Below are 72,089 nucleotides of genomic sequence, written 5' to 3' on the forward strand. Positions count from 1 at the left end.
GGATGGTGTGTAAAGGAAAGAGGCTTTTTTGGCTCATGATTCTGGCAGCTGGAATGTCCAAAAACCATGGAGCTGGCATCTGGTGAGGGCTCTCACTGCATCACAACATGGAACATGTCATTACATGATGGGAAAACATAACAAAGAGAGAAGAGTTGGGTGCCACAAGAGGAAAGAAGAATAAACCCAGAAAACCCAAACTCATTTTATTTTATTTTTTTTAAAGAGAGAGTGAGAGAGGGAGAGAATTTTTAATATTTATTTTTTAGTTATCAGTGGACACAACATCTTTGTTTGTATGTGGTGCTGGGGATCGAACCCGGGCCACACGCATGCCAGATGAGCACGCTACTGCTTGAGCCACATCCCCAGCCCCCAAAGTCATTTTATAACAACCTTCTCTTCCAGTAACCAATGCAGTCCCTGGAGACTTAACCTATTCTTATGAGACAGGCATCAATCCCTTCTAATGATGGTGTCCTTAATGATATAATCACCTCCCACTAGGCCCCACCTCTTAAAGAACTGCTACACTTCTACCACCTCTCAAGATTGCTACAATGGGGAACAAGCTGCAACATGAGCTTTGGTTAAAAAAAAATTTTTAAAAACATATTAAACCATTAAATCATTGCACCATTATACAAATAAACCTGTTTTTAAACCTTTCACTCACAGAAAGACCCTTGGATTTATTTCCATGTTTTTGATTATTGCAAATAAAACTTCTGTCAAAATTTTTATATGTGTTTTTGCCTAACATAAGTATCAATTGCCTATGGTCAGTACATTTTTGCTTTTAATAAAAACCGCCAAACTGTTTTCCGTAGAGGCTATGTTATTTTATATTCCCATAAGCAATATATGAGTAGTTTACATTTATTTTTAAATTTTTGTAATTATATACATCTTTTGGCATAATTTCTTTATTAAATCATATCAGCTTTCCACTTACAATATAGAATTTACTTTTCAAAATAAATACTATAAGATAAAAATCTACAGACTTAGATTAATATAAACAATATTATAGCTTTTTTTTTTTTGGTTTGATATGACTAATATATTGCCCACGGTAGAGAAGGAGGTAAGTTTGAATAACTGGTTAAGCAGAGAAGTATCCTGACCTGATTATTAAATATTAGATTGGGTTTGTTCCTACTCTTGTTCCATTACTAACTAGTTCAAACTCAGCTCCTTTTACATTGGTTTGTCATATTAATAACTATATGTGTATTTCATATTATAATAGCATGGCTGCTGAGAGAATTCACTAAGACATGCATAAAACAGTCTGATGCTCAAAAAAGTGTAAATCTTTGGCCAATCACTGCAAAGTGAGCTGCTCTCCAGGCCAAATGGACATAAAGTCATAGTATGTGGAGATCATAGAATGATCATAATAAGTATTTGGGACTCAAAAGAAGTTTAATGGTGCTAATATATAAACTGGAAAGAAGAAAAACAGCCTATTATTTGGAGATTAACAGCAGGAATAACTTTATTCATTGTATGGAAATTCATGTTCCCTGTTATAGATTGATTGTGAAGTGTCCCTCAAAAACTCACTGTGTGAGACAATGTGAGAGGGTTCAGAGGGGGAACTGATTGGGTTGCAAGAGTCTTAAGCAAATCAGTGAATTAATCCCCTGATAGGAATTAACTTGAGTGGTAAAGGAGGAGTTAGGGTGTGGCTGGAGGAGGTGGGAATTGAGGCCATGGCTTTGGGACAAATATTTTTGTTTCTGGAAAGTGGGGCTCTCTGTTTCCTGATCATCATGTGAGCCTCTCTGCCACATTCTTCTACCATGATGTTCAGCCTCACCCTAAGCCCTGAGGAATGAAGCCAGCCTTCTATGGACTAAGACCTCTGAATTCAGGAGACCTCCAATAAACTTTTCCTCTTCTACAATTGTTCTGGGTAGGTCTTTTTGTCACAGTGGTGAGAAAGCTGACTAAAACATTCCCAAACTTTTCCTCTTCTACAGTTGTTCTCATTGTGTCTTTTAGTCACAGCAGTGAGAAAGCTGACTAAAATATTCCTTTATTAATTCTTTACAGAGAAATAGAACAGAGTTAAAGGAACTTTTTAAATTTATAGAAATGAAACCTAACCTTTTGTGGCTTGAAGTATATTATTCCATTTTTGTTCTATTAGTTTTTCAGTTCTTCTTTTAATTCTCCTCTTCTGACTCCAGAAACTCAAAAGCAGGTCATTGGGGCAATTAAGAGGAGAGAACGTGATTTACTAGGAGCCCAAACTTTTAGAGTGTACCTTAACCACTCCACAAATTTTGGAGATTCCAGAAATTACTGAATCTCTCCAGCTTTCTATATTCTTCTATGTAAAAGAGGCATTATTAGTCAGATTGGCTATGAGAGAAGTTGGGTGTTAAGTTTGGGGGTGATGCAGATTGATATGCCTGCGTAATTGTTTATAATGACTCCAAACACCCAAAATGCATTCATTCATGCAGTCCCTCATTCAAAAAATAATAATAGCTTTGAAACCTAAGGAGTGCGGCATTGACCACCTCACAATTCACTAAGAGTCCCAAACAGTTGTGGGTTGCCTTGATTGCACAGTCAACTAATTTGAGCCACTTTCTTAATACAGGAGACAATCCATCCTGTCTCTGAACACGGAGTAAAAGGGAGTGCCTTTTAAAGAGTACCATCTTTCTCCTGGAGAACCTGGGGAGAAAATTCAGTTTAGCTTTTCTACTACTGAGCTTCATAGAAATATGGAAGATGGATGTTGTGGTGATTTTTTTTTCTTCTCCATCATATCAATTGTAAAGAATATCAGCTAGTCTTCTCAATTTTGAGAGAATATAATTTAAGTAGGAAAGAATTTTTAAAGAAAGTTCAGGATAGCGGGGTCCCATGGTGCATGCCCATAATCCCCACCGTTTGTGAGCCCTAGACAGGAGGATCTCAAGTTCAAAGCCAGCCACAGCAAAAAGCAAGGTGCTAAGCAACTCAGTGAGACCTTTCTCTAAATAAAATACAAAATAGGGCTGGGGATGTGGCTCAGTGGTCCAGTGCCCCTGAGTTCAATCCCCAGCACCTGCCCCCCACCACCCCCACCAAAAAAAAAAAAAAAGAAAGAAACCTCAGGATAATAGCATCACTCTTAAACCCTTTTGAATTTTAGATTTTTAGATTTTTCTCCCTGTAATTGGTGGTAAATTTACTGACCACTATAATAGAAACAAAAACTGTGAACAAAATAAACAGAAACTACCAGAATATTGAAGATTGTATACTGGAAGTTGTTAAGGGTTAATTGTTGCAGAATATTTGGCTTTGCAATGTTTAAAATTTATTTACGTGGGAATTATGGCTAAAGTACTATAAACTACAGACTAAGTAAATAGTAGCATTATAATCACACACATTCAGGAAAAACTTGAAGTTTACAATAAAACTTCCTAAAATATACTTTGGAATTACTAAAACATTGTGTTTTTAATTTTATTTTAAATTTTCCACTGGTTGATGCACTAGTGTGATGACTTTATGATTTTTACAATGATTTTTTGCAACATTAACTTTTATAATGTGAAGCATAATTATAACTAGAAAAATAAAGTGTTATCTCTCCCACCAGATTATGGGATCACTGTCCTTATTTGTCTTTCCCTACCCACTACCATTCTTTGTCTTTCCTTTGCTTTTCATTGGTCCTACATGAATTTGGGGGAAATTTCTAAATATGACATATAATTCTTTCAAGTTTATCTGGATTTTCAAGGTATATTTTTCTTCAACTCTCATAATGGATTTTGATTCTTAAAAGAAATTAAATCTAAAATGTTTTCCTTAAGCTTGACAAATTCGAGAAATTAATAGTTATAGAAATTTTTTCAAACCAACTGTAAATTTTCCTTTGAATTACTTATTTAGAAAAAAAAACTAATTGATAGAACTGTTGCCATAATTGTAGTAAAAATGTTCATTTGTTTGTATATTTAGAGTCAGCATTCCAAAAGATAGCCTCCCTTTTCCCAACACATCTAAGTTATCTTATTTTCAAGGATTTATTAATTAACTAGACGTAAGATAGGATCATTCCTTCTACTAAGAGTATCACCATTTCAGACAGATTTTCACAATATTTTGAAGAGTCCTATTGTTTGAATTTTGTTTCCCCAAAATCCATAAGTAAGTCCTAATCTCAATATGGATATGTTTGGAGAGTTGTTAGGAGGTTAATTAGTGTTTAATGAAGTTATGGGGGTAAGGTCTTCCTCCAATGTATTTAGTAACATTTGTTTAAATTTTTTAAATTTTTTGATGATGGAACCAAGGGCCTCACACAGGCTAGTTAGAGCTCTACTGCTGAATTATATCCTCACCTCTTTTTAAAATTATATTTTAAGACATGGTCTTGCTTAGTTGTCCAGGTTGGCCTTGAACTTATGATCCTTCTATCTCAGTCTCCTGAGTAGATGTGATTACAAACATCACTACATCCAGTTGACAGTTGCCTTTATAATGAAGGAAAAAGAGTGATCTCACTCTTTTCACACACAACCACCAAAAATAGCCATGTGAGGACCTAGGCAGAAGGTGACTTTCTGCAAGTCACCAGAGAGTCTTTACCAGGAATCAAATCTATCAGACAGAAGTCTAGAATCAAATCTAGACTTTCCAGCCTTCAGAACTGTGGAAAAATAGCTTTCCATTGTTTAAAACACTCAGTTCCTAATATGTATTTGGATAACCCAAACTAATGAAGAAAGACATGTGATCTACAAAACTGGAATGCTACACTTTTTTGAGACTGAAAGCCAGGATGGTAGCCCTAACACTGCTACAGAAAAGGTTTGTGGACATAGCCAAATAACTTACTCACTTTGTCATTTAGTCACCTCTGGGAAATCTTAATGGTAATCATGAGTCAGATGGGACTGTGGAAGCAAAAATGATTTCAGAATATGAAGCATTGTGCAAAAGCAGAATATCCTTTTTAACCTCAAAATTAATCTTGAAAGAGTTAGAATATGTTTATGTATATATATATATATATATATATATACACACACATATATGTATATTAAATACAAAATTTAAATATTTATAATTTATATTTTCATAATTATTTTCAAGATACAGTAGACTGAGAAAAATTTAAAGTCTACTCTTTGCTTCTTTAAGTAAATCATAAAATAATTACAAACATTTAAAATACACCATCATGGATTATGAAAACTATGTTGTATGCTCAAGTTTATTTTTAGATAATCTAGTAGTTTGAAGGCTATAATATGTGCTATTATTATAAGAGTTTTCTAATTTTTAGGAATTCATCAGTAGAACATTACCTAGTCAAATGTAGTTTTTGAACACAGGAATCAAAAATATATTGTTGGATATTCAAAGAACAAAAAGATATTATATTTGAGCTTAATTAGCCTTTAGTACATAAAAACAAAAGATAAAATATAAAACTAAGAAAATCTAAAAATTTGAATAATGGGGATATAAGGAATTTAGTGAACATTAATCATTAACTAAAATATTCTAAATAATTGTTTCAGGGTAGAGATAACATCAAATACAGCTAAAATGGTACTTTAAGTCATGAAATTTCTGAAATCTAAGGAAAGATATACTATACTGTCTCTCTTTTATTATTATATAGAGAGAGATAAAAGGGGGAGAAATGGTAAGAGCACAGAAGATGGCTTATTGCACAGAAAAGTTGATTAAACCCACTTTTACTATTTGATAGAAGAAATAGAGAAACATCAGGTATGATTATGTTACTCTGCTCAAGAATAGGAATATATTTCATGATTACTATCATGCAAAGGAATAGAGAAGAATAGCAAGAGACTAGAGTTTTGGAGGAAAATGGTTTAAAATTTTTAAAAAGAATTCTAAGTAATTTTTAAATTCCAAGTTATTTGTTTTTTCTTGATAGGATTCTCTCTCTACCTTCCCACATTTCCTGTGAAGTCTATCCTGATAGTGCTGATGTGTGTATATTAAACAAAAAATCTCAGATTCATATGGGAAATAATAAATGAAGATGTCAATATAGTAGATAAAAATACCATGAAAGAAATAGGAGTTTGGAGCCAATACTGAATAGGAAAGTGCTAGACATGTGGCCTCTGCAGTTCCCAGAGAAATTTGTGGATACATGGATCCCACTGCAAATGTAATGGATTTTGATCTACCCTGATTTGTATCTGAAGAAACAATACACTATCTAACATTTGAGTTACTATCTCATTTGGGCATTGATAACCCTAAATGATCACATATCTGGGGTGGAATAACCAAGGAATAGGTGAATACTACCTACTTGCAGTATTTGGGAGGTCAGCTGTCAATCTCCATGGCTTGGCTTTTTGGGTTCCACTAGCTCTGCATTTCTTTAGCTTGACTGCAAGCTGGGCACTTGAAAGAAAATGCCTGCATTGGAACCCTATCCAAAATTAATTGCATAAGGATTTTATGTTTCGTTAAGTTTGAGAACTGTAGTTAATGCTACTTAACCATAGAACAATTAAACCTTGATCATCTTAGCCTATGTTCCATGGTTTAACCAACCCATCAATCACAGATCAATGAAAACAAAAACATATGGATACTGACTATAGAATCCATTTATGAAAAATAGTAGAGGAGGAATATTTGATGTATGACATATGGTTTTTACTCTTTATAATGAAATTGAAAGAACTAGGTTTATACATGGCAAGCAATGCTCAAAATTTTTCTATGACTTCAAGTATAAAATAAGAATATGGAGCAGGGTAATCAAGAATTGCTTTACAAGTAAAATATACCTAGCTTATCCAGTCATCATTGTTAGTTACTTCAATAGAAAACCAGTAGATGGCTATAGTAGATGAATAGTATTGACCCAAGTTATTTTCAAATATCAAAAAAAAATATTATTGAAGCCATGTTCCCAATTTTAGAATGTTTGTTGTGAGCAAGTTTACATGATGAAAGAATTACAAAATATAAAGATGGGGTTTTCATGAGTACAGTTTTAAGTTGTTAAATTAATATAAGGAAAATTATTCTACCAATATGCATAAATAGTCATTATTCTTTGTAGCAATTAAAGAAAATTCCAGGGACAATAATAATAACTATTGAACACATGCAATTAAAAATTAGTTTTTATCTTTAGTGTTCAGCATAGTGGTGCTCCCGTACACTGTTGTGGAGTTGGACTACCCAGGTTTCCTACAGTGGAGCTTTTGCTTTTTTAGTGACCTGAAGCAAGAGACTTAACCTCTGTATACTCTGTTCCTTCATATATAAAAAGGAGATAACAATATTATTTTTAAAAATATGTTTGAGGGAATTGAATTGAATCATACATAAAGTGCACTTAAAACAGCACCTGTCATATAATGCATTCTCAATAATAACCATTATTATCTTGTTATTTATTTAGAAATCATGTATTATCTGGTGATTATCATTATCATCTATAAACACCACACAAATTGATACTTTCACATATACACATAGGAAAATAGAAGATTGCTTTATTGAGTATTTTTTTTTCCTGATAACTAGTGCCTTTGGTCTCAATAGTCCTCCACTGAAATAGTCTTACAAGTAATGACTTTGGCAAAATGATCATTCCTTTTGTGCCTCAGTTTCCCACCTGTACAATGGGGGTAATCATACTTTATACCTAAAGAAATTGTTGGGAATATCAAGGAATTTATACAAAGCACTTGAAAATACCCAGCATAAATTAAGCATTCTGTGTTAGCTATTATTCTTATGATTATCATTATTTTTATGATTGTGCTCCATTCATGGTCTTCCAAATCAATATTCCCATTGTTCCTCTGCTCCCTGAGGGTTCCTTTACCACTAAAGGATCCCTTCTACCCATGTTAATTTCCCTGGTTGCTTGTGAGCTTAAGGCAGCAGAAAATGACTACCAGCTTGTTAATAGCGTTTTGACTGAAACTCATTTTTATAGAATGTCCTGGGAATTTACATTTTTAAGCCTCTCATCACTAATCCTTCTGAAGGATATTCTCTAAGTGAGGTGATGAAGGGCCCAGACTCATCCTCACTCCCTCAGAATGGTATGGTCAGGAATAGAGTCAGGGTGGAAGGGAGACTGTTTCCTGGAATCTGGTTGGATTCAGTCTACAGTGAAGGTCAGTCCAAAGAAATTGTTGTTCTTTTCTTTAGAAGGAAGAATAACTTAAATCTTTGATACTTAAAATTTGGAGTGGGAATAATTGACAATGATAAAAATTGAAATTGACCAACTTGACGATTATACATGACGTTGACACTGCTTGTAGTCCTTTCTCAGGCAAATAGTAGCTATACCAGTGGTAATGCATGTTTTGTGTGGCCATGCACTGAGGTACTTTAGGACAAATGTGACTATGATAACAGTTTTTAGAAAATGCACCATCAAAATAGGTTTTCCACACTAAAAAGAAGAGCAAATTAAAACTGCTCTTTTAGCATTTTAGTAGTAAGAATATTCTGATAATGCTAAACAGGAAAATTGTAGCATGTCATTCTGAAAATAATCAACTTACACAGATTTCTGCAGTAAATTTAATTCTAATCTGCATTATTATATAAAAAAAACGATAAGGTTCTATTTTGTTTTACCTGCATTTGAGAATAGATCCCTTTATCTAATGGAAAAGAACAAAAAGAACAGACATAGTATTTTAAAAACAGCACCCTAAGGATTCTTAAAAACCAGAAAATTGAAATAACTTTGTAAAGGTGGCATTATATCATTTTTAGAATTTTAAGAAAGCTTCTTTCATTAAAAATTATCCCCCAACTGCATTTCTTATAAAAGAAATTACTCTATTCATTTTTATTAGTTTAGCTTTAATGTCAGTACTCAGGTTTATAAGTGCAGTATTAGAAAAACAATGGATTAATAATAGATGTCATATGATGCTTTTATATCTCATATTATGTTTGATTCCTCATTGCTTTTCTCAGTTGCTTTAATTCCTAATCACTCTCCCCCTAAATACAGAACATCTGCCAATTTCATTATATGGGAACTTAATAATACTTAATTAAAATACAAAGCTCTGGTTGCTATCTACCACTTAATTGAATGTGATTTAAATAAAACAATAATGGAAAGTATCAAGTAGTTCATATATATTTCTGTTGAAAAAAAGATAATATCTTGACTATTGCTTCAGAGTAACCATAGGTTTTTGTAGTTTCAACTATAAAAAGAAAAGACACTTTACATAATATTACTATTTTTTCTCTCTAGGATGAAAAAGTCCATCTTATTATAGCTTTTAAATATTAACATTTTTAGACACTAAAAGCAATGCTTTACATTTTTATGTATATAAAATTTTATCTTAAATTTATATTTGTTATAGTTTCAAATATTCATCTACAATGCTAATAAGATTAAATCTGCTTTTACTAATGACTTCTAAACCATTCCTAGTGAGGAATGATTAATATACAAAAATCTGTACATGCATAATGAGTACATTTTGATGAGTTTGGAGATAAGTATACACCCACGGAAACTATCACCACAACCTATTGCATAACCACATCCATCACCTCTAAAAGTTTCCTCATGTCTTCTTTATTATTATGATTAAGGTTCTTTGTGTGTATGTGTAATAAGAGCACTTACCAAAAATTGACCTTCCTAGACAATGTTTAAGTATATAACACAGTATTTTTAAACTATAAGTACTATATTCTACAGTATATCTCTGGGATTTATTTGTCTTGTGTAAGTGAAACTCTGTAAGCTCTGACTAATATTCTCCATTTACTGTCACCCCAACCCCTGGAAATCATTATTCTGTTCTCTGCGTCTTGGAGATTGACTATTTTGGACTCCTCACTTAGTGGTATCATATAGTATTTATCCTTCTGAGTCTGACATACTTCACTTAGCATAATATTCTCCAGATCCATCCATGTTGTTGACAATGGCAGGATTTCCTTCTTTTTCTAAAGGCTGAATAAATATCCTTAAAATGTTTATATATTTTCTTTATCCATTCATCTATCAAATGGATATTTAAGTTGATTTTATGTCTTGGCTATTGTGAATAATTCTGTGATGAAATGTGATGAAGGTAACTTTTCGAGATCCTGATTTTAATTCCTTTGGATATATTCCCAGAAGTGGGATTGATGGATCATATGGCAGATCCATTTTTAATTTTTTGAGTAACTTTTATACTCTGCATAAATTTACATTCTCCATAACAAAGTATAACAGTTCCCCCTTTTCCTCATCCTCATTATCCCTTGCTATGTTTTGCTATCCATTGTTATTATTATTTTTAATAGTCAACAGGTCTGAAGAGGTATCTTGTGATTACACTGAAGACTTGCAAATTTTAATGAAAAGTGAAAATGACTGATTAATCCATAAATGGATATAACAAACTTTCCACAGAGCAGTACTATGCACTTTGAGTAGTGTGATATAAAGTGATTGCAATTTTCTTTAAATTTTACATTCACATTAGGAATATTAATTCCCAGTTCAGCAGTATTGGGAGGTGGAACCTACTGGGAGGTGTTTAAGTCATGATGGCTCCACCCTCATGAATTGACTAATGACTTTCTCAAACAATGAATTAGTTCTGTGAGAGGAAGTCCTTATAGAGCAGGCCTTCCCCCTGCTTTCTCTTTTCCTTCTTCCACATAATGATGCAGCAAGAAAGCCCTCCTCAAAAGCTAAGCTGACCCAGCACCTTGACCTTGAGCTTCTCAGCCTTCAGAACCATGATATAAATTATCTTCTATTCTTTGTTTTTATTCCCAGGCTATAGTATTTTGTCATTGCAGCAGCAAATGGATGAAGGCACTAAATATGAATACATTCTAAACTGATTATACTAGCTTAGCTTCTGACTAGCATGCCATAGTTTTGCTTTTCCTAAGACCATTACCAACAGTTAAACATGTCAGACTTTTAATTTTTTCCCAATTGAATGGAGTAGGATGATTTCTTTGTGGTGTTTTACTTTTTCCTTTCATGATGACTAGAGTAGTTGTTCATCTTATAGGGGCCTTTTGACATAATCTTGAATTGTGAGTGTGGGGGGGTTGGTTTTTCTTATTCACTTGGAGAATTAAAATATTTTAGTTGCACTTTTATATAAGATTATTTCGTGTTGATCTTATACCCAATTCTTTTGCGGAATTATGAGTGCTAAGAATTAAGTATACATTCACTTTGTTTTATAAGCAATGATATGGTCTGCAAATGATGACAAATTGTATCTTTCACTTCCAGTTTTGTCTGTTTGACTTAACATGTTGCATTGGCTAAGATCATTCATGTAATATTGTATCTTATTAAGTTTAAAGATTTTCTTCTATTTTTCTCACCACCAAATATAATCTTTGCTAAAATTTTGGAGTGTCGTGTGTGTATCTTGCAGACTTATCACTTATAGGGAGTGAAGGGTAATTGATAAAAGGCCCCAACAACTGCACCCTGATATTCACTGCTATGTTTGCTGTGAGGCCTACTCTGAGGTTGGGTTGCTTCTAATCAGTGACTGAGTGACACAGTATAGTAAGTTATGCTCTTTCCAAGGACACATGAAACTCCATAATTGGCTGACTATAGCTTACGCACTCTCTGATATGCTGGTTGAATTTTCCTTAAAATGTCGAATAGCCTAGGATGCTTCCATACAATCTTTCCTCCTTCTCTCAGTTACTCAGGGTCTGACTTGCCTCCTAGTCTGATAGTTCTCCTAACTACCAGGCTCCCTTTCCATACAGACATTGAATAAAATACTTGCATGTTCAAGCCTGCGTTGGCATCTGTTTTCTTCTCTGAGGAGCTCAATTAACATAACCTTTATCTAATGAAGAAATTTTCCTTTCACTCCTACTACTGTAGGAGTTCCTAACTCTCATTTCCTTCTTGTAGGTGAATTCAATGTTTTGGCTCATGTCATTATTACTTCTCTTTGGGGAAGTAATATGTCAAGCGAAGATCTGCTTGATTCTCCCTACACCTACTTTGCCTTCTCTCAGGTGCTCATTACTCTTCCCTCTTCTTATAATTGCTTTTTTAAAGTTGGAGCATCTAATCAGAGCTGTTGGATTATTGGTAGTTTTCTCTTCCTCTGCTTTTCATCCAGGAAGAATAGTGAGACAACTTTCCTAGTTTTAGTGGTCTTGTAGTTCTTCAGGTCAATGGCAAATGTTTCTCTTGAACCTCTACCCATGTCTTTCAGTCTGTTTCCCTCTGAATTGTTTCTAAGGCATCAACAAAAATTTCAAAATAATTAAACTCTTTTCCCCCCCATGGCTTCTGGGTAGCAAAGTGGCAGCTTTGTGTGGATATTTAATATTTATTTTCTTTCTATTTCAGGAGTACATATTTCACTGTATGATATGCCCTGTCATATAAATTCTACTGTATTTTATTTGTTTACATAATTTCTTTGTTACTCTTCTTAAATTTTAGAGAAAGAAACTTTTGTAGTCTTTCTTCTACAGTGTTGTTTTCCTCCAAAGTTCCTTGAGTAGCATTTTAATGTGCAATATAAATTAAATCCCATTGACTCTAAAATGGAGACTAAATTTTGAAGTAAATGTTCTTTTATTTTTTTCCCTAATGGGAAACTCACTTGTTAGAAATACTATCCTAGATAGGGCAAAGGGGTGGGAGGGAAGGGAGAGGGCATGGGGGTAAAAAAGATGGTGGAATGAAATGGATATAATTACCATAAGTACATGTATGAAGATATGAATGGTGTAAAAATACTTAATATACAACCAGAAATATGAAAACTTGTGTTCTATATATGTAATATGAAGTTTAATGTATTCTTCTGTCATATATAACCAATTAGAATAAAAAATAAATTAAAAAAGTACCACCCAAGTAAGCACCTTCAAGTACAAAATTTGCAGATTACACTGATTGCTTGCTAAATTGGAACTTTAATTTTTATAGTTTCCAACTATTAATAAGTTTACAGCAATGCAAATGTGTTTTCAAAACATTTCACTATAATGCAATATAAAGGGCTAGAGATAATACCATGCATCTTATCTGATCATAATGGAATAAAACTGAAAATCAATGATAAAAGAAGGAAGGAAAAATCAAGCATCACTTGGAGAATGAACAATAGGTTGCTGAATGATCAATGGGTTTTAGAAGACATCAAGGAGGAAATTAAAAACTTCCTAGAGTTAAATGAAAACACAGACACAACATATCGGAATCTATGGGACACATTGAAAGCAGTTCTAAGAGGAAAATTCATTGCTTGGAGTTCATTCCTCAAAAAAGAAAAAACCAACAAATAAATGATCTTATACTTCATCTCAAAATCCTAGAAAAAGAAGAGCAAAACAACAGCAAAAGAAGTAGAAGGCAAGAAATAATTAAAATCAGAGCTGAAATTAATGAAATTGAAACAAAAGAAACAATTGAAAAAATTGACAAAACTAAAAGTTGGTTCTTTGAAAAAATAAATAAAATTGACAGATCCTTAGCCATGCTAACGAAGAGAAGAAGAGAGAGAACTCAAATTACTAACATACGGGATGAAAAAGGCAATATCACAACAGACACTTCAGAAATACAGAAGATAATCAGAAATTATTTTGAATCCTTATACTCCAATAAAATAGAAGATAGTGAAGGCATAGATAAATTCCTTAAGTCTTATGATCTGCCCAGATTGAGTCAGGAGGATATAGACAACCTAAACAGACCAATAACAATAGAGGAAATAGAAGAAACCATCAAAAGATTACCAACTAAGAAAAGCCCAGGACCGGATGGGTATACAGCAGAGTTTTACAAAACCTTTAAAGAGGAACTAACACCAATACTTTTCAAGCTATTTCAGGAAATAGAAAAAGAGGGAGAACTTCCAAATTCATTCTACGAGGCCAACATCACCCTGATTCCGAAACCAGACAAAGACACTTCAAAGAAAGAAAACTACAGACCAATATCTCTAATGAACCTTGACACAAAAATCCTCAATAAAATTCTGGCGAATCGGATTCAAATACATATCAAAAAAATTATACACCATGATCAAGTAGGATTCATCCCTGGGATGCAAGGCTGGTTCAATATACAGAAATCAATAAATGTTATTCACCACATCAATAGACTTAAAAATAAGAGCCATATGATCATCTCGATAGATGCAGAAAAAGCATTCGACAAAGTTCAGCATCCCTTTATGTTCAAAACTCTAGAAAAATTAGGGATAACTGGAACAGACCTCAACATTGTAAAAGCAGTCTATGATAAGCCACAGGCCAGCATCATTCTGAATGAAGAAAAATTGAAGGCATTCCCTCTAAGATCTGGTACAAGACAGGAATGCCCTCTCTCACCACTTCTGTTCAACATAGTCCTCGAAACACTGGCCAGAACAATCAGACAGACAAAAGAAATTAAAGGCATAAAAATAGGAAAAGAAGAACTTAAATTATCACTATTTGCAGATGATATGATCCTATACCTAGCAGACCCAAAAGGGTCTACAAAGAAGCTATTAGAGCTAATAAATGAATTCAGCAAAGTGGCAGGATATAAGATCAACACGCATAAATCAAAGGCGTTCCTGTATATCAGCGACAAATCCTCTGAAACAGAAATGAGGACAACTACTCCATTCACAATATCCCCCCAAAAAATAAAATACTTGGGAATCAACCTAACAAAAGAGGTGAAAGATTTATATAATGAAGATTACAGAACCCTAAAGAAAGATATAGAAGAAGACCTTAGAAGATGGAAAAATATACCCTGCTCATGGATAGGCAGAACTAACATCATCAAAATGGCGATATTACCAAAAGTTCTCTATAAGTTCAATGCAATACCAATCAAAATCCCAACGGCATTTCTTGTAGAAATAGATAAAAGAATCATGAAATTCATATGGAATAATAAAAGACCCAGAATAGCAAAACAATGCTAAGCAGGAAGTGTGAATCAGGCGGTATAGTGATACCAGGCTTCAAATTATACTACAGAGCAATAGTAACAAAAACAGCATGGTACTGGTACCAAAACAGGCGGGTGGACCAATGGTACAGAATAGAAGACACAGTAACCAATCCACAAAACTACAACTATCTTATATTTGATAAAGGGGCTAAAAGCATGCAATGGAGGAAGGATAGCATCTTCAACAAATGGTGCTGGGAAAACTGGAAATCCATTTGCATCAAAATGAATCTGAATCCCTATCTCTCGCCATGCACAAAAGTTAACTCAAAATGGATCAAGGAGCTTGATATTAAATCAGAGACACGACATCTGATAGAAGAAAAAGTTGGTTATGATCTACATACTGTGGGATCGGGCCCCAAATTCCTCAATAGGACACCCATAGCGCAAGAGTTAACAACTAGAATCAACAAATGGGACTTACTCAAACTAAAAAGTTTTTTTTCTCAGCAAAAGAAACAATAAGATAGGTAAACAGGGAGCCTACATCCTGGGAACAAATCTTTAATCCACACACTTCAGATAGAGCCCTAATAACCAGAATATACAAAGAACTCAAAAAATTAGACAATAAGATAACAAATAACCCAATCAATAAATGGGCCAAGGACCTGAACAGACACTTCTCAGAGGAGGACATACAATCAATCAATAAGTACATGAAAAAATGCTCACCATCGCTAGCAGTCAGAGAAATGCAAATCAAAACTACCCTAAGATACTATCTCACTCCAGTAAGATTGGCAGCCATTAGGAAGTCAAACAACAATAAGTGCTGGAGAGGATGCGGGGAAAAGGGCACTCTTGTTCATTGCTGGTGGGACTGCAAATTGGTGCAGCCAATTTGGAAAGCAGTATGGAGATTTCTTGGAAAGCTGGGAATGGAACCACCATTTGACCCAGCTATTCCCCTTCTCGGTCTATTCCCTAAAGACTTAAAAAGAGCATGCTACAGGGACACTGCTGCATCGATGTTCATAGCAGCACAATTCACCATAGCAAGATTGTGGAACCAACCTAGATGCCCTTCAATAGATGAATGGATAAAAAAAAATGTGGCATTTATACACAATGGAGTATTACTCTGCATTAAGAAACGACAAAATCATAGAATTTGGAGGGAAATGGATGGCATTAGAGCAGATTATGCTAAGTGAAGCTAGTCAATCGTTAAAAAACAAATACCAAATGACCCCTTTGATATAAGGGGAGTAAACAAGGACAGGGTAGGGACGAAGAGCTTGAGAAGAAGATTTACATTAAACAGGGATGAGAGGTGGGAGGGAAAGGGAGTGAGAAGGGAAATCGCATGGAAATGGAAGGCGATCCTCAGGGTTATACAAAATGATATATAAAGGAAAGGAGGGGTAAGACAAGATAATACAAATGGAAGAAATGATTTACAGTAGAAGGGGTAGAGAGAGAAAAGGGGAGGGGAGGGTAGGGTAGGGGGGATAGTAGAGAATAGGACTGACAACAGAATACATCAGACACTAGAAAGGCAATATGTCAATCAATGGAAGGGTAACTGATGTGATACAGCAATCTGTATACGAGGTAAAGTTGGGAGTTCATAACCCGCTTGAATCAAACTGTGAAATATGATGTATCAAGAACTGTGTAATGTTTTGAACGACCAACAATAAAAAAAAAAAAACATTTCACTATAATGTGTTTAAAAAAGGATAGAGAATTTTCCAGAGCTTCATGTAAGTTCATACTTCAATAATCCCTTGGCAGGAATTCAGGGCAGAGGGAATAAAAATCTCAAGTGGATGTTTAATGTCCTCAATTATTAGGCCAGTATGTCAAAGACTAATAAGAGTAGTTGTTCAGATCATCTGGCCAGTTTGTGCCGCTCACATTGAGCAGAATGCAGAGAGTGAATTATTATTGTTGTTATTATTATTATTATTATTTTGAAGAAAAAAGAAAGAAAGAAAGAAAGAAAGAAAGAAAGAAAGAAAGAAAGAAAGAAAGGAAGGAAGGAAGGAAGGAAGGAAGAAAGAAAGAAAGAAAGAAAATGGAACTTCTGGTAATTTGAACTGACATAAGCTCCCGTACTAAACTCAAAGAAGTAGTGTGTAAAATGTAATAATTTAGTATTTACTTTAAAAATCTTAAATATATAGAAGGGAAATTCTTGAGTGCCAAAAGTAAGAAGCACTTCAAAGTCAAATTAATGAAGAAGAGTTTAATAGAATGTTCTATGAAAATATTGGAACTAGATATATGCTTTGTTCTAGGAGACAGTTTTAGTGCCTATGTTAGACAATAATTCATGACATTATTTCTCTTGAAATAATCCAATTCCACATTTAATATGATTGAATTTTTTGATCCCACTTATTATAATAAGTTTTTATTACACATAGAATGTCTGGATATGAGAAAATCATCACTGAAATTAGAAATTTCACAAGAGGTTTAAAAGAGAGAGTAAGTTAATAAGAAAATGAGTTTAAATTATTGAGCAAATCAAACATATTGATGAACAAAAGATAAAGAAATAGAAAATAAAAGGGTTAAAAAACCCTCAGAGAATTAATGAAGAGCAAGTCCAAGCATGTCAAGCAGACGTTCCAGAAAGAATGACAATGGAGACTAGGGAAGAGATAATTGCTGACAAAATAATGGTCAAGAGTTTTTCAGATTGAATAAAACAGGAGATAGCTGATTGAATGCATAGTGAGATTCTTGTAGGAAAAGTAAAACAGCATCCAGTAATATATCAAAGCACAAACAAACATAGTAAATACTTATTTGCCTTTTCTCTTAAATATGCAATTACTAAACCCTGCAGTTTTACATGTGCAGGGTTTTGTGCCATTGTACTATTAAGATACAAAGAGATAGGGACACACTCAGCAGAGGGGAAGTATATCTTGGGTAGAAGATAAATGAGTAAACAATTAAAAATAAGAAAGGTAAATGGTGTAATAGAGATATGTACAGTATAGTGTAACTATGAGGACCTATATCTATCTAAAAAAGTCTAGGAGTGTGCTTGAGCTCAGAACTTGAGAGATCACTGGTTCAGCAAAGAGAAGTAATACTAAGCAATACATACATATGCATAGCCATGTCAGAGCCTGTATCATCTTCTGGGATCCAAGAATAGCCTGATAAAGCAGAGAATAACGCAAAGAGGGAAGCAAGGAGAAACAGGACACCCTCCATGTTTCTGCTGAAAGGTGATGGCACTTAGGCCAACAGCACAGTCTGCTGAAAGGACGCCTGTGAACTAAGACCAGTCTGCAAATTCTCTTACAGATCTTCAATGAGATAAATCGAAAAAGTGAGAAGAAGAATTTAGCAGCTTTTATAGTAATTTGGAATTGCAAGATAGGAAACCCAAGTAAATGGCTTTGTACTTCACAAAGGCATCACTCTGAGAGACATCAGAAATTCAAGGAGACAAAAACTAACAAAAACAACAACAACAACTAACTAGACCTTCTCCATAGATAATTGAAGAGTGCTTCTGAAAGATTGTAAGTCAGGGAGGAACTGTTAACATAAAGCAAATATTATAATTGTACATATAGGGAAAATGGGCTCAGAGTAATAAGACAATTTACTGAAGTCAAAAAATTAAGTGCAGAATTGTCCCCTTTGGCTCCAATGGTATCAGCATTTATGATTTATTGTAAATTTAAGTCATCCTATGTTCTTCAAGGAAATTTTAAAAGTAAATTATCCCACATAAAGGGACTTTCACCATAATTGCTAGACATAGTAGAAAAATATAATTAATAATCACACAGACTTTTAAATAATATATATGGAAAATATTATAGTGCTTCCCTCATCTTCTTCAAATCCATACAAGTGAGGAGAAAATACACACTTCTAAAATCCAAATGATTTTGGAAAACAACTCCTGATAAACCAGTGATGCTGACAAATCTTGAAAAAATAAAAAAAAAAACTCAGTAGAATCAAAGGAAGGAAGGAAACATTAGCTCAAAACTTATGAAAGATGATATTATGTCAAAAATGGGAGAAATAGCAAGCAGAAATGATCAGAGATGGTGGATACTCATCCCTGGAAGAGAAGACATGGAGAAAAGTAATAAGATCAGGTGAATTATCACTGCTAGAGGAGTCAGAAATTTCTTGCACATCTTGCAACAAGTGGCTTGGTTTCTTCCAGGTAAGGGCAGTTCTAAGAGAGACTGTGAATCAGAGAATGAAATGATTCACCCAGATAGATGATAACATTTACCGACAAGCAGAACATCTATCTGCAAGCCACAAGGCTAGTCTCAGCTGGCAGACATGCCCTAGCGTTATTCCCATTAGAACAATTCCAAAGTAAAAGCCAAATGGGCTCCACCTCTAACCTAGGCAGGCTTTGCAGAGTGGAGAAAACCATTTTGACTCCCAAAATATGTAGAGTAAAAAAAATTAATAAAATCAAAGAAAGCCAACATCATAAATATCAATCAACTCAAAAAGTAACATTAAAATAAGTAGAGTTAATAAGTATAAGCTATAGAAGATTTTGAAAGAAATTGAATTAATCTTCTGAGAGAAATGAATGAATTAGCAGAGGTCACTGAAATGAACAATTTCACTATTGGTATAAAGTAAAATTTCAGTTGTTGGAATGAACAACAGAGTGAATTAAGGTGAGGGAACATGTGTATATTGGTTAAATGAGACAAGAAGTCTCCCCAGGAAGAACCACAGAAATATAAAGATACATATACAAGGTTCAAGAAAAGTCTCATGGAGAATAGATCAAGGAGTCTCAATTATTTCGATAAGCATCTGAGAGAGAAAAAATCAATATAATGAAGAAAAAGCCAGTAGAACTTTTGAAAATGTAAGACACAAATTTTGATAATGAAGGAATCCACTAAGGCTTCAGTAGAGAAAAAAAAAACATAAAAACAAATATGAATTTTGAATAATAGAAAAAAGAAAACCAAAGAGGAAAACATAAAATTCCTTCAAAATGAAAGAAGAAAATGATGTACATATTATCCACAAGCATGTGAGTATCAAACTGCCAACAGATTTAGCAACAACACTGAGCTCAAGAAGGATGAGGAGGATGAGTTGGGAGTAATTTCACTATTGCTATAACCCCGCCAGTGACTATTCAATATAGATTGAATACAATATTTCCAGCAATACAGAAACTCAGAACCAATACAGATTTCTCATACCATACTCTGTCAAAAGAAATATAGTGGGCTGGGGATGTGGCTCCAGTGGTGGCGCGCTCGCCTGGCATGTGTGCGACCTGGGTTCGATCCTCAGCACCACATACAAACAAGGATGCTGTGTCCACCGAAAACTAAAAAATAAATATTAAAGTTCTCTCTCTCTCTCTCTCTCTCTCTCTCTCTCTCTCTCTCTCTTTAAAAAAAAAAGAAATATAGTTGCAGGGAGTAGAATAGGGATGTAAATAACATTAATGAACAGAGTAATAAATGAAACACAAATTTATATAAGTAATAATCTAAAATAAATGATAATATTTGAATGGGAATATATAAAGAAGTTAATTCTATGTGCTTAGGAAAATTTAGTATTTTTAAAGACTGGTCTGTCAATCAGTGGGTAAAAGGCTTAAATGATATTGGAAAAGTTGTTCACCTCATGGAAATATGTGAATTTTTAAATTCTTAATTAAGCACATATACAATGCACAAAGACCTTCTAAGAAAAAAATGTAAATTCCTAGTTAATAATATTGGAGACTATGTTTTGAATGTGATAGAGATAGGTCTTCTATGCACAAGAAAACATAAAGAAAAATATTTTAAAATATCATATGATTAATAATCTGCACAAATATTTGAAGTAAATGGAATAAAGCAACAAACATTCAACCTATCTAAAAAACTCCTATTAATGACCAGAAAGAAAAAAATAGTTGAGAGAATGGATATGACTAAAGTAGTACTGGAAGAAAGAACATATCTGACTGATAAATATTAAAAATTATTTAACTATGGACTGGGATTATAGCTCAGAGGTAGAGCACTTGCCTCACACATGTGAGGCACTGGGTTCAATCATCAACACCATATAAAAACAAATAAATAAAGTAAGATATTGTGTTCATCTTAAAAATAAAAACCTTTAAAAATTATTTAACCACAATCATAATTAGTAAAATGTAAATTTAAACACCAATAGACCTTTTTAATGTCATGTTAGTAAAAAACAAAGAGATTAAAAATATCAAGATTTAGCAAAAGGAAATAAGAAATATTAAGGAAATAAGAAATTTGAAAGAATGCAGAGGATGTATACATTGAATTGTAATTTTAGATGTAGATATAGATAATTGCTTCCAATTTTCAGCATATTATCCAATAGAATGTATAATTGTATATGCAAGAAAACAAATAGGGAAATTAGTAGCAACATTGATTGATGACAAGGCAAATACTGTTTCTTTGATTGATTCACTGTATTCAATAGTTCAAAGGAAGGTAAAGGAGAGGTTAGATTTCAAATAATGAAAAAAACAAACATATAAGAACAACAAAAAACTTTGTTTTCATATGCTAGCTTTTGTCTTAATCTTCTGAAAGAGTCATAAGAACCCCAAAAGGCTAAATAGCTATACTATGAAATTTAGAAAGCAGCAATATGTTTTATTCCCAGCTATATTATCATGAACAAGTTAATTTAGATTTTTCATCATTTAACTTCTTCAACTAAAGTATTTTATCTGAGCTTTGATTATAAATAATTAGAAATTCAAATCATTTTCTGATTATCTAATTTTGAAAGATTATGTAAATGTTGTCTATCTGCACCTTCTGAAAGTATCACTGTGTTTCTCTGAAGTATATTTCTTCTGTTGGCTTCTTCTTATTATTCCTTTTCATTAGTTCTTATGTTAAGGAACTGATATATATATATAATATTGGAGACTATGTTTTGAATGTGATAGAGATAGGTCTTCTATGCACAAGAAAACATAAAGAAAAATATTTTAAAATATCATATGATTAATAATCTGTTAGTGTGTTCAAGAGATGGTTCTATCTGCATGCACAGATTTATAAAATCTATAAAAGACTGCCAAATAAGGCAAATATCAGCTACAATATTGTAGATAACTAAAATAGCTATGAATCATAAGACAAAATATTGAGACAGAAAAAATGAGATACTTTGTGTTAGACAAAATATTTTTGTTTGATTACAGTGATGCAAAATAATCAAGTTTGATGAAGTTAAAAAAAAGATAACTTTCATACATAAGTTTTGTCAATCAAAGTGATGTTTCTAAATAGGCAGTAAAACATTCACTTCAAAGAGCCATGGTTTGTTTATCTCTCATTTGCTCAACTTTTTATTATGTACATATGATAAACAAAAGGCCATGCTATGCATAGTAGATACCTTTAGAGCAGGAGAGGAAAATAGGAAACAGTAATGATTTTATTCAACAATAAATTCATTGAACAAAATATTTTTGAGGGTCTATTATGTACTGGCGACCTAATATGAGTAAAGCTGTGAATAAAACAGACAATTTTGTACACACTATACTTATATTGAAAAATGTGAAAATTATTATTTTAATAATTAAAATGTTTGAAATTATGATTATCTTATGACTAGCATTAGGATGATAGAGTTATTTGATATATAGCCAAGTATTATTATAATAAAACCTTTTTCTTCTTTTGCTCTTATTTTGCCTTAGTATTTTCTTCTTGAGGGCAAGGCAATTAACTTCTTTCCCAGGGCTTACTGAAACAGTTGGCATGCATTAGAAATTCAATAGGGTTTGTTAAGCAAGTATTCAACTTCTGTTTACCTCAAATGCTTCAACTCCACAAGTGTGCCTAGTTGTTGAGAGCCACAGCCAAAGGGGCCCCAGCAAACTTCCAGCTGCCGGCTGATGATCCAGCTGCCAGCAAACTTCCAGTTGCCGGCTGATGATTGGCTCACAGTGGCCCCAGCAACATCTAGCTGATTGGCTCCTCTGCGGTGATGTTCATTGGGCTGTTTCCCTGCCCTTCAGACTGCCAGCTGATGATTGGCTCACAGCGGCCCCAGCAACATCTAGCTGATTGGCTCCTCCACGGAGCTGCTCATTGGGTGACTTCTTTGGCTCTGCCCACGCAACCCAGCCAATCGGCCTCAAGAGCAGGAGGATTGGGGGAGGTTGAGAGGCTGGTGTGGGAGAGAGAGGCTTGTGGAAGCCGGTGGTGGCAGTTGGGCTCTGAGGGTTTTTCCCTGGAGCTGTTTTGTTTGGCGTTTGTAGTTCTAAAAATAAAGTTAGTTTCTTTTTGACAAGTGGCTCCTGATTTGTGCCAAGCCAGACTTCGGCACCTAGTAGTGATTATAATAATGATAATACCAATGTTTATATGGTTGCAAAAATAATTGTAGCTTATTGAGTAATCTTCATATTGATTGATGTCAAGCATAAGAAAATTAATTTGTCAATCAAGTTTTGAAATATTTTATAAGTACTCCTGTAAATTAAAATTCTTTAATGAGTTCTATGAGAGAGAAAATATACTTTATATATACCTTCTCAACTTTCCCTTATGTATGTTTTAGAGAGGGAAAAAAAATAGTGTTTTGCCCTCTCCTCATCTTTGTTTTCAGTTCTAAAATGTAGCTTGATTCCTGATAGTCAAATTTCAAAGTTCATATTTCCTTCCTCCTATGAATAGATTTATTGATATGATTTGTCCTAAACAATTTTCTGTATTATAAACAGTATTATTTTCATGTGCTAGATGTAATTTTTCTTTAATTAAAAAATTCTTTACTATTAAAATTGAAATTCTTTAGTTCTTCTCTTTTTAGAAACAAACTGCATTTCAGCAAGAAAAGGAAAAAGAGAAGAAAAAGTTACACTCAGAATTCACACATGTTAAGAAAATCACTCCACAAGTGGAGGAAGACCTTTATAGGACCTTTATCTCCCTCACAGAATAAATTTGATATGCCTTACAGGCCATTATGCCAATTCTCCCTCACTGTGCATGCAGATAGAACCATCTCTTGAACACGCTAACACTATAATTTCCATTCAGGTGATGAAATTATAATAAAAAACATTTTATTATACCACATTTGTGTATAATTGAATATTAGATTTTTAAAAAGTTAACATTTATTTTTCTTCTACTAATAATCATTTTTTTCAATATCTAATAAATCCAAGAAACTTAAAAAACATGTTAAAACTGGAAGATCCATTAAATAGGGCAATATGCCCTGCTGGTGGTGCTGCCTGAATTGTACAGGAGCTACACTAAGTATTTAATGTTCCTATGCCAGTTACATAGGTTTTAATATATTTTTGGTGATAATCATTTATTTATTTATTGTTAACTTAATACTGGGATCCATATTTTATTTATTTAAATTGCCAACTGATTCCATTTTATCCAATTTCCTACTCAATTGTGCCTTTAAAACAAGATAAATATTTTCAACATCTTAATAACTAAGAGAGAAATATAAGACTAATCCAAGTAAAATTCCTATCCTCTACCTATTAACAACAGCAATTGATAAGAGCTATGGAGTACTTGAATTTGGTTAAATTATCTCTCTGATTAAATAACATGTGCTTTCTATGATGTATTCTACCAAACCAAAAAATTTGTTAAATCATTGTATTTAGAGCTAAAATGAGATAGGAAACCATCTTACTTAATGCATTTATTTTCACAGGTAAGTAGCATACCTGAAGTATTTTGCATAGTCACAGTTACATTTCAGAACTCCAATGACTTTTCCCTAATTGAGATTGTCTTGATTTTTTTTTAAACCTGATAAATGGTCTTATCTTTAATTATAGAACAACATCTCACTAGAAAACGTTTATGTGCCAAACATCCCAGAGAATCGGGCATCCAAAAAGCTGTTAAATTGTGAAAAATTGCATAAGCCCACAGTCAGAGGAACATGTTATATTACATTGTGTGTACATTAATATCAATGAGAATTCAATACTGAGATCAAATGTACAATATGCTGTCAAATGTTTAATAATTCTTCAGTGTCTAATTAAGTCTAAGAAAGCTGCACTTATGAGTGAGTCATTGTAATTTCATATTAAGTACAATATAATGAACTGGTATAAATAGGATAACACTGAAGAGCCAATGACTTAAGCTGATTGTCTGAAAGCAGGTTTCATGCTACCACAACCTTTTAATATCAACTTAGGCTTCTCTACAAGGCAGAAATAAAAGAGAAATGCTACACTTTGTGTCTCATGAAGTGGAGTTGGATATTCATGGGCTTTAAGTGATCAATATCTTTATCAGATCTGTGTAAATGTTGTGGGCAAGTACAATTAAAGAGCAAATCCCTGGATCAGCTGGCTAAGCTAAATTTCAGCTCCAGAAGCAGATGATTTCATTGGAGGGCACTTGTTAGAGAACATAGGGAATCACAAGATGACATGTTTTAAAGACAAATGTGGGTTCATAGTGGGGATTTTAGAGTCAGAGCACCTGGGTTCAAAACTTTTTCCAGTGTTGCTTGGTTACACGGTGTGGTTTATACAAGTCAGTCAATCTTTTCAAGGACGAGTTTTTCAAACTGTGAAAAAGAATATTTTTCCTTCATAAGGCTATTATGAGATCTAAAATAAAGTCTCTCTCTTCAGAAAAGAAAGTTTTCAAAACATTCTCTTTCTGAGAAAGGTGATCATTCTACTGGTATGCTACCCGGTAAGGTAGGTTCTGGAAGTTTGTCAAAGAATGCTTCCTGGAAAAGAATTAGTCCTATTTTAGTTAATCAACCTCTGCACGTAGTAGTAGACACTTGTCTAGGTTATTCTACATTGTAAGCATGGGATAAGTGTTAAGCATTTGTATTCATAGAAGAACATTCTCCAGGAAGTGTTTAGACAAGAAAATTTCTCTTTTAAACCACTCAAAAGTCTGAACATTTACATTAGAGGGAAGTTCCATGGAAATTACATTTGTGGAAAACTTTAATTTGTGCAGATTGATGGAATATCAATTCTGAGAAGAAATAGGGGGAAAAACAAGAATAGTTGAAGTAAAAATGCAAATTGTACTTGAGTTTAAAAAAATCATTTTTCTGCACAATAAAGAAAAGAAACATAAAGTGAGATCCTATAGAATTAGAGAAAATCTTTGCCAGCTATTCTTCTGACAGAGGATTAGTATCTGGAGTATATAAAGAACTAAAAACAAAACAAAACAAAACAAACAAACAAACAAAAAAACCCTTACCATTAAAAGAATAGGTAGTTCATTCAATAAATAGTCAAATGAGCTAAAAGTATATTTCTTACAATAAGAAGTACAAATGGTCAACACTTACACAAAAAGGCATTCAACAACACCTTTAGCAATCAAGTAAATGCAAGTCAAAACTCCAGAATAATTCCATCTCTCTATATTGCATCATCAAGAATATAAATAATAATGAGCCAGGTACGATGACTGCTGATAAACCTCTGGGGAAAAAGAAACTCTTACACACTGTTGGTGAGAATGTAAACTAGTGTAGCCATTATAGAAACTAGTATGGAGTTTTCTCAAAAATTTAAAAATAAAACTACCAGAAGATCCAGCAATATCACTCCTTGGTATTTATCCAAAAGAATTAAAATCATCATACTTTAAAGGTGCATGCTCACCCATATTTATTGCAGCATAATTCACAATAGCCCAGTTATAAAATCAGCATAGGCATCTATCAACAGATGAATAGATTAAAAGAAAATGTGATATATATACCCAATGGAGTTTTATTCAGCCATAAAGAAGAATGAAATTATGTCCTTTGCAGAAAAATGGATGGAAGTGGAGAACATGATAAGCAAAATAAGCCACACTCCGAAAGGCAAGTACTGTATGTTGTCTCTTATATTTAGAAGCTAGTGGGAAATAAGGAAAGGGGGGAAATGACATCATAAAGTTGAATGAAAACCAGTGGGATAGAAGAAAGGGATCAGAAGGTAGGAAAGAAAAATATGGGAGGTATTGAGGAGTGAAAATTGAACTAAGCTAAATTTCAGCTCAGATTATTTCACTGGAGTGCACATGTTAGAGAACACAGGGAATCACCAGATGACATGTTGTAAAGACAAATGTGGGTTCATATGCTACAATGAAATTCATCATTGTGTATAATTAACATACACCAATAAAAATGTCTCCTTACTCTCTGTTAATGAAATCATGACCATTTGAAGACAGAGTGAATATGTGTACTTTGTAAGTAATTTATCAGTGGCGATTCTGAAAAACCACCATATCATTATAAAACAGAAGAAAACCAACAATGATCGACAATGTGAACTAAAAAGGTAATTCAGACCAGGAACAGAAAGGGAACATTGGCCATTTCTGCATCAGATGTCATCACTCCTCAGTAATAAAAAGCTTGGAGCATCAGGAGCACCAGAATCATATACAATTATTTTTTATGTATCATTTATGTAGACATATGTCATAAATAATAATTTGTAATTTATCTTATACTGTGAACTAAATTCTCCACAGCTCACTGTTGATAAAACACAAACTAACAGAACCTCATTGGATACAGAAGAGGAGCTCTCTTCCTTTTTGTAAGGAATGCCATCACTATACTATTCCAGCCAAGTAAGTCTTGGAAGTTATTGTTATGGACCATTTCTTATAAAAGAATTTGTCTCATACAGCCTTCTGAATAACTTCTATATGAATTTGTTATTTAAAAATGCTGTATATAAAAATACCCAACTATAAAACTATACCTGAAAAACTACATTATAGGGTATTTCTTGAAATACCTTCTTATATTGCAAAAGGTAATTGGGCTCATAGTTCCCATGTGCAAATACATCTCCATGATCACAATGAAGGATGAAAGATAATGGGAGAGCACTAAGATTTTTTTAAAATTGCAACTTTTAAACTTTTGTTTATATCTTTCCAGCATGCAAGACTTTTCAATTTAATGTAGAGTGTAAAGAAATGGTATAGATGTATTATTGTTCTTACTTCCCAGATGCCAGAGCCTACCAAATTCAGACTCAAAACACAGCATAGGTCTTTTTCTTCTTTATTGTTATAACTCAATGACAGCAACGATCAAGGCGCTGATAAGTCAGTGAAAATACATTAAATTTTATATCATGTTTTAATGATCATTCCTTATGTTTACAGAGGGATGCTTTTCATTTTCTCAAGTTAAATGTAAAAATTTTTCTTATTGTGATGTCTATTCTGCTGATTGTCAAGTTCATATGTTGAAGCTAACTGACTTCAAAGGTAGAATTAGTGAAATTTTATTTTTCTTCCACGGGCATCTCTTTGAGAAGTGTTGCTCAAAGATATTCTGGGAGAAGGACCGCTCTTTGGTCAAGGATATTTTAGTAGCTGAGTTAGTTTTGGAATAGTGAAATCTTCAAGCAGGCTTCTAAATTTCCTAAAAGCTTTCTCTCACATGGAGCGTACCCAAACTGAAACAATGAGTATTCACTAAGGAGGCTACATCTGTGCAGCAGAGGCTCCTGTGTTTCAACTGAAATTCTAAGGTGGGATCTTTCCTTTCAAGGACAATAACATGTCAATCAAAATCCAGAGAATTCTTTAAGTAAGTCAGAACTTGGTGGGGGTGCTAGGGAACAAGTAGATACATTTAAATTCTGAAATGAGTTTGGGTATAATCTATTACATAGATATACATACATAATTTACTACATATATAGGCACATACATGTTCTGTAAATGTAATATTCACAATATATATTTAATTCATATATATAGTATGTATATACACATGCACATAAACATGCACATAAAGGAGGGAAATTATTTTTAGTATTTTTGTATCTGATACTGTATGAACTCTTTTCTTTCAAGTTCAACCAATTCTTACTACTGAGATCATGTTATTATTGCATTATGTAGCTTCTTTTTATTATGTACAGTCCTTAATGCTTGTAAAAAGTGTAGCATTTGCTTATTGCCATTGTTCACAGTTTCCTTCCAGCTCCCTTCTCTTGTTGGCCAAACTCTATGTGGATTCACTCTTTCTCCTGTGTGTTGTTGAGGTCTGCAGTACTCATTTACTGCTTGGGGAGTGGTATCTTGTTTTTTTTTCTCTAGTCTTGTTGCCCTGTTTATGTCTGTTCAATCTCTCTTCAATAGAGTTCTATCTACCACACTGACACATGGGGGGATTATTTTGTACTCTTTGGGGCTGAAAAGTAACTTTCCTTTTGAAGCTTCTGTTGAAAACTGATTCCTCCTCCATGTGGCACCCTGGGATTCTACTGTGATGCTGTCATCTGGTCTTCCTGGTTGTGGCAGCTCAGAGGAAGCCTTTTGACCTTTTTAGGCCTACTATATGGTGAAATGATGCTCACAGACATCTCCCCATCTCATCCTCCCAAGAGGTACACACTGCAAGAAACACGTTGAGCTGGATTAAATTCTTTACCTGGGGTCACCAACTTAGAAAATTTCAGAACCAAGATTCAAATAAAGGCCTTTTGCCTTTAAACCTCTTGGTCTTTCCATTATATCATATTGCTCTCTAATGAGTTTGTGGATTCATGATGATCTAAGTATTGGAGTAGAAAAAACAATGGGGCATAATAATTGCTTATATGTTTTTGTTTTTGAAAGACATGTCCTATTTGTTTTGGTGCTGATTAAAAGCCAGCAATTTTACAAATAATAGACAATCAGCTGGTTAGCCCTTTTTGATCAATTCCGTAACACAGCAGAATGGAATGATTGGACAGAATTAGTTGGACTACATGGCAAGTTTATATTGCGAGAATGGGGTTGAGAGTTAATATTTCAAAAATCTTTATGGATTAAAAAAATCAATGTATAAATAACACTAAAAATGAATGATTTATAGTTTGGTATACTTTCTATTTTTTTATTAAATTGAGATACTCTCCTTACCTCCACCTGTAAATAAATTATATAATAATGTCCTCTCAATAAATATTACTCACCAAGAGAATAACCTATTCTATAAACCAATGCAACTGAAAAGGCAAGTGAACCCTGACTTTGACTTCAAATATGATTTTGTATTTTGTTGCTATTAGTGTTTATATTGAAACAAAGTAGGAGACTGTGGAAAGAATACTTGTTGTTTTGATGATTGACTCTAAGCCTACAGACGACAGAATTCCTATAAATCACTTCCTCTATAAATCCATGTTTTCTTTCCCAATTTTTCTTCTTCTGTTTCCCCTCTCCTTCCATCTCATTTTCCCCTTCCACCTTTCCCTTCCTTTTACCCCCTACTCTCTCTCTCCCTCCCTCCCTCCAGACCGACTATCCCTTCCACTTTCCCTTTTTTCTTACTAAAAAGATTAGTCGCTAGGATCTATCAGTAATAAAATTATCTTGCTTCATGTAAATTCAAGCCCCAAATATATCATACACAGTGGTGAGAACCTGTGGGCCAGATTTATAGTTGCGGAATCTGCAGAAGAAATTTTCCCTATTCAAGCAATGACTGCAGCTGCTGAGTTGGATGTTGGTACCTCTCTTCTTCACTCCATAGCCAGCCACAAACTCCTCACTGAGTGCCCATAAATGATTCAATAGGATGTACTATAGGAAGCAGGCTTTCAGAGAGAATTCTCATTTGAGGATGTGATAGAACCTTTTTCTCCATTTCTTTGTGATATTTCCAGTTAGAAACACCACAACTAATTACATGGATCCAATTTCAAATGGCGATAAACACCCCATTTTTGAAATATCATATTGACATCCCTGACAAAACCATCAGGAACTCCTGTGTTGCATTCTCTATTCACATTGTGCTCTGAATTTCAAGTCTGAATGAGGATTAAGGAGAGCTATGATGTCTGTTTTCCCTTCTTTTACTCTGCACACTTTCTGTTTTTCATTCTTTTTTTTTTCCCATTTCATGAAAAGAAGCTAATCCTTCTCAAATTCCAATAGCTCTATTCGTTCTCTGCATGTAGATGCTGTGCATGTCAATATTGCTTATGGAAATCTTCTATTTGAAAGCTCAGCTGATAGTTTAAATTTTATTCTTTTTTTCATAAAATTATTTCCTCTTTCTCCAATGGGCTATTTCAAGAAGCAGACCCCGTGAACTGTTCCTCCTTCATAGCCTGACTGTGTATCACACTGGAATATGCTTAACTTTAGTCTTTGCCTCTTGTGTTCAAGTATTTTATGCTGGCATAAATCAAAAAAGTATGATAAAACTAGAGATAGTATCCTGGTTCAAATTTGGTCCTGCTGTTCCTGACTTGGAACATCCTGACAATAAGATAGTGCTTATGTCTTCCTGCTGGCCACCGTTACTTCTGATTTTCTTGGCAATTTGCTGCCAAGAAGTGATGTACTATTGGAGAGTAAGATATATTGATTGGAGGTATGCCAATTGTTTTGTTGGATGCAGTTGGTCACACTGAGCCTAGGGACAAAAGCATAAATTAGTCATTATACTCATCACAGGCTATAAAATATTACAGAAGACAAACTTTCATTTTTCATACATTGTATTGATAGCGCCACCTTCCTCCAAGATCCCAGAGAATTATTCAAACATTATATCCTTCATTCTTTTCATATTTTCTCATGGTCAAAGACAGACATTGCCAACTTTATTTTACAATGAAGGGTTCTTGGCAAGAGGGAGGTTTGGCAATCAGAAAGAAGACGATGCCAGGCCCTGTTAGAAATGTAGTTGGGTATGTCTTTATGTAGGAAAGTATTCTTTTCATCAAAAGTACATGTTGGTTTTAATGGCTGATATGAATGGGCTATGATTTTACATTAATTTAACAATCACCCGTTTTTGTCAATTATATGCAAGCCTCCATATTAAGTCATGTTAGGAAGATTTTATTTCTTAACATAGGTTGACATTTTGCTATCTTACATTTTTCAGTTAAGCATTATCTGTGCTTTTGGGTGGTAATTTGTGTTTTTCCTCCTTTAGCAGTGCTTGGAAGTATTCCATTTAAATGTATTAAATGAAAATTGTATTTCATAGAAAATATTATGCTTTTCTTTTTTTGTATGTTTCTATAACTCTTTATATAATCTCATTTGTACATAATTTTCTTTAAAAATTAAAAATAAATAACAATCTTGGGATTCAAGGAAAGTATAAATCATGAAACAATGTTCTCCTACAGACCTTCATGAAAAAGATTAATCTTTAAAGACAAAAAAGAGGATTCCTGCAGGCCTTTCACCCTGCTTTCCCTAATATTATCTAACATTTTACATACCCATGGTACCTTTAATAATAATGATGATAATATAGATGTAGTACATTTATTAAATTATAGATTTTATTTGTATTCCACCAGTTTTTTTCTACTTCAAGATCAAATTCAGGACGCCACAGCCTTTGTCATGTTTCATCCTTTCCTACAACCTCTGACACTTACAGCTGACAAATTGCCCAGATGGACATGATTTTATTTGGTTTTCACAAAAATTCTTTATTCCTGAAACATAGCAGGCAGGCACCTACTTGAAATATTTTGATGTAGCTCTTTTATCTTTCTAGAATTTTCTTCTCATGTGTATCTTCTTTATTAATTCTCACTGCTTCCAATTTTTTTTGTGTGTGTGTGTGAAAACTCTGCTACTTTTTGGCACAGACTGATGACCTCCTAAATATCAATCTGCCAAGTCCCTGTCCTTAGCACTTCTGAGCTCTCTTTTTCTGATGGAGTTATTATAAGAATAGTTTGATCCTTTAACACATAATATGCTTTTCTTGTTTATTAAGCTCATTTTTCAATTATTTGTTTACCTGTTCAAGTAAAGTCTGAGAGGACACAGCTCTTTGTACATTGATGAGTCTGTGACAATGTTGGTGGTGACAAATATAGTGGGTACATAATAAATACTTGTTACATGAATAAATGAAGACAGAAACCAAGAATTATCTTTATACAAATGGTGTTCAGGGAGAGTAGAGCTTTCTCTACCACCATACGGGCAATATTGGTGCATTTTGGAAGATAACCTCTCTCTGCTCTTACAGTTCAAAATACAGATTGAAGACTGGTTGGTCTCCTGGTACAGCTAAGAGCACCTAACAAGTTTTGACATAAGTGCCCTCAGAATAAATGAGCTCGGACAAAGTGGAGTCCATTATTTCTTTCTCTAAAACCTATAAATAATGGTCTTATGTTGCATATGTGAATGCTGGTATATCATTACCTATACCATGCTTTCTTTTATGTATTTTTATATCTTATTTAAAGAGAAAAAGCATGCTTTAATACACATACCATATAATCAGATACTTACTAACAGCCATTTGAATGACCACACTCCATAGACATTTCTGTAAAGTGAAAAAAAATCTAGGAATAAATAAGAATATTAGCAATAATAGTGCCGGAATACATGAAAGCATATTAGGCATTTTACATATGTTACCAAAGTTAAAGTGCTTGATGGTCAGTAAATACAAATTCTTTGCTGCTTGCAGAGAGAAAATAGTTCATCGAAGCCTGGAAAGGACAGAATTAAAGTCCAACCCTAATAAGACTAACAGTATGAAAAGCCCAACATTAGAGACTTTGAACCTATCTGTTACATTCATTGCTTCTACATATGCTTGCTTATCTTTGAAAGATTCAAACCAAAACAATTCCAGTTAGTCTTTGGACAGCACTTGAACTTTTCCAAAGTTCTACTCATATAAACTATCAACTGAATTGTCTCAAGAAATGTACAGTGGAATACCATTCATATTTTAATAAAGGAAACCTTGTTATTTGTGATAACCTGGATGAACTTGGAGGACATAATGTATAACTGAAATAAACCAGGCTTAGAAAGACAAATTTGACAACTTCTCACCAACATGTGAAATCTAAAAAGACAAAATTATAGGATCAAACTGTAGAACAGTGTTTACCAGGGGCTGACTGAAGAAGATGGGGAGGGGATATGTTAAACAAATGTTAGAAAATTTCAGTTAGACATGACAAACAAATTCAAGTGTTCTATTGTACAACATGGTGACTATAGTTAGAACAATGAAGTACATTCTTAAAAATTGCTGAAAGAGTACAGAGTACATTTCAGGTGTTCTCAGAACAAAAATAAGTATGCTATGATATGTAACAAGTTCAATGTAGTTATTTCACAATGTATATTTCAAAACATAAGATGAACATATACACTTTAATTTGTCCATTAAGAAAAATAATAATCACAGCACATATATCATCAGAATTTGCATTGTTTAAAAACTAGAAGAACAGGGAAGAGATCATGAGTCGATTAATTCCTTTATTCAGAAAAGTTTGTGAACAATTACTATATGATAGATGTTAATACCATTTGGTCCTAAACCATTTTTTGGAAGGTACCCTGAGTATTCACTGAAAGATGAACATCCCTATTCTTATGGAGAAAGTGTGAAGACAGACAATAAACAGGAAAGCAGATATAAACAATTCAAATATTAGCCTGTTAGGAAGGAAATGAAATGGTTTAATGAGGTAGAGAATGGCTAGAAGATGGTGTGGGTCAAGGATCTCATCTCTAGGTTGCATTTTATATCACATCCCAAAGTTTTGAGTCTTTATGCTTAATTTAGCTTGAATAATTTTCCTACAAGGTTTATTTTCTCACACTGCAATTTGAACTCACCAGGTTCTACTTATCTTCACTTGTTTGTACATATCATATTGAGAGGATAAAGCCCTTTCTAATTCAGATAATTGGATATTTGGTACACAAAAAATGGTTTCTTATACCAACATGTCATTTCCTGGTGGACCCTTTGCCCAGATTTAGAACATACAGAGATTTTAGGAGGAAGTCTGATGGGTCAAACCATCCTGAGCAATAGGATCACTAAAGAGATGGCAGTTTAATTCCCTATACTTAAATTCCTACATTTTGACTCAGTTCTTGTATGGATTTCTTCAATAGTCCTGACAGTGATAGCACCACACATTTGTTTCTAAACCTTATTGAAATAAAAAAGGAGTCCCAGAGTAACAAGGAGAACCCAAGTGAATAGGAAATCCATACTCTCAGACCAGGACATTTAGGCTATTTTGTATGAAGCTGAACTCTTTTTTTTTTTTTTAAGAGAGAGAGAGAGAGAGAGAGAGAGAGAGAGAGAATTTTTAATATTTATTTTTTAGTTCTCGGCGGACACAACATCTTTGTTGGTATGTGGTGCTGAGGATCGAACCCGGGCCGCACGCATGCCAGGTGAGCGCGCTACCGCTTGAGCCACATCTCCAGCCCTGAAGCTGAACTCTTAACTGATTTCTGAGGAAAGTATTAATCTGAGATACTTTTCTATAATCTGATATTATTTTTAAAGGAAGTAATGAGAAACTTGAGCATAAACATGTTCTCAATCCCATGGTTAAGGGATTCAGGTGATCATCGAATGGGAATGAAGCACATTAATGTGGAGTATGATTTACTTTCAAACAGACAAGGTGCAAGAGTTCATAACTAAAATTTCCCTCTTTTCATAAAAAAGTGGCTTGTAAGGAAAAAGAACTGAGTGAATAGTGATTTATGAAATTTTGGCTAATTTTTGACATCTTATAGGCTTACTGAATATCTGTCCTATTGATTTCAGATTATACTGAACACTTCACAAAAACAAATGTATGATAAACACCGTGGTAAGTGATCCAGAAACAAACATAAACAAGAAATGATAACTACACGATACAACCTGGTGGTAGAAATATGCATAACATATAATATCATTGCAATCATGTAGTTGGTATAATAAAAATATGCAGAGACAAAGGGAAATGAAGGGAAGGGAGAGGAATGGTAATAGGAAAAGACAGTAGAATGAATCATACATAACTTTCTTTTGCTCATAAATGAATATATGACTCATGTTAACTCCACTTTATTTATTACCACAAAAATGGGATTATATTGGAATGGATTGTATTCCATGTATGTATAACATGTCAGAATACATTGTATTGTCATATATGTCTAAAAACAAAAAATAAAAAAATATGCACAGAAATATTTGTAAGCAACTAATCTGTGAAGTTATGGAAGACTGGGTGAAATGATGTCTGAACTAACTATTTCAGGTACTATCTTATACTCCCCTTCCTTATTTCTGTTTCCTAATTCTTCTTCACTGAATCCACTTATGCTCTTCTCCAATGGTATTATCTGAGTTCTTATTATCATAGTGACTATGTTTAGGAACATAGAAATTGTTCCAGGTATGGGCTATGGGATGGGGATTTATATATATAAAATTTGGTAGATTGCTTGTCTTGCATGCACAAGGTCTTGGGTTCAATTTCCAGAACCATACACACACACACACACACACACACAAATAAATAAATAAAAAGGAAAAAGAAATTGTTCCAGATTCTTCAGTGGCATGCTTTTTTAGACTAAACCTGATACTATGGTGGAGTTTAACATTCTGTCTTTTTCCATGTAGACTACACAAATAAGAAGACTGGATCCTTTCTTGTTTCCCAAGTATTGGATAAATTGTCCACATCCTGAATCCTCAATTCTTGTACTGAAGTGTGTCTATTTGGATAACTGGAAGTCAGAATTCTTGACTCTAAGATTCCTTTTCTTGGTATAGCATGATTTATAGAAGGCATACAAATCATGGAAAGACAACTAGGAAAAAAAATAACGAAATGTAGAATTAGGCAAAATGTAGGTATGGCTTTGCTATCTACTGTCATTTCTTCTTCCCGACATAATTTATTAAGAACTCAGTAAACAGCAGCCATTGTGTGAGCTACTGAGACTATCATTGGAAAAAAGACAAAGTTCCTTAACTTTATGATTCAGTTTTCTAGAAGTGAAATAATAGAAAATAAATAAATGACAAATGACAGTTGGTCAGTGTTTGCTGAGACTCTATTAACAAAGTACCAAAGTCTAGATGACTTAAAAAAGAAAAAAAAAAGATATTTATTTCCTTGTCTAGAAGTCCAAGCTGAAGGGGTCAGCCGGGTTTTTTTGTTTTTTGTTTTCCCCTGAGGGCTTCTCTCCTTGACTGTGGATGTCCATCTTCTCTTTATCTTTTCATATGGCCTTTCCTCTGGGTGTGTCTGTGTCCTAACTCTTCCTAACCAGTCATATTGGTTTACAGCCCACCCATTTGACCTAATTTTACATTTATTAACTCTTCAAAAGACCTAGTTCTAAGTACAGTCACATTTGGAGGTATTAATGGTTAGGACTTGAACAAAAGAATTGGGGTGTGGGTGGGGACAAGCAACTAAGCCAATAACAGAATAAGAAATAGCTCAGAAGGCAGTGTCTACTGGGTTACTAAGGAGCAACAGAGTGGTCTAGTGAGCCATTCCAATAGCACCATCAAGGGAGGCTTCTGTGAGCAGATGAGAGCTGGGGTGAGATCTGAAGTTTTAGAGTGAATCAGGTGTTCCACTGACCAAGGTAAGGGAGAGCCAGGTGAAAGAAACTACATAGCCTATGAGAGGGTGCATGATGTATTTGGGAAACTGAGAGTAGGAGTCAGGGTGATTAGAACATGGTGAATGAGAGTAATCCTATGAAATTAAGGTAGGTAAAGATTTTAAATTTTCTGAGTTTCCAGATATTGAGTACAGATAATAGAATATATTGTTGAAAAAAATTAAATTATGTAATAATGGACAATTCTTATGCTTCATAGATGTTCCATTTTTTAAAAAGAGCTTTAACAAAGAAGCAACAGTATTTTCTTTTTTCTTTTTTCACATATCATCTATTACATTTGAAATTACACTCCAGGACATTCATTATTAAGACTAATTCTGACCTAACTCCTGCAAAATGGAGGCAGCATATTCACACGTTTTCCCATCACCTGACCAGCCTCAATCATTTTGCAGCTGCCATCCAGATCTGTCAGACTCATGGTCATAGCTCTAAAATACCTTCATTAAAAATATCCTTATCAAATGTACTGTCAAAAAAATCAGGATTTGATTTGCTGTGTAGTTAACCTCCAATTAGTTTTGGAAAAGAAAGTACATTATAATCACTTTTCAACTATTAAAACAATTTCAAATTTGGTAAATTTCTACTTGTAATTATATAAAACAATGGCAAGTGTCTTTTTAGATAATTATATCTAATCAATTGTAACGTAATCTATTTTAAATCCATGAAGAGATATTTCAAAATACCAAATACACTCTTCACTCACATATATCACTTGTATTAGCAAGTAAAATAGAAGGTATAAAATTTTCTGCAAATTGAAACTTTATTAACAAGGGTGATAAATTAATGATGTTTTAGAAGATGTAATTTTTGTTTCAAAAGAGAGGGTAGACAGGTTAAACTGGATTCAGATTTTTTTTTCTTTCCAACTACGATACCTTAAATTACCCTTCATTTCACTCAATTATGACTCTTTTTTATTCTAGTAGTACTTTACCTTTCTGAAGCAGCTTTCAACTGAACATTCTACATCATTCTCAATAGTCAATATTGCTGCAAGGCTGTTCAGATAAGAATGGATGCTGGAATGTGGTTGGGACTTACCAAATATCTTCAGTTCTGTACAGGTAGATAGTTTTAGTTCTCTGAGAAGTGTTTCTATATGGAGAGTCAGAATTTCTGAAGCCACCTGTTCATATTTTTCCCCTTTATAAAACAATGTTTAGAATTCCTAAGAGGTGACTTCTAAGAATTGTTTTGAAGGTGTCATTATACTTTTAAAATCAGAATAACTTGCATCAAACAGAATTCTGATAAATTTATTTGATTAATAAATATGTCCCAGAATATACCCCATAGTGAGATTTGCACCTATTTTAAACCTGGTTATGAAACTAATTTTGAGTTATTTGCTAATGAAAACATTTTGAAAATTCCCAAATAAAGCCAGTCAGGAAATTAAATAAAGGAATTGTGGCATAAATTTAACTTTTAAAATTATTTTGTGAATTTTTATTTTTCAATACAAACACATTTGCCATCCATTTTTTTTTCTTTTACTTGTGGGGTGGGGTCATGGGAACAGTGGCTGTAGGACATCTCACATCCAAACCATAACAATTCCTCCTCCAGCTCCCAAAAGCTTCTAATCATCTCACAATGCAAAATACAGTTTTCTCATTTCTGAGAGTCTCTATAGTCAACAGTTCTGAGATTGCTCAAAGTTCAAGTCCAAAGTCTTCTCTGACGCTCAAGGCAATCTCGAACTGAGAGCTCCTGTAGAAGTAAAAGCAACTTAAAAGTATCCAATATACTGTGTTTACTTCATCATAATCTTTGTTTTAAAACTGCTATTCACAAGTACACAGCTGAGTGTTTGGAAATGACTGATTACAAGACTTGGGCTTTTAATTCACAATTGTGTGTGTATGTGTATATGCGTGTGTATATTCATGTTTGTGTGCGTGTGTGTGTGTGTGTGTGTGTGTGTGTGTGTGTGACACAGGTATACATTTGCTTGCATGAGCGTATTTGGGTTAGATATTCTACTAATTAAAGGTAATCTGTGCTCTTATGATTAAATTGTCCTCAGTGGAAAGGTTGGGCCAGACATAAAACCTTAGTCCTCAGATTTCTTTTTCAGTCAGAAAATATAAACAATGAGAACATTTGTACTTCTCATTCAATCATAGAATCAGAATCTTTCTCATGGTGTTAACAATGCAATCATTTTCATTTTTTTCAAGAACTATAAATCTAAAGAGGTGAAGTGTCAAGTTAGTGAGGAAAAGCTTTTCTAGGGTGGAAAATTCTCTTTGATAAGTTAATAATGTTCAGTGATATTTAGGTGCTTATTTCAGTAAGTGTAGAAGCTGATTCTCACTGAGAAATAAAGAGTTAAGTGACTAGAATACATTGGACATTTTTAATAAAATGAAACCAAATTAATATGTTTAATAACAGCAGTATGACATAGTAAAAGATGATAAAGTATATTGTATTGTGATTTCTCAATGGGTCACTATTAAATAGCTTAGTGTAGCATGCAAAAAAAAAACAACTTAGAAATAAATGAACTTTCAAAAGGAGGCTAAAGTTTGGTTTAGAAATCAAAAAAACTCTTTATTCTGTATGGGGTTCCTATCCCATCTTCTGAAAAGCAATAAATCTAGCTTACTGTACATTTCAGGGAGTTTTGAAGCTGAGTCTTTTTGAAATGAAACTGAATGATAATATTTTTGTAAATTTTAAAAAAGATTAGTGTACTAATTATAGATTGATAGACAAAATATTTTCTTGTTACCAGATTCGAATTGGATGACCAGAATAACTGATGAATTCATATATTTTCTTAGTACATTCAACTACAATGAAGAATTTTCACTCAGGTATTCTAATATTTCATAAAGAGCTCATAAGCAGTAAGATGCAAAGAACAGAAAAGATGTGATAGCTTATAAAAAGCACCTCTGGACCTGACCAGTATTCTCTTCTCCAAAGATATCTCTCTTTTTGAATACTGGAATAGTTTACAGATAAACTAAGATAGTTATAGGGAGTTTATACATAATTATACTTTGCATTTTTGACCTTTAGTAATGAAGAAAATCTTACCTCATTGACAGCAATTCAGAGATGTTATTTAAAAGATGCAAATGTATCTTTTAGGCTTTTACTTTCTGACAATAAGAATGAAGACTCACTTTCTTACTTAAATTCTGTTTTTATCAAATACCTTCATTCACAATGGAATAATGTTATTGAATCATTCTAAGGATAATATATTCTGCCTTCTTTGCCATAATTAATATAGATTTCCTCTCTTAACCTTATCACCAATTGCTGTTCATCTGTCATAATGGGATTTGAACACATACATAATAACTAAATCTTTATATGGTCCAATTATTGTAAATGTATTACACCAAATAGTAAAAATTTTCTTAAGGGATTTTGAGACATGGCTAAAAAGTGAGGAAATGTTATTGGGATTTTGTTAGCTGGTAGGAAAAGAAATCTTTCAGCTATCTCAAGTGATGTCAGAAAGATATTTCTGTGAACAGGGAACACAGCAGGATTTACTTACAGGTTGTCAGGGGCAGGTATGGTTGAAACTCTTCCCTGTGGTATTCATTCATTTCTTGATTGGTGTTACAATTATTTGCTTCAGCCAACATGATCTGAAATGCATACAAAAAAGCATGTAAGTATTCGAATGTTCAATGAAAATCTCAATCCTAATTAACTACAAATCAGTAAAGCCAGGTAGCCTGAGGTAGGTTAAAATGAGAACTTTGTACATGAAAGGCTATATATGCCCCTAAATCTAAGAATTTTCCTAGTTGCAAACCTCCAAATCACTCCATGCAACTTCCTTTACTTCAATTATCCTCCTAAGGGGAGTGAGAGCAGGTTAAACAAGCCAAATAGGAGTCCATATCCTCAGAGAATAAGTCATTTTTTTTTATTCACATAGTAAAAGCCATAGATCTCAATGGGAGTAGACTTCTGGCCCTGTCATCTGAGAATGTGGAGTGGAACAAAGTTAGAATTTATGCCCTTCCGATTAGTTGAATTATACCTCTGGGGCCTTAGACTTAGAAGGAGTGGAGTTCTGTTAATACTTTCTTTGTTCCACTCTTAAGAGACTTGCTTTATCAAGTTATTACTGCACTTATAGTATCCTCTCCTTCAAGATTAAAAGTTCCTTTAGGACAACAATCATGCATTATACTGTTTTGTAAGTATATTTAGGGCCCTGCAATTATATTGTGAATAGAATATGTTAAAATATACAAATAAAAAAAGAAAAGGGGAAAAGAACTATGTTAACAATTAAGAGACAGGAGGGAAGAACTCTCAAATATATTACCAGGAGGGACTATTTCAAGCATTCATAAGGATTTTAGTTCTTGCTCTTCATACATTAAATACACTTTTATTTTTCCCTTGGGTACTGGGAATTGAACTCATGAGTGCTTTGCCACTGAGTCAGATACCCAAGACTTCCTTTCCACCCCCACTTTTTTTTTTTAATTTAAAGACAGGGTCTCACTAAGTTACCTGGGGCATCACTAATTTGCTTAGTCTAGCCGTGAACTTACAATCCTTCTGCCTCAGCCTCCTTAGTCTCTGGGATTATAGGCACTTTATAGATTATAGATGCACTTGCTATGGTATATATATATATATATATTTCTGTTTCTTCTGTGGTATATATATATATAATATTTCCTGTTTCTTCTCATTTCAAGTCATTTGTTAGTTAGCATTGGCAAATAAATAATCATACATATATGTCAACTACCAAACATTCCACCTGGTGATCCAAAGTTATAGTCACCTTTTTATAAATTGAAAGTTAGTCTTCAAGACTACAATGACATCTTCCTACACAAAATGATGTACTTGGAGGAAGAACATGGAAGTCAAGGAGAGACAAGACTCAAACTACCTAGCTTACCTGCTACAACAATTACGATTTTTAACTGAGTTATATGTTGTATCTGAGTATTTTCCCATTTTAGATTATTTTATTTAATCTTACATGAAAGTTTTAGTTTATGTAAAAATTGTTGAGTTAAGTAAGATGAAAATCTTAATATACAATCACCTTTTCTCAAACAAAGAGCTTTTCTTATATTTCATAAATACCAGACATAAAAGTACATTGTTCTTTTACCCTTCTTGGAAAACTAGCTTATGGAAGAGGATATCAGTTATTTAGGGTCTTTCCCTATGTCCATGTCCTGTAAATTAACTGTGTTGAATATGAACCAAACCTGCAGACAGACAAGTAATGGAGAAGTCTGCAGTTCTTTACTTTCTGACATATTTTTGAGAGAAAACCATCATCATATTATTTTTTGTAAAGAGAAAGAGAGAGAGAGAGGAGAGAGAGAGAGAGAGAGAGAGAGAGAGAGGAGAGTGGAGAGAGAGAATTTTAATATTTATTTTTTTAGTTTTTCAGCGGACACAACATCTTTGTTTGTATGTGGTGCTGAGGATCGAATCTGGCAGCGCACATGCCAGGCAAACACACTACCACTCGATCCACATCCCAGGCCATATTATTTTTTATAATATTTTATTTTATATATTAAAGTGTTCATAATAATTTCTGTTCATTCAGTAACAACTCCAACATCAGATTAGTAAAATATTTTCTATGATATTTTCTTTATTCTGAGAATGAATAACTAGGTACCTAGTTTAGTCTCTTTAGTTCAGTAAATAATCATCGTGTCAATATCATTCACACATCAAATAAAGTGTAACTGAAAGAGTTGAGCATGTTTAGCCTGTGGCTAGTGTATTTTATGTTGGATAATCTCATCAAATTTCTCCATAGTTACTCTCACTTCTTATATACTCTAGTAATAAAAATTTCTAAGATTGTTCCTTTTGATGAGAGAAGGGTGCTAAGAAATTTGTTATAATTTGTAAAATATATTAGTTTTCTTAAAAAATACTTGTCCTAAGTATTCTATACTATTTCATTTCTTAACTAGAAAATTATCTCACTTTCTTGGAGTTAACATAATTTGCTTTTTATTTTTTTTAAAAAATAACAAATTATCTTAATATTTGCCTGATAACACTTTTACTCATGAAATGATACTAAAAGCTTTATATTAATTTTTGTAAAATTATGTTTTCTTCAATGTATAATTAAGAAAATGGCATGCTCAAGATATGGTATAGTGTAATCTGTTTTAGCTCAAGCTGCCATAACAAAAAAAACTATAACCCAGATGATAAAGTCTGAGATAAGAGTTTTAGCATGATTGGATTCCAGTGAATACTCTTTTCCTATTTGCAGATGGTTCTCTTGTGTGTTCACATGGCCTTTCCTTGATACATGAGACCTTTCTCATCTTACAAGGTCACAAATCCTATCAAATTAGAACCCTACCATTGCAACCTCATTTAACATTTAAGAATGCTGCAGATATTCCCCCAGAAACTGTATAAGGCAGAAAATAAAGCCATGACATCTTTAAAGTGCTAAACCTAGAGGGGTCATATTGCCAAAAATATTAGAATTATATTAATTGATTTTTGATGTTCAGTCTGGGATGTAGGAAGTTTGGAAGGCATCACTCCCTTCTGGCAGCAACTAAAAAGATGAACAAACTGAAAAATCAACAACCCAGATACATCAGGGGAATGAATTCCAGAGCAAACTTGTGCCCCTTAAATTGGAGAAACAGACACACACATGGACCATCACAACTGACTTGAACAGAAACTCATGGGTAGAAACCACCACAGGAGCCAATGCTAAAGTAATTGACAGGAGGTAGAGGCTCAGAGTGGACAAGTGTGAGAGATAAATCTTGGAGGGCCTTGGATATTTTATGAATTTCACCCCTAGAAGAGTCATCAGGTCCACACAGTGAACAGTGGAGATATCCCCCCCCACCCACCCCCTGCCATGTTTCTAGCAGGAGCAGGCAGAAATTTTTTTTGAAATCCTGGAAAATATACTGTCCTTGATAAGGTCTGCCCTTAAGGGAAACATTTTTTTTTTTTTAACCAGAATATATAAACTATTGCTTTTGTTGTTGTTTTGTTTCTTAAAAATTGTAACTAAGCTGGGGGAAGGGAAATACCAAACTCCATCCCACTCTTGTCATTTTGTACAGTCTAGGGTGGTGATAGGGGGAGGAGCACTTGTGATGTTCACAGTCCAGAGTCATGGACTCGCTAAAAGACTGAGATGTAATGATAGGACTATGGCATGCTAAAGGCTAATTTACTGTAGTTCTCTATGCAGCACATTTGCTTCACAATCAAGTCGAAAAATTATAAGGGACACAGAAATACAAAAACACATAACTTGAAGATGCGTGGAAAATATCAGATCTAGATTCAAATAAGGTAAGGATATTATAATTATGAGACCCTAAATGTAAAACAATTCGGAGGTGGTTTTAAGAGGGCAGAACATAGAAAGTTGCTTTCCTGGCTGTTCCATGACATGAAAGCAAGAAAGCAGACAGACAGCTTCTCGGCAAAGTGGGTGAACAAAAGAAAGGTGGGGGGGGGATTTTCTGGAATTTAATACTGAGCCTTCAAAGCAGATCAGGGACTCAAGAAGTTGGATATAAATAAGGAAGAAATCCATATCGCCACAGCAGATGTCATGGCCAGAGGCACCACCCAGAGTGGTCCCTCCATGTGCAAAGCAGAGGGAAAAGGAAATTAAAAGAACCCATATTTTTAGGAAGCCTGAAGGGTGTCCATGTATGAAGAGTTTAGAGATCAAAGACACTGCATGACTAAACCGAAAGGTGTACTGTACAGTATCCTTGTATGGATCCTTGTATGGAAAAGATGTTGCATCTCTCCCAGAGGCATGTGGAGAATAGAGGAAAAAACAATTCTGCAGCTGAGGTGTGGGGTTCAGCAGCTGAGGGAGCCAATTCCTGGCAAACCAGAGATTGACCCGAAATACAGGCCTGGCAAACCCATATGGCATGACATATAGTATGCCTAAGTGAGCCAGAAAAAATCAAACATGGGAAGACGTTTACTCAGGGGACAACTGGTCGTAGAAACCCACCAGACTCTCCTCCTCCCATCTCCAATCTAGCTGATTACAGGACCAGCTGGAAGAAATATGCCTGGCCAGGAATTCAGAAGGGCAAGGGTGGGAGATTGAATTTGAAGACTGAATCTGAGACCAAAAAATGCATGGTCCACAGGTAAGTAGTGGACTAAGAATTGGATCCTGCACCACATGAGTGGAACTCAGGGGAGATCCCTAGGGTATCGTCTTCCAGCATTGGCTGGCAAAATTGCTGGGCCTTGAAGGTGCATTGATTTAAAATCTCCAAACTAACTTGAATTCAGAGAAGAGACTGGATCCTGCCTAAGTCTAAACCTCACCTCTAGAAATTCTATCTTCAGTATTACCTCTCTCATATTAGCAACCCTACCCTGAGGGTGGAGCAAGAACAATACAACCTCACCTAATACTGCTGAGAGAGAAACTGAGAGTCTTTTGAACTTCAACAGAAATAACTTTTTAACTTTTCGTAGAGTTTTTTTAATTTTCTCTGTTTAATTGTGACCTTAATAGTTCAGGGACATTTACACATATTCATATTTTTTTTCTCACTTTTTAGAATTTACAAAAAAATGTTATGTTTTGTGGGTAAGTTTTTTGAGAACTAGGATGTTTGACTAGTGTATTTGGGATTGGTTTTATATTCTTTTACTTTTATTTTTTATAATTTTAATTTCTAAAATTTTTATTCTCTGTTTTTTTCCTCCTATTTTTCTGCTTCCGTTGATTCTCTTTCTTGCTTTTCTTTTGCTAAAATTCTCTATCATTCTCTATTTCACTCTTCCTTTAATTTTTTACTTTAATCTTCTCTCCTACTCTCTCAGATTCATCATATCCTGCATCACTTCAGTTCTCTCCCTGTCCACAATTCAAAATTATAAACCCTTTTGCAAATTTACAATTTTTATTGTAGGCAATAAATAATCATACCATTTCTGTTTATGGTGACAACATTGTAGACACCATAGCAGGGAATATTCTGTTTAATTCTGCATATTGTTTGCATGGGTTGTTGTTATTATTTGTCTCCCCATAAATGGTGAGTTACTGGAAACCTTCAAGGACACTATAAGTCTACTGGGTAGAAACTGTACTGCCTTAGATCCGTACTGCTTGAGGGGTACACACACAAACAACATGAAAAAATCAAAGGAACAAATCACCCCAAACAAACCAAGATCCTCCAATAATAGAATCCAATGACACCGTAGTGAAATAAATGTCAGAGAAAAAGGTTAGAATGTATATAGAATGTATATATCTGTGAGAAAAAGTATGATTTAAGGAGTCACATCAGAGAGAAAATATAGGAAGTGAAAGCTCACTTCAATAAAGAGATAAAGATTCTAAAAAAGAAATCAAACAGAAATCCTTGAAATGAAAGAATCAATAAACCAACAAAAATTCAATGGAAACCATGACCAATAGCCTAGATCATCTGGAGTACAGAATTTCAGGCAATGGAGACAAAATATATAATTTGAAAATGAAGTTGACTATGGAGAAAAGATGGTAAGAGACCATGAACAGAACTTCCAAGAAATGTGGGATAACCTGAAAAGATCAAATTTAAGATTTTTTGGGGGGCGGGGGAATAGATGAAGGCTCATAGATACAAACCAAAAAAATGCACAGTCTTTTAAATGAAATGTTATCAGAAAATTTCCCTGACCTAAAGAATGAAATGAAAAATCAAATGCAGGAAGCTTATATGAACCAAATATGCAACAGATCCACATCAACACACATTATTATGAAAATGCCTAACATATTGAATAAGGATAGAATTTTAAAGGCTACCATAAAAACATGACAGGTTACCTTTAGAGGGAAACCAATACAGATCTCACCTAATATCCCAACCCACACCCTCAAAGCTAGGAGGAGTTGCTGGAATAATATATATAAGCTCTTAAAAAAATTGATGCCAATCAAGAGTACCAAGCAAAATTAAGCTTCATAATTGACAACAAAATAAAAACTTTCCATGAAAAACAAAAGTTAAAAGCATTCACAACTTCAAAGCCTGCACTATAAAGCATATTCATTAAAATTTTTCATGATGAAGAAATGAGAATTAAAACTGAAAACCAGCAAAGGAAGGAACCATATTAGAAGAACAGTCAATCAAAGGGAAATTAATTCAAACTAAAAAAACATAAATAAGTAAAATGACCTGGAATAAAAGTCATTTCTCAATAATAACATTGGATGTCAATGCCTTCAACTCACCAAACAAAAAACAGACTGGGAGATTGGATTAAAAATCAAGACCCAACAATATGCTGTCTTCAAGAGACTCACTTTATAGGTAAATACATCCAAATTGAAGGTGACAGGGTAAGAAAAACATATCATTCATATGATCTTGTAAACAAGCAGGAATTTCAATCTTCATGTCAGATGAAGTGGACTTCAAGCCAAATTACTCAGAAGGGACAAACAAGGCCATTTCATATTTTTAAAGGGAATTATACATCAAGAAAACATAACAATTATGAATATTTATGTCCCAAACAATGGAGGATCTATGTACATCAAATAAAACCTTCTCAATTTAAAGAATCATATAAATCACAACTCAATAATACTTTGTAGTTTTAACAGACTTCTCTTACCACTGGATAGGTCCTGCAAACAAATACTACATAAAGCAACTATAGAACTAAAAAAAAAATTACAGTTAATAATTTTGACTAAACACACATATATAGAATATTTCATCCATCAATGACTGAATAAACTTTCTTCTCAGCAGCATATGGATACTTCTATAAAATAGATATATTTTTGCATGTAATTGTTTTTGAATTTTCATCAAATATTAGTTAGGCATATTTATTTGAGGCAAGTTCAAGGGTCTCTTTTTTTTCCTTGACAATAGACCGTATCTTAGGACATAAAGCAAATCTTAGCAAATACAAAAAACAAAGCAGGTGGGCAGGAAGAGAGAAATAATTTCTTGTATTCTATCAGATCATAAAGGAAAGAAATTAGAAATCAACAATAAAAAATAGAAGTTACTGTAACACCTGGAACCTAAAAAATATGCTATTGGACAACCAATAGATGGCAGAAAAAAATCAGGATTAAAATTTTAAAAAATACTTAAAGGTAAATGAAATTGTGATACAACATATCAAAATCTCTGGGACACTATGAATACAATTTTAAGAGGAAAGTTCAATGCATTGAGCTCATTTATTAAAAGATAGAAATTCTGTAACCAAAAAAATAACCTAACATACCTTATTTTTCAGTCTTATTTTTCTCTTTCAGTTTTCATTTTAGTTATGATAGCTCCTTTGTCTTTCTATATAAATTTTAGAATAATTTTGTCTTATATTTTAAATCTGTGAGTTACTTTGTGGAAAATTTACACACCTTCACTGTAATGAATCTTCCAACCCAAGAACATGCTATTTATCTATATTTAAATTTTTTTGAATCTTTTCTCACAATTGCATATGTATCAATATACAAGACCTTGTGTGCATTGTTAGATTTATACCTACATATTTAATTTTTGAGTGATCATGAATGGTATTATATGTTTAATTTTGGGACTATATTATTATTGTTGGCATATGGACATAGAGGGGTTTCCCTTTGTTTGGTGGATATGTTTATACTATAGCCTGCAAATGCAATGAATTCACTTTCTAGTTCTACTGGTATTTTTCTAGATAATTTGTATTTTCTATATAGATAACCATGTTATTTGCAAATAGGAAGAACTTCATTTCTTCATCTAACCTGGATACCTTATTGCACTAGTTAGAACTTTAAACATATATTGAATAGCAGTGATTAAAGTTGACATCATTGTTTTATTTTAGATCTCAGAGGGAAAGTGTACACCTGTTCACCATTAAATATAATGTTTGTTGTATGTTTGTATATCCTTATTTTAATTGAAAACGGAATAGATATTTGTGGCATAAAGCCTTGTTTTGAAACAGAGGTACATTGTGCAAGGGTTAAAGCCAGCTAATCACATAATCTATAAAAGTGAACTACATCTTGTTGGTGGATGCTGTTGTTGAATACCTCAATATTCTTGCTGATTCTCTGGGTTTTTTTCTATTAATAATAGGGAGAGTAAAAGAAGGAAGTCACAAAAGTTAGATGCAGTATGATTCTGTTTATATGATAATCTCACAGATATACTATAGTTAAAAAGGCACAGACCAGGGATTCCCAGAGACTTGGAGGTGAAAGAAGATGTTACTACAGAAAGATTTCTTGAGTAATATTTTGGGTGCTGAAACCGTTCTGTATCCTTATTTTGATGGTGAATACACATACATACACCTGTGTCACACCAAAAATAAGTAAAACTCATTTGCACTAGTTTTTAAAATATAAAATTAAAAAATTAAAGTAAAAGGACAAATAGTTACCTGGAAAATAAACACATAATAAGTTAACATTTAAATAATTCAATATAAATATTCATAAATAGACAAACAATAATAATGAATAATTTACAAAGGAAATATAGATGGCCAAATAACATTCAGAAAACAATTAAAATAACTATTATAAATATGTATATGAATAATTAAAATAAGAGAAATAATTTTTATAACATTTAAGAATGGCAATCTTTTTATTCTTTTTATATAAGTTTTTTATTAAAAAAAATACAAAAAGGTTAAAAAAAAAAAAAAGAAACAAGAATCCTCAAGGATGTAGGTACCAGATAGGACAGAGGATAGCTAGAAAAGAAAGCCTTAGGATCATTTGAGATTTAATACCTGATTTTAAAAGGTGTACCTCAGCTATACAGCTTAGTTTTCCATTGACCCAGCTTCCTCTGTTCCACCAATTACAAACATGGCACAGCTAGCTGTCTTGCATTGCAAGGCCTCAGCTCGAGGAGCCCATGTACACATTTGTCATTGTAACAGTGCTCTTGACCAACTAGAAGGAGCTTCACCTGCATTATGGTCTCATTCCAGGTCCATGCCTCATCTCCTTCACTGTGTTTGATATGGTTTCACCCCTTGAAAATATTGCCACTTCACCATAAAGTCTTATGTTTAGTAAATCGTTCTCTGCCCCACCTTTCACATGTAGCTGAAAAATAACCAGTTAAGGAGAGAACATTTAACATTGTGAACTTTAAACTCTGCAGAATTATTACCCATTAAATGTTCATCAGCTAATGGTCACTAAATTTATATACAAAAGAAATTACATATTGAATACTACAAAAACACAGTAAAGACTGAAGTTTTTCCATGTCTGCTCAGGAAGTCTCTTCACTCCTAAGCTTCACATAGAATATAGTCTTTTGGGTGCCAGTGTACTATTACTATTTCTCCTCCTTTTGATCTTTTTGTTTCCCTGTGCCAGAATTTCCAGAGCCTTCTCACTCAGATACCATCTTTTTGTATTCCATTTTAAAGAGCTTAAAGGATGCTTGCTGAAGGAAGGACACTGCCTGCCTAATGTTTTGTCTGTTTCTCTGTCTAGTCAAGCCCAGGAACCCCCTCATTTTGGAAATCTCTTTTTTAAGCTTGTTGCACTTATCAGCAGGTGACTGGTCCTTGAATTCTTCCATATTGGATTCTGTGTCATGAAATGATTCCTTCAGACAAATTAACAGCTTCAACTCATTCCTTCTTTTGCCAGTGTTCTTCAGCATACTTCTCTGCATTTTTAGCCATATTTTCAATATCATCTTTGCTTAATCCACCAGAAGACTAGATTACAATCTGCTGCTCATGTCTGATGCCCTTATCTTTTGTAGAAACATTAAAGACTCTATTAGCATCCATGTCAAATGTAACTTCAATCTGAGGAATTCCACAAGGGGGGATTCCAATCAAAGTAAACTAAGCAGTTTGTTGTGTCCAGCTCTCTCTCATCTTCTCTCTCCACTTCAGTCTGCCCAGCAGCAGCAGTAGAAAGCACTGGGTTCTTTTTGTTTGGGTAGTGTTCCTGTTTATAAGTTTGGTAAGGTGCTTTCTAGAGTTTCAATACTCAGAGATAGAAAAGTGACATCCAGGAGAAGCACATCTGTGATATCACCAACCAATGAACCTCCCCAAATGACAGCTCTAATGACCACAAACTCATCAGGATTGCCAAATTTACTTGGGGCTTGGCCAAAAAATGTCTTGCACAGTTTGTAAAACCGTGGGCATCCTAATCCTGCCACCAACAGGAAACACGTCTCCTCTGTTGTTCTGGTTGATTTCTGTATCCTGCATAGCTTTTGACATGGAGTAATGATCCTTTTGATCAAATCAGTGATAATCCCCTCAAATTGACTCTTCATCAGCTTCATATTCAAATGCTTGGATCCAAAAGCATCTATTGTTATATACAGCAAGTTTATGTCAGTCTGCACAGATGAGGAGAGTTCACATTTAGCTTCTTGTACCCTTTGAAGTGCTATGCTGTCTTGTTCAAATCAACCCCTGTCTCTCTCTTGAGCTCCTTCACAATGTGTTCTAAAAAGTCTTCACCACCCAAGAAAGTGTCCCCATTGGAGCATTTCACTTCAAATATTCCTTCCTGAATTTCCAGGATAGAAATATCAAAAGTTCCACCACCTAAATAATACACAGCAAAATTTTGTCTTCATAATTTTATTAATCACTCATTAAGTTTAGTTATCTGGCCAGCATCCTTAGTGGCCTGTCTCTATAAGTCACTGAAATAAGCAGCTACTCTAATCATAACATTTTTGCTGTGTAGCCCAAGTAATTATCTGCAGTTTCTTTCATTTTTATCAACACAAATGCTCCGATCTGACTTGGAGAATAGAGTTTTCCATGAGTCTCAACTCAGGCGTCATCGTTGGAGGTAAAGACAATTTTGAAGGGAACATTTCTAATGTCTTTCTGTACTTCAGGGTCATCATAGCTCTGGCCAGTGAGACACTTGGTGGCATAGAACATATTGTTTGGGTGGGTGATAGCCTGTTTCTTTTCTGGCATGTCAAAGAGTTGTTCATCATCTGCTGTAAAGGAAACAACAGGAGGGAAGTTCTGGATACTTCAGCATTTCCCAACACCTTTGGTTGGTTGCCCTCTACAACCAACACACAGAAGATGGCAGTAGCCAAATCAATGCCAAAAACTGCACCCTTGATTGCTTCTTTTGCAAAATTCCTCCTTGAAACAAACCAAAAAGCCTCATGGCTAAGACCAGTCCAGCTATCCTGGTGGCTGGCAGTTGTGAGGACACCAGAGGCAGCAGTGCCCACAAGATGGATTGTGGAACCTCAGTTGGCACCTGCCTTTAGACCCAGGGAACAAGAGGCAGAAAGGTACCCTTGGCCCCTGGAGAAGCACAGCAGAGCAGTGCTGGCATTTCTGGGACCCTCCAATGTAGAGTGCTGGGACAGGTACTTAGAATACCAATCACTTATGAAGGATCAAGGATGTGAAGAAGTGAGTTTGATAGTGCACTTTTTGTGGAAACATAAGGAAATATACATCAAAAATGTAAATATACAGTTTCTTTTACCTAGTTTTATAGACTCATTATACTGCTACAAATTCATCATAATAAGAGTTGGATTACTTTGGAAAGTCATATCTAGAAGAAGGCTGACTAATATTATTTATAATAGAAAAAATTCAGAAACATCCTAAGTTATTCATCAATACAAGATGGTAAACAACATAGTTAAGTGCAATACAGTCCTATGAATCATTAAAAAAAATTGGAAGGTATGTTATTTACATATACACACAAATATGCATGTAAATTTGTATGTGTGTACACACATATGAATTTACAAGTACAAATAACTATGAATACTTTGTTAAACTTGAAAAATGAAGGACAAAATTAGCAGGTATGTATTTATAGATGGTTTCTATGTCCCACTTTCCCCCCAACTCCTAGAATCTTAAGGATGTTTTTAATATTGTGTGAAGTCTGCTACTGTTCTTTTTACCCATTCTTAGCCCATTCTCTTTCTTCAGAGGTGACATTAGTTAAAATCCTTGGATTCTTAGGGTTTAGAGAGAAGCTAAAGGGTTTTCAGAGGGCTGTTTTCATCCAAGAAATTATAGTTAATATATCATTAGCCATTAGGGGGACGAGACATAAAATGTAGGGTGGGCTAGTGTTATTATTTTAACAGATTTGTTAGGGATTTATTTTCACACAATAAAATGCACTTGTTTTAAACAGTTTAGTGAGTTTTAGCAAAATGTGTAGAGCACTGAACCTTCCACCAAATCAAAATATGAATGTTGCTCCTCGTGTCACTTTCAAGTTCATCTCTTCCCTATCCCAGTTCCAGGCTTCACTGACCTGCATTCTGTCTGTGTAGTTCTGATTTTTTTTCCCCCTTAGGGTTTCTATAACTGGAATCAAACAGTATGTAGTCTTTGGCTTTCTTTTTTTTTTTTTACTCAGCATAACATTTTAAAACTTCATCCATGTTCTATATATTCATCTTGTACCTTTTTATTTCTTAATGATGTTATTTTTAAAAACAGACACAATTTGTTTTACTTGTCGGCATTTGAATTGGTTTCTGTTTAGGGCTCTTCTGTATATTGTTCCAGCAAAAAAAAAAAAATGCTTTTCAAAGCTTTGTGTGGATATGTTTCCATGTTTTATGGATAAAGACTGGACCATATGGCACATGTAAATTTCCTAGTCTCGTTTCCAGCCCTGAGTACATTTGGAAAATTTCACTTGGTCAAAGTGTCCTCAGAAACCACACTTGAAGCTGACTTCCTTTCAAAGGTAGACATCTCTTTTTTTCTATCTGCTTTTCATCAGACTCCATGTAGTCTGCTAGAATCACATGTAGCTTATAGACAGCCATTTCGTATTTACATTTTTAGAGGCTTCTTATTTAGATTTTCAGATCTCAGACCTTCTGTGGCTGTTTTGCGTACAAGATTTTCTTCCTAAATATCCAGCTGGTCTACCATTTCCTTGTACTCTTAACATCTGTGACTTCGAGCTGCTGAAACGGGTTCTTCATCTCTTGGTTTGAGAAGATGTAGGGGTTTGTGAAGCGTGCAAGTAAAGTGAATAACTAACTCACACCTTTTAATACAGCTCTTTAAAAGTTAGCTTTTTTCAGTATTTTGCATGACTTTTATAGTTTTCAGTGACTCCAAGTAGTTATTTTTCATAATCTTGTCCAGATTTAAAATTATTATGTATAGGAAGAAATATCTGGTGTTAACAGACAGGTCTGTTTTTCTTTTGTTTGTATTTCTTTACAAAAACAATTCTAGAAATGTTAAATATTAGTTATGAGATAGTGGTAGAATTTCAGATTATTTTTATTTTTTTATATATCTTGATTTTTCTACATGACTATATGCAAACTTTATAATCAGAAAAGATATTTCATTTATTACTTTCATTTTGTAAGAGTTTTTAAGAAAAAGAACACTGCAATTTGGAACTGAGATGTAATTTTAGAGAATGTTAAAGTGCTTTAACAAACAGAAAAGAATTGTTTTGTAATTAGTATGATTTTATATCTAATCCAAAACCTCCCATTAAGGTGGTACTTGAAAAGATTGGTTGGGCTTTCACTCTCAAGTTTACCATTTTGTCTTATTTATGCAATTAATTTGTATTAATATAATGCATTTTTAATAATATGAAATAATGTAGTTCATATTATCTGACTAACTTCAGTTATAATTAATATAATTTGGCTGCTTATTTAAAGTTTATAGTATTATTTATTTTGAGAGTATCTCTTGACCAAAAAAAAATTACATACATAATAATAGCTGTTACACAATGAGAAGTCCCAACAGTTTCACAAATTCTCTGTACAAGTTTAGACTGTAGAATGCACAAAACAGACTTATTAAATGAATTCCAGTATGAATCCCCTTTTATGGATTAGGAAACAGAGGTTTAAAAGATTGGATATTTCTCTAGGACAGTGAAATTAGCAAAAAAAGGAGAGATGGAATTCTTTGGCTTTGACCCAGACAGTCTGGCTGTACACTGGCCCTCTCTAGCAGAATTACATAATATTATGGAGAAATGTGAGTGTGGGGTGAGGCACAAGTTCTCAAAATTAAATGGTGGAAAATATTGCTAAAAAGAAGCTAGATATCTCCTTCAGAGATATAAGAAAGCTAAATTGAGCTAACATTTTCCCAGGGTGCTTTAGATGTGTTCCAAATTAAAGGCAAGATGATGTCTGAAATTCCTTCCAGATCTATAATTCAGTATCTTGGTTCTCAGCTATTTTGGCCTAAGGAAAAATTTTGAAGAAAATAACTTCTCACACCCTGCCCCCCAGAAGCTGCCTATTTTTTTCAACCTTGACACTCAGTTCTCCCTTCATTTATATTTCTTAAAAAGCCAGGCTGTTAATTAAGGTTTTGTTTTTTTGTTTTTTGTTTTTTAGTGAAGAAAACATGAGGGACTTACAGAAGTTTCTCATTTTTCTCTACTAGCCATTCTCCTTCTCCTTTCTCCTTCTCCTTTTTTTTTTTTTTTTTTGCACTAAAACCTCTTGAGCAGTACCTGCATACAATACTGCCTAGTCAAACCACATTTCCCTGCTTTCCAAATAGTTAAGTGTGACATCAGGACTCTCTTCTCACCAGAATAATGTAAACAGAAGTGAATTATGCAATTGAAGTTTCATAAACAGAAACCTCTAGCTGTCTCCCCTAACTCCCCAAAACACACAGACAACAATAAACAACATTTTATCCAAAATAACTAAAGGAGAGTATCTGAGAACACCAAAGAAGGAGTAGAAATCTTACAGAGCACAGAGACAGAGGACAGCACTACAATGAAGGAAAGGAAGCATCTTGCCTATAATGACCCATCCCCCTGGTTGAGATCGTGATTTGTATGAAATAAGGAATAAGTGAGGTTTAGTCTCTGTTGTAGCAACTAGCCTGTACCCCCAGCATTAGTACTTCAGCAGATAGTTAACCTTTTTAACTGGCCACATGACTTGTGGGCCAATCAATAACTTTATTGAGGCTCAGTTTCTTCATCTCCTAAAAAAAACAAAAACAAAAAAAATTCTCTTTCTACTTTTCTGATTTTGTGTGTGATTTCTGTATAACAAATATAAGAATTCTGGAAACATTTTTCTGTATACTAACTTAACATCATTTTCAGTAAATTACAACTCAAACACTTTAAAAACAAAGTAGAAACACAAACTAGAATAACAGATGTTTCTTGTGTTAAGCTTTATTTTCAAGAACCAATCATACACTTTTCTGTGCCATTTCTTAAGAATTCTTTTGAGATAAAGAACTATTATATCTAAAATGTTTATAAAACTGCTACTTGTTTATTTTTAACAGGACAAATATAAAGCTACCACAATAGAAGAGTAAGTAAGCAAATAATAATATGCTATTTTTGTAAATATTATACAAACAGGTACTTTTGGATATATTGGAGGGTTTTAGTCTTTTATTTCTTTTCAGTGCTGAGGATCTAACTAGGGGCCTTTCACATGTTCTACCACTGAGCTACACCCCATCCCTGGATATAGTTCTCTTACCTTTCAGAACCATCCTGGTCTGTGTCACAAGAAGTTGACCTGCTTGGTCTTTTATCAGCATTTTTTTTTCAGTTGGTCATGGCAATGAGAAAGAGATCAGAATGAAGGAGAAAATTAAAACATGAGCATTTACTCTCCATATTCCCTCATTGCAGTGTCACTGAACTTGGTCTGGGATTCTCTATCCAAAGCCGAGATTTCTGTCACTGACATCTGCACAGAGCACTAGAACTTTACTATCTCTGAGTTGAATAACTGTTCTCACCCTCACCCTGTTAGTTCTTGGATTGGAAATAGTACCTGTACTTTGTCTTAAAATCTTGTACTACCTCTTTGGTCTCTTTATTTCCAGCTCACATCTTAAGGATTTATTTCTTTATTAAGATGTTCTCTTTTTCTTTTTTAATTATTATTTAAAAAACTGAAAGATAAAATCATGTGGGTTTATGAGGTACAATATGGTGTTTTGAAGTATATACACATTATAAAGTGGTTAAATTTAGATAATTAACAAATGCATTACCTCACATTGTTATCAATTTGTAATGAGAGCACTCATCGACTTTCAGCCTATTTCAAGAGTAAAATGTATCATCTTTAGCCATAGTCACCATGCTGTATAATAGAACTCTTGAGCTTATTCCCCCTATCTAACTGTAATTTCTAAATTACCTAATTTGAGTATGCTATCTATTTTCTCCTGGGACTTTGGATGGTACATAGGTAGAAAATAATTTTATATACTACCATCATTAGTATATAAAATACACAAGGCTAAAGGTGAAATGGGAAAACAGAATCAATGAAATACTATGCTATGGTGATTAAATTAAAGGAGAACATATCTCCCTCCTAAAGTTGATTTGCTATTCGCTTAGTTATCTTAATAGCTAAAATAAAAAAATTTAAAAAGTAAAATTGTTGCTAGGATATTGTCAGGTGGATTTCCTTAGCTTTTCTTTATAACCAGATGATAATGAATCATTAACATATTGAATTTATGTAAATCACCCTAATCATCTTCTTTCTCTTTTTCTGCTCCCAGGCCACAGAGAACTGCCAAAGGAAATTTTGGAGCCAGGCTGACTTAGCAGAGTTCTTCATTTAAAGCAAAGGGGGCAGACTCTGACTGATTCACCAGAAAGGGGGTTTATTAAGTAGATATCAGGAGCTCACAAATTTCTTGAGAAAAGAACAATATTCAAGAACTAGGCTCAAAAGAAGCTTCCAGGAATGTGATCCAAACTTCTGAACTGACTTAACATAAAGATTTTTCTCATACATACCACTGAGCATTGGATCCCAAAACTATATGACTTTGCTACAAACTCCACTGCTACGAAAACCTTGACTGCCTTATAGTCACCATCACCTGGTAAAATCAAATGACTGTCACCATTCCTGCAGCATGGTGGACTCCGTGGCTCTCTTCTGAGCTGAATCTCATGGCAGATCTCACAATTGGTGAAGGTTTATTATTTGCTAGCATTTGAGCCACAGGGAATACTGGGAAATTGGATTCCAAATTCCCTTTTGGGGAAATAAGACATAGATATTGTTCCAAATGTAGGAGAGGTATTTGTTTACTAGAGCTGCCAGTACCAGAGATTGGATGGCTTAGGCAATAAGATTTTATTTTCTCACAGTCCTGAAAGCTGGAATTCCAAGATCAATGATTCACCCATGTCAGTTTTTTGTGTCTCTCCTTGTTTTGTAAATGATTACTTTCTCTTTGTGTCCTCACATGGTCTTTCCTGTACTTAAAGTCGTGTTCCAGTCTTATAAAGACACCAGTCATATTGAATTCAGGTCTATCTGTATGACTTATTGTATAGTAATTACCTTCTCAAAGGCCCTGTCTCCAAATACAGTCACATTCAGAGGTATGGGGGCTTACAACTTCAGGGTATGCGTTTTGGACACAACACAATTTAATCAACAGCATCAAAGTATTTGAAAAAATATATCAATGAGTGCATGATCCTGCATGAGACCATGGATAAGAAAAAATTGCTCTTATGACAATCAGAGAAATGTGAAAATCGCTCGTGTTTTGGACAATTATGATTTATCAGTGTTAAATTTATTAAACTTGATCATTTTAATGTGTTTTTATAAGAAAGCTTTTGGTTTAAGGAGAGATATACTGTTATTTAGAATTATACTGTCATGAGTTCTACTACTTACTATTACATAATTCATAGAGAGAAACAAAAGATAAATGAAGTAAAACACAGTACTTTTCTTCAATATTCTTGGAGGTACCAATATTTTCAGATATCAGCTTTAAAGTTTAAATATCTTGTTTTTCAAGTATTTACAGAAGAATGAGAAGTTATATTCCACATATGTATAGTATGTCAAAATACATTCTTCTATCATGTATAACTAATAAGAACAACAATAACCAAAAAGGTATTGGGAAGTTACAAAAATATTTCAGAAGATACTCAATCAAGTTCACCCTTGAAAACTGCCTGTCATACTTCCTTGCTTAAGATCCCAAAGGAAACTACTCCTGAAAAATATAATGCAGTTATTACTCTTTAAAAATATTGGAAGAATTGGAGATTTATTCATGATAGAGAAGTTTCCACTGATGACATGTTTCCTGTTGGGGAGATGTTAGGATTTAAGTGAAGTGCAGGTTGTTATTGTTGAGAGAGTCAAGAATGTGTGAGGCTGCGATTGTAAAGATATTTCCTATGTGGAAGTAGAATATTCATCACAGAATAAATGATTTTGGCTTGGAAATATTAAAACAGTTTTAAGAATATTGAATGAATGTAATGAGGAACTTAATAGAATACAGGGCATAAAAATATATGGTAAATGAGCTAGTTCTGTCATTTACCTCAAATAAAAGAGGGTGAAAAGTAGGGGAAATGACAACAGTGTCCTTCCTCTGTACCTTGTTAGGCATTAAGTCTGGGGGGAGGGGCTTTATTTTGAGAGTCAAAGGCCTTGAGGAAATATCAAGTTTCAGTAAGAGATTATACACACACACACACACACACACACACACACACACACAAAGATAGAGATATAGATAGATAGATATAGATATAGATAAATGGCTTGCATAGTGTCCTTTTATTATCATTTTTTTAGAATTGTTCAAGGAGATATTCTAATACTTTAATATATTAAAAGATGACATCTGAGACAGTGTTATTGTATAAATCCTAAAGTTGCTCTCTCCAAAGCAAACAGAAACAATTAGAATTTTCAGTGTTGTTGTTATTATACCTTTAAAGTATAGCATTCTAGAGTCTTATTTCTTTATAAAATTATATCATTTTCATTTTAATGAATTTATTAAAATTTTGATGGAAACAAAGCAGAATACTTTGGAAACATAAATAGATTCATTGGCATACACCTATTTTAACATGACCAAAGAAGAGTCCATAGAAGAGAATTTTAAGCAAAAGCTAGTTTCACCTTAGAGGAATATGTACTCTTTGGTCTCCACACATGTTCAGCTATCAGAGAACTCCCTGACTCCAAGTGTTTATTCACATCTGTCAGCTAAATCATAGATCCAAATGCAAAACGTAACACTCAGGAACATTATGTGGATTTGTGATACTCCCTGGAGGACTTTGGGTCCATAAAGCAATGAATGGATTATAAGAAGACATAAATATGGTATTTTCATCTCTGACAGATGCAATCTTACTCCAATGTTATTTATATTATATAAAGGAAAACTGAGCCTATTTTCCTCAGTCCAACTGAAAGAGGCACCCTTAGGGATGAATAAATGAATAGCTTGCTATTAATTTCCAATTTCTAGGAATTCATCTTTGAGGATGTCATATTTTAGAGTTTTTTTTCCAATGGCTAATGCTTATTTATTTATTTTACATGTGTATGTGTAAAAAAATGGAACAAAAAGGAAAATGTGACATGAAGATACAGTGATAACAGAATGATTTTTTTCCTATTTTTTTTGTTTAATTGCCATGTTCCAGAATCAAAATGAACCAAACTTTGTCTTTGAAAGACCAATTGGATGAGATCAGCTTCCTTTAAAACTGCTTTGAATTTCTTAATATCCTGTGCAACCTCATCCTTAGTGAGGGAGGACATGTGCTGGAAACTGCATATGTCTTGAATTCAGAAAAAATAGTTTTCTAGTATAAACTCCATCTAGCCTCCACCTTCATAAGCTTGCAGATAGAGGATTTAACTAGGAGATTCCTTAAGTTTTCCCAACTGTGAAATTTTGTACTTTGATCCAAACAAGATACCCCATGTTCTTTATTATTTTAGCCCTAAAATTTTGTAGAAAAGTCACATAGGTATCAATTAAATATTAGGAGATTAATCATTATATAGATGCCATTTCATAATGTAATAAACTTTGGACAACCATTGAAGAAAATGTATGAGTTAGTTTTCTATCTGGCAAATATAGCCATTTTCTTGTGAAAAATGGAAAAGGTATAGATACTGTAATTTGTAACTATTATTTAAGGTTACTACAACTCTGATATGAACTGTTGCTGTATATCTCACGAATAGATTTTTAAGGTATGCTTTCATTATTAACATAATGAATAGAAAAATACAGACCAAGTAGAATTATAGAAAAATTTAACGTTTATTTTTAAAAATTAGAATCATGTTTTTTTTAAATGTAAAACTATTTAGCTTCAAATCATTCTTTAGTGGCAAGTGGTATTCATATTCTGAATCTTTAAATATTGAGAATATGTTAAAAGATAATTAATTAAACAATGATTGCAAATTAATTATTATCTCTGAAATCTTATCCGTTTGCCTAAACTTATTTAAAATCCCTATTCTAAAAAAAAAAAAAAAAAAAAAAAAAAACAAAAAACTACCAAGACAGCTTCACCAAGGTAAAAAAGAATTCTCATTTAAATTCAATTTGGTAAAATGTTCCTGGATCTCTTTCTAGGTTGCTGGAATAAAGTCCTTAATAGTCTATTTAGAATATGTTATATTCCATGTATGTATAATAAGTCAAAATACACTCTACTGTCATGTGAGTCTATAAAGAAGAAATTTTTAAAAATAGTCTCTTTGACTATGTCAAGGAAGTAAAATGTAACATAGGCAAATAGGAGGAGGTTTTACAAATAAACTTGGCATAGCAAATTCTACTTTCATATTAAAAATGAAGTCACTTTTCAGTAATAAATTTCCTGTGGTCAATTTGTATTGGTGAATTTAGCCATTGAAGTGAACAGTGTGAAATACTTTGTTGCTGTTATCTCTGTATAAAGTGATAAACATTGGACTGTTTAAAATTTTTAAATGTTGAAATCCATATACTTTTATGAATTGTTGGTTTTCTTTATTACTAGGTTGTAACACATGCAAATAAATTCTGTAAATAAATGACTTATGTTAGCCTTATACTCAGGTTTTTATTTTGCATAACATTTAAATTTTTGGTTATTTTGCATATCAGCAAAATTGATTTCAGCTTTTATAACATTAATTGCACCAATTTTAATTGACAAAGAAAATATTGGGTTGTATGTTTTTAGATTATTAGCTTATTTTCCAAAGGTATATCGACTTTAGAAATCAAAACAAAACTCCTGGAATCTGATATACTCTATTAGGGAGAAAATGTAGTCTAAGACTACTAAACATTTTAATTTATTGGATATTAAATTTTCTTACACTGTGGCATTGTAAGAAAAAAACAATGATTTGTCAATGTTATCAGAATTTTAATAGTATCTTCTGAAAAATATGACTCTAACTGCCAAATATTCTTCTTAGAGGTAGGAAATAATTTATATTGTGTAGAAAGGTTATAGCCCATTAAAAATGTGGAGCTATCATCTTTTAATATCATATCTGATTTCCTCCCTGTTATTTGATAATTTTATATTATTCTAATTCTATTTGAGTATCTAGTAAGCTCTTACATAACTCAACATCTCGTTCTGTATTATCTTATCCTTATTTTCTTCTCTCTGCTTTTTAACTTATTTAAAATTCAAGCAAATAAGCAGCAAGCTTATTTTACTGTCTCATTGTATTTTAATGGCATCATCATAGTTTTATTTAAATATAATAAACTTTAATATTTTAGAGTCAGAGCCTGTTATTGCTCCTGTTTTTCCTAGTGTTCTATTGCACTATGGTGCATTTCTGAATTAATTCTGGAATAGAAATTTAGAGTAAATTAAACATATAAATACATTCTGAAAAAAATAATATATTTTACTCATTTTTTTCTGTTCAGTAATATGTATTGACTCTTCGTTGCTTTTTAGCATTTTTCTGCCTTCTTAGTTTCCAGAATTTCTTAAACACACACACACACACACACACACACACACACACTCCCCTCAAAAATGTCATATCAGATGCATCCTTAAATGCTAAGTTTTATTTTCTGCTATTCTTGCCAGAATCACCTTTCACTGAGAATGACTGTCTGGCACAGTGAAAAGCTGTGGACTGAAATCTACACGTGCATGTGTGTGCATATGCGTGTTAATGCTGCTTTAAAGAGCATGGAGGTCAGCTATTACTCCTGGGAGTAGAAGATAGTTCACAAACTCACAATTTCCCACAGACAGATTTCCCAAAGCTTCAGATTGCTTTGGGATAAAAGCTCAGTATCTCTAGAGAGCTGACATAGCTGATGATATCATTTGGAATATTCCATAAGATCCAGGAAAACTGAAAATCAACATGAAATGTGTTCCGAAAGCCAAGAGCAAGACTCATCAAAGGAAATGGAAGTACAAGAACACCATGAATGTCCGAGAAACAGATGTCAATAGGAATTTAAAGACATTATGTGTTATCACCAGACAAGAGACCTTGGACAGGATGGAGAAAGAGGAAGGTTTCTTTGCAAAACATGCATTCATCTAAGTTCATTGTATCTTTTTTTTTTCATCGATCCTATTTGTATATTCCTACTCCATTCTCCTCTCACTATCTCCTTCACATAAAAAGTTAATCTTTCTGTCACTCCATGTTTGTTACTGCTGGTCCTCTCACATCGGCATGAGTAGGGTTCAAGGACTAACCCTGGTACTTTCAGGGAGTAAAGAAGCCCATCCTTGGACTGTTGGTATTTCTCCTGAGGTCTATGAGACCCCATTAATAAACCTGAAAATCCTGTAATAGTGTCATGTTTTTCAAACTGAAATAGAAACAGAATCATGAAATAGAAATAGAAACAGAATCATGTCAACAAGCCTTCACTTGTAGTGATAATGTGCAACAGTGTATGTGAGATTCAATTTTTAGCATTTGATCTTTTTGAGAGGCACTCCAGCATCACAGGTTTAAATGTTTCTATTGATTTTCATGTCTACATTTATTGTGAACATATAACCTCCAGTTAGCCTAAAGCAGACTTTCTGATTTCTTAAACAAAATGACAACCAGTTAAGAGAAACTTAATGACTGCATTCTAAATGATATGAGTGAGCCATGAAAAAAAAGTGTATTTATTGCAGGCATTTTAGTTTGGAAATTGTTCTCAACAGTTTAGTTTTCAGAATATATTTTAATGAATGGCCTTTTCTGGGTTATACAAGATTGTGTTGAGTTGAAAATTATTCAAATGATCTGATATATATATATATATATATATATATATATATATAATTTTATATGATTTTATATTTATTATAATTTTAGAAACAGTGTTGATAGTACTATTTTTTCCTATAGCACAAATGCACAATATAGCCTGCCTTTCTTCTTTCTTTTCTTTCTTCCTTCCTTCCTTCCTTCCTTTCTTTCTCTCTCTCTCTTTCTCTCTCTCTCTCTCTTTCTCTCTCTCTCTCTCTCTCTCTTTCTTTCTTTCATACTAGAGATTGAACATAAGGGTGTTTTACTACTGAGCAATATATAAATCCTTAGCACTTTTTAATATTTTTTTTAAGACAGGCTCTGCTAAGTTGTTGAGGATCTTGCTAAGTTGCTCAGATTGACTTCAAACTTGTGATCCTTCTGCCTCAGCCTCCTGATTAACTGAGATGACAGGTATGTGCCACCTGTCATCTATAATATTTAATTATATTTTATTTATTCAATTCTAAATCATGGAATTTAGAAAAATATTAATATTTCCCACAAAAAGTTTAGACTATTTTCTTGAAAGAAGTATCTTATCATTACTTTGTGTTGATCCCATTTTTTGCCATCTAAATATACTGACTTCATTGTTTTAAATATTCCCTCCTTTTTGTACTGCCTGTCCCTGAATTCTGCCCAAGCCATACCAGGCTCTTATTCATATGGCTGCTTATTTCTAGAGTATGTGGACCTAGGCCTGGTACATAGTGGGTCCATGATAATTGGTAGCTATTTTGTTTTGAATTTCAGAGTTCTGAAATTATAAATAAAACTGTACTTATTTGCTACAGCTCCAATATATGCAATACTGGGGGGAGGTATGAATGTATTTGTAAACATTAATGTGTTTTTTTTTTTTATAAAATAACACTCAAAATATTTTTAGTGGTTAAAATGAATGATTAAGACTTATAGTAAGGAAATTATTCTGTTGTCAGGAGTCAACAAATTTCTCACATTTGTTGTGCTTTATTCGGTTTCAGGAAGTTGAACCATGAACCTGTAAACTATTCTCCATGAGAGCATTCATCCAAGTAGTTTTTTGTGACTTGCTATTTACCTTAAAGCACTGTCATCTTTTGAAACATAGGGAAAGAAAAATTAAAAAGCAGCCACTGTCTTTGGGGAAACCTACAAATTTGATGGCTTTTCAGAGCTCCACAATCCTGCACTTGATATCTGATCCAAAGATTGCTAGCCCAAGATAGTTACTGTGCCCTCTTTTGTTTTTCCTTATCTCTGTCCACATTGTCAAGAATCTCTTTATTAAGCTCTTTTCAAATTGTCCATTTTAGTATGCCTTAAATTAGTTTTATTCCAGGATTCAGATTCAGAGGTAGAACTTTCCCTAAGTTTTAAAATCTTAAATTGCTATTTTTAAAAACTTCTATTTTATCATTTGTTTTCTCATTATAGTTCTAATTTCTTTGTCCAAGGAATATTTCAAGAATACCTGCTCTTCCCTAGGTATTGTCTTTGACACTTGAAATACAAGCTGTCCCATGACACTGCAACATGAAACATTGTTGATGACTGGTGATAAATACAAAATATAAATCTACTTTTTATGATGTAGCCATGATTGGTAAAGACACTGTCAACCTGTTTGCCAAAAAATTATTTAGCAAGGATTAGATGCTTATGCTATTTGGGATTTAATAACTTTACATTTGACAGTTCTATAAGTTGTTGTGTAATATATGTTGTATTAGTGTGATTGTTTGATCATAAGTGACCCCCAAAACTTCATGTATTAAAGACTTGCACCCCAGATGATGGGGCTCTTAGGGGTTGATGGTGGAGCCTCATAGAAGGAAATTAGGGCACTGTGGATGCTGAGACCCTTGCCTCCTTTCTCATTTTTTGCTCCCCAGTTACAGTGAGGTGAGCAGCTCTGTGGTACCTCACATTCTCTGCCATGTGACTGATAAGCCCAAAGCGGAAGGAACAACTGAGGACACGAACACGGTTAGTTATTTGTTTAGAAACTGCTTTAGAAAAAATTATAAGAGTTTTAGGGCCTTTTTAAAAAGTTTTGAGAGATAGGAAAGAACATTTGAATCACTAACTTTCTGGTAAAACTTTAGTATTCGTTTTACAAATGGAATTTGGAACCCCTGAAATTTGAATTCAGATCATAAGAATTCATCACACTGCTTACAGAAAGTTATATTTTGGCTGTTTTCCCCATTCTTTTTTCTTTTTCCATCCGTAACACACAGAGGAGCCATATTAAAAAAAATTGACAGAATTTGCCTATATCAGTTATAAGCTATAATAGATATGAAGATATCAGTTTACTTCTGTGGTTCTGTTTGTAGCTAGTGTCAATCTATTCCAAACTCCCGCATACAATAGCTATAAGAACTTTAGCAAAGAAATATTTATACTGCTTAACATGTAAAGTTATTTAGAAGATTAAGTGAGATAATAATACCTGAAAAACAACCAAAACAGTGTCTAGAATAAAATAAGCACCAGTAAGTGTTATTTTCTTCCTAGAAACACTACAAGTGTGGAAGTGGAGGCATCAGGTATTTCTAAACCCACTGTCAAAATATCAAAGCCACTACCATCTTGGACAAGACTGTCTTATTTGTGTTGTACTTACGAGGTGTAGTCCTAATATGGAAACTATTTTAGTACTTGCATTTTAGTTTTGACAAGCAGACAGGTTTATTTGTCAGTATTTAAATCTAATAAAATGCTTTCTTCCTTCTCTTTCATCTTTTATTTCTTTGCTCTGTCTATTCCTTCAAGTTCTTGTTCTTTCTAATTGCTACTAGTCCATTTCTTCTAGTATGTGTGTCTTATGCATGTGTATGTAAATTTGAAGATGTGTGAAAAAAATGAATAGATGCATTGGAAAGATTAATAAGTCATATCAATACAAAGTAGTAATAGGAATGTGTTTTGTTTATGAAGAAAGCTACAGCTATATACTAAATATATTATAAGTTTATATTACCATAATAATACACTTCTCCCTAGCTATTAATCTAAGCCGCAGAGTATCACATGTATATTTAATCTTTCTTCAAAGGGATCTAAGCTTATTTACATGTCTTATACATACTGTAGCTTTAAGGACATTTTAATATTGGTCACTAATTTTCCACTGTCAGAATGTTTTAATGTAATTACAAAAGAATGTAGCTATAATCTAAGCTTATTTAATCTATATTCTGTCCATTTGACCTTTCCTATAGGAACATATGAAAATAAATTCATATCATCCCACAAAATTCACAGTGTGAAGGAAAAAGAACAAAAAAAAATAACAAAAATTTCTCCTACAGTCATTTTGTGTAGCAACAACTTGCAATCGGAATCAGATGGCAATGAAAGAGAGATTAACAAAGCTAAGTAAATGGCTTTCTTGTTGCTCACTTTCTCCATCCCTTTAAAATAAAATAAATAAGGCATTTCAATGAAATAAATTACTGCCAAGGAGCACAGTACCTTCTGTATGATGACTGTATTTACTTTCAAGTAATAATGCTTAGAGATAGTATGTACAAAAGTCGACATAATTATTTTCTTTATTTGACTGTAGTGTCTGGATCTTAGTCAAAGGACAAAGTGCAATTGGTTTGTTTTTCAAGTTACTTCTTATCCCAGTTGCATGTCGGAAAGATCACAGTGTTACTGTTTTAATTTTGATTGTTAACATAAAATTGGAATCCAAAGTAAAGGAAAATTGTGAAAATTAACTTGTTACAAGTATAAGAGAACAAAGCATGGGCATTATGATAATGTAATCATTGAGAATCTGTGAAGTAAAATGTATTTTTAAAGACACAAAGTTAATGCTTTCCTTTGAAACCTCCATGTAAAAATTGAAAACACAACTTTAATAGAAGATAGATACAGGTAGTATATGAAGAATTACAGCTTGGGAAATTAATAAAAATAGTATCTAAAACAGTATTCGTAAGATATGAGGCTCATTCATTAATGGTCTCTATGATAATATATCACTGAAAATGTTGCATGAAGGACAGTCTTTGATAGGATTATGTACAGTATAATAGCAAGATACTGGAATTAAAATTCACTGAGAAGATACATCTTGTGAACTGAAGGGTAAGAAGATAATAATGGTAACATTAATAATAGTAAATAACAAGAATAAAATGATTCACATAAATAGAATTTCCAACAGAAACCATTATTGTAATTATAAGAAAGATAAGGTAGTAATCTGGAGAAAATAGCTAATCTTTACTGATTCACTGTTTAATTTCTTTTTATTTTAAAGGCTTTAGAACTGCTGTCAATAACAATAATGTGTACAGCAGGAAAAAGTTATACCAAGAAAGAATAGAGAGAGAATGTACTGTATTGTGCAAACTATGGCATTTCTAAAGAATCTTTTAAAAAATACATTTATATTCTATTGTTAAGGAAAAAGAAAAATGCATTCAAAAGACTTTTCCCCTTTTAAGATGATCATTGGGGGATTTATTTTAAGAGTTTACTGGAGAATCCAGAGACAAAGTAGGAAAATATAGCAATCTGGGCTCTGGCTCTTTAATCAGACAGAGTTGAGGATTATTCTTCATCAGTAACACCTGGGAGGAAAAGACAGGCCATCAGCAGGCTGACCCTACAGCAGCCCTAGGGGCAGTTCCACTGCCACCAGCAAAGTGAGCACTAAGGTTACAGAACAGTTATCCAAGGTTCAGACAATAGCAGGAGCAGCAAACTCACTTCCTGATGGTAGAAAATAAATTCTTTGTTTAGCTCATGGTTTCTGGCAACCAAGCATCTTCTAGGGAACGAAGGTCAATTTTCTTTTAACATAAGTGAAAGATGAGAATGTGAACTGATGAATCACTGAGGCATTCCATCAATGGCACTGGTAAGAGGAGAAAATACCAGGAGATGGTTTTAAACTTATCAGCAATTGATACAAAATTCAAGATTTAAAGAGATCAGGTGTATTCACAGAGGGAAAATGATCAAATTGTATTCCCACTTGCAATTAGTTGCCAGTTAAAGTGTAGATAAAGTGATCAACTAAATTTCTATGTGAATGCTTTTCACAATCTGTTAATTATTACAACCTGAAAATTATTTTTAAGACTCAGTTAAACTGTTCCCCTTCTCTTTGGACCCACCATCCTGTGCTGCTTACTCCCCACTTAGAAAACTCTGGACCCTGTATTCAAAACAGGATCAGTGCTGGAAAGTTTTAACAGCTATACTATCAGCTGGAAACGTGAGACTTGATTAGTTCTGTGCATTTTTTTCCATTCTAGAATTTCTGATTTCTGTCATTAAGTAAAAGACTCATGGGACTACTTCATAATCTCCTTGCTCCTCTATTCCAAGAGAATATTTGATTCAACTAAAGTCACTATAGAGCCTCATATTCTCATCTTTATCCACTTTCTGCATCTCTCTCTCTAGGATCCACATGCCTCTCAAACTTACTCGTTCAGAAACTTTCTCTGACCCCAGTTAACATATTCTAGTGTTCAAAATGTCTTTCATATCATCTAATACGTCTTTAAATTTTTTAGTTTCTTTACAATAAAAATAAGATTTATTTCAAAAATCACCATGACACTCATCATAACTTATCTCCTTTGTTAGTCGATTTTCTGGTCTTCTAGTCTAATGCATTAAGATAGGAGAATTGTTGTGGTCATTGGCCTCCACTCTGATTCTGAGATAATTGTGCAATCACTGCCCATATTTTTTTTTTGTTCCCCATGAAGTTCATCACAATGTCTCCTAACCATCTTTTCCCTCCTTGCCATCATAACCTCCAATCCATCCAGGTTCTCTTCCTTAAGACTTTAGTACACTCTTTCTGCCTCTATCCACAAATTAGTAGGCTTTTCTTGAGACCACTTTGCAAGGGCTGTCTTTGAATAGTATGGATTTAAATCTAAAGAAGATGGAGTTCAGTATATAAAAAAAAGGGTACAGTAAAGAATAAACATGGTCCTCAGTTTACCCATGGACCCAAATCTGTGATTACTCTGATTTAATCACTCATTCCAGATATTCAGTCAACCGATTTAATTAATCATATACTATGTGTCTTTTAGTCATAAGTGGGGCAATTGCAAAAGGTTATATTTATACATCCCAGTAGGTATGTGCATAGGACACAACAGCATCTCCCAAAAGGGGTGGGAGTCTCTTTAAAAGGATGGCAGAAATCTCTAAGAAGCTTTTACAGTGAAGATAGTGTTGAAGGCAAGACTCAGAGAATACAGAATGCCAAGCAATAAAAATGAGATGACCTTTCCAAAACCAAAAACATGCAGTTTAAATTATACAAGCCAGAGAGTTGGTCTCAGGTGAAATATAGGTATGAGGACAAAATAATGGGAGCCTGGTGACAGGATCCTCTTGGTTTCCTGTAATACTCTTTTGTTCAAATCTACTCAGATGCATGTCTGTTCATCTCAGGCTAATCTTCACATACTTCATACTTTATCACATCAAAATCAGACGAATTTTTGGAAAAAAAAAATTAGGAGTTGTGAGAACACAGCCGAAGAAAGGTGGTCTCAAGATTCTGCAGTTCCACTGGTGTTTTCATTTTCCCCTTACATCCTAGGGAATCTCTCTAATCTCTGTTCCCTGGGGACAGGGTCAATTCTTTGCCACTTTTCGAAGCCCTGCAATTGTCTCCTCTCTGGTTTCCCTGCTTTTAGTCTTCTCCTTCTCCATTTCATTCTTCATTCTTAAAAATGCAAACTTATCCTTGACATTCTTTAAGTTTTTTAGCGCCTACAAATTACAGTATAAAATGTAAGTACTCTTCCCACTCTTGGTAATTACTCTTAGCTTCACTTATTCTCACTCTCTCTACCATTTGCAATATGATCCCATAAACGCCCACCTGTCTGAAATTCTCCAAATAAAGCATTCTGCTCCCCAGTTCCACATCCTTGTCTATACTGCTTTCTTCACCTGGAATGCCTTCCTCGCCTTGTGTGGTGAGACGGCAAACTCCTATTTAGCCTTCAAAACCCAGACCACGTGTCTACTCTTCACTGGCATTTTCTCTGTATGCTATTCATGTTTAGAATTTACAAATTAAAATAGCTTATTTACACATTCCCAGTTCATGGCATAACACTGTGCTGACCTATAGAAAGCACCTAATAAAATATTGAAATGAGTTGAACTATATCAAATAAAAAAAGCAGGGGTGGGTAGGAGCCTCTAAGGAAAACCAGTGAAGGCTTCTTTTGCAGAAAGCTTCTGTTGGAAACCAACACAGCTCAGCAGCCCTACATTAACCTACCCTACCTAAAGGACTGCAAAGTGTCTGAGGCCTTTGTAAGAATCAAAAGGTAGAAACATAAGAAAAGTGCCTCCAGAGGATACAAAATTTAGAATCAACCTAAACCTCCTCAGAGAACACTCTGTACTTCCTTTCATAGATTTCCTGTCTCCTCAACAAAATTTCTACCCCTTTCATAATAATCATTATTATTTTAAAAATCATCCACCAAGACGCAGCGCAGCATGGCTTGGTCACCAACCTCTTCCAAACTCGTTACCACAAAAACCTCA

At 33.7% G+C, this 72,089-nt stretch overlaps 1 long non-coding RNA gene across 1 annotated transcript; it reads right to left on the reverse strand.

The window, feature by feature from the left end:
- Positions 1–38,863: 38,863 nt before the first annotated feature.
- Positions 38,864–58,552, reverse strand: LOC144370302 (uncharacterized). Its single transcript, XR_013430251.1, has 4 exons — positions 58,324–58,552; positions 56,952–56,999; positions 40,967–41,060; positions 38,864–39,156 (listed from the first exon to the last, which is right to left on the reverse strand). It is a non-coding gene; the product is annotated as an uncharacterized LOC144370302 (long non-coding RNA).
- Between the last annotated feature and the right edge of the window lie 13,537 nt (positions 58,553–72,089).

Source organism: Ictidomys tridecemlineatus, chromosome 2 (assembly GCF_052094955.1).
Source record: "Ictidomys tridecemlineatus isolate mIctTri1 chromosome 2, mIctTri1.hap1, whole genome shotgun sequence".
In the NCBI taxonomy this organism is placed as follows: Eukaryota; Metazoa; Chordata; class Mammalia; order Rodentia; family Sciuridae; genus Ictidomys; species Ictidomys tridecemlineatus.